The following is a 71,546-nucleotide window of genomic DNA, read 5'->3' on the forward strand; positions in this document are numbered from 1 at the left end:
CTGGTTTATTAAAAATATCTTCTCATCCCCAATTCTTCCCTGAGGTATTTCTGCTGCCTACCAGCTCTGCAATGAATGAATGCAGACACCATATGGGCACTTGTCTTCCAGCCTGTGTGTGGGTCTTCTGGGGCTCTGCTCAGATTCCAGCAGATGGGTCAGACTGACATTTCTTTTCTGAACCTGAAGAGAGGGGGAAAAAAAAAAAAGCAATGGGGCTACACTGCCATTCTAGGCAGTTCTGCATCTTCTCAACCAAAAAGCTGAATGAATCAACCACAGAGAATTTTAAATTGCATCCCTTTGCATGAAAGAAAAAGTCACCTGCGAGCAAATCATCAAATATGGTGATTTTTGCATGCTTGTACATTTCCCAAACATTCTCCTTTGTTCATATGCAGGCTGAATTTGAGATTGGGAGCACATGCAGCTGAGCACCAAAGCTTTTTTGAAGAATTTTTTTCACCTGTGTTGGCCTAAAAACTCCAACAGGAGCTGCTGATACCAGTGGTTGTGTGTTCTGCAGCAGAGAAAAGAATCAATTCTGAGCAAAGAGCTCTCTGTTAGTACAACATAGAGGAAATTCCAGTGTGCTGGGAGTGAACTCAGAGGGAATAAGTATTGCAAGATTTCCAGTACTAAGCAGAGATTGTGAACTGTAAAAGCAAGGGTTTACATGAGATTAAGCCTTGAGATTTTCAAGTCTGAAAAATCTGATAATGTCAAAGTTCTTGTCTTCACTGGGATGAGCCCTGTCACACTGCTCATTTGCTTTCATAGTTTGGGGACATTTTTACACACTAAGGCATAAATTTAACAGAATAAACAGCAGTGTAAAAAACTGCAGATGGTAACTACAGAGCAAGCAAGCATTGGCTCCCATGGTGAATTTAACTTTAGGGTTCCCTGCTTTAGCAGATGGCAGATTTCAGGTCTGACTTTGCATTGATGTAACTTTCTTAAGTGCAATCTTTTGATGGGGGGGTCAAATTCACCAAGATTTTGCTTTAGCTGAAGTTGCCTCAAACATCAAATGTATGCTTGGGTATGTAACTCATCTCATCTCATGTTTGTGTTTGGGTTTTCAGTTTGGGGAAGGCAGCTGGATTTTACAGCAGGATGGAGAGTGTCAGCCAACACCTGGTGACAGAAGTTACAGGACATGAAATGAAGAATTTCTTTAATATGATCATGTAGAATAACATATTGCTCTGCTTCTAACTGGAGATGGAAATAAGAAAATGTGGCTGTAGCACTGTAGGAACCTTCATTAACTCCACCAATGACTCCTGCAGAGCCTGAGGAAGTGTGCTAGAGCCCGACCTTGCTGTCAACATATCCTTCTTTTCCACAACATTATGACAGTGCTCCTATCACTAGCTATAAATGAAAAGTAGATGCATTTTACAGGAATATGTAGATCCCAGAAGGCACATTCACCTCTCTAGGCTGGCACCACTAATCTGTCTCTCTCCATCACTCTGATTTACAGCAGTCCTCAAAATGCAGACTAAGGCCTCTCAGTAGTGTTTATCTCACTGTCACTTTGTCACTTTGTCTTGCTCCTGTGCCTCCGAGCAGGCAGGAGCTGGCAGCCACTGTCTCCAGCATAAAAGTGGATTGAATAGATTGAAAGTGGCCAAAGGGTGTTGTGGAAAGCAGAGGTGTGAAGGAAGGTGGCCAGCTCTCCAAACAGAGTGATTGAAGATGGCAATGCAGCCCTGGCGGGTTAATGCGGCATCCACTGCCCACAAATAACACCATAATTTCACCATCCAGAAATACTCCAGGGAAATAAACATTTCTCATCATTGCCAGGAAAGAGGAATCATTAAGGAACAGAATGATGATGAAATGCAGAAAGTCTTGCTTCTTGAGCACAACACATTAGTTTCTGGGACATGAGGCTCATTTGTAATAGGGATCTAATTCATATAATCAACACCAAGGCTAAACACTGAAGAGAAGATTTTCTGAAATAAAGATTGATTTCTGTGCCAGCCTTTCCATGCTAAACACAGTCTCAAACTGCATTTCTGTGTCCAGGAGCGGGGTGTTTAGAAGCCTAAATATCCACATGTGCATACCAACTGGCAGCTTGCCCGTGCAACCCGAAGAAAAGCAAGAGAGGGATGGGTTTTCCAAATCCCAACTCCCTGGTGGTGCTTCTTGGCTCTGGCTGAGAGCAGAACTGGCCTGGTGTGCTTCTCTGTCCCCAGTGCTCCTGGGCAGGATCCACAAGGCATTGAAGGGCTCCATGGCACCGCTCCGAGCCCTTTGGATCGGGATCAGCCTCTCGCTCCCTCTCATCTGCTGCTACAGCAATGCTTGACATTAATATTTCCCTCTTCAGCACAAGTTCTCAAAGCCCTTCTCAAGCCTTATTAAGGTTCACATCACACTCAGGGATGATGCAGAGGTCCTAATGACAAGGAAAAACGAGGACAAGAGAAGTGGCTTGCTCAATGTCAACGTTTGCAACCCAGAGACCACAAAGGGAGGATTTGAGTCTCAGTAGTTTGCTCTGAGCCCTAATGAATACTAATGACTGGCCATATTGATAATTCATAGTGCTTCCACTGGGTTTAACACACACAAAGTGCTGTTGAAATGCTCATTTTGTCAGCGATCACTGGGGCTCTGCATGGTGTTCATCCCACAGCCCACTCCACTCTGCAGGTGTGGAAATCCACTGAGTCATTCAGATATTGCTCCACCAGTGGGAAGCTGAGCGTGGCAGTGGTTGCAGAATGAGCCATGAAATGGGATGTTCACAGTGTCTGGCTTCTGGCATGTCACCCAATGCCTGATGGAGTGGTGCTGAGAACTTGGTCTCCCTGACTGCCAGAAGAGGAGCAAGCTCCATTAGAAGCCCATTCAAAGCATCTGAATTAGAAGCTGTTTCTCTCTGCTGAGCCCCTGGAGAGATGAACATTAAAGGTCTCAAGCTAGACATGTGAATATTCTCCCTTAAGTGCTTATTATTATTCCCATTTTGAAGGTGGGTGAACTGGAAAGGACAGGACTGTGCTAAATTAAGCGAGCTGGTTAGGCTCCCTCTCTGCTCCCTCATAAAACTCCTGCAAATGTCTATGAGAGAAAAGAATGTAAAGCTGCATAAATCTCCAGGGGAATATGTTTAGGTTGTAAAAATACAGAGACAGCATGGAAATACCTCCAAGTGCTCTGGGAATATATGGTGAGTCATGAGTAGTGTATATTAAATGGTCAACGCTTCTCCAACAGAAGCAATTCCTCATGCGAGACCACAGGAGTCACAGGAGTTGGCTTTGCCCCAAACTGCCTGATTCAGCAAGATAGCAGCACTGTGCAGGAACCCTGCTCTTGTGTTTCAGCTTTTAGGTACTGGGAAAAAGGAGAAACTGAGAGATTTTTGATGGATTTGAGCACGGCAGTGTTTTAACTGTGTGAGTAGGAAGTTACCAGAAAAAATAAAATGCAGTAAGAATAGATAATCACAGAAGCACAGAATGTTTTGAGTTGGAAGGGATCTTAAAGCTCATCTCATCCAACCCCCAACACCTTCCACTAGACCAAATTGCTCAATATAATTATTGCATGAAGTGCATCCCTCCCATGCTATTTCTTCTGTCTCTCAGTTTTCTGCCATGTCTGGCATTCTTCCTGAAGCCAGAACTCAGTCTGCAATCCTGGTAGTCATTAAAAATTATCATCTAAGAAAGTGTTTATCAGCTCTATCATTGCAGGTGCACTGGAAGAATGATTGCAAATTAAAATGGCTTTGTAACAAGGCCTGAGCTAGCAAAAAAGGAAAAAAAAAGAGGCAGAAAAAAGGTATATTAATTTTTCTGAAATTAGAAGGTAGAATAACACTCACAGGAAACATTTATCATTATGTCAGCACAAGGAGGTTACGTGATAGATCTTTTTAATAATGGTTTTCATAACTTTGAAGGTAAAGACAGTTGGTCTATCTTGGTACTTTTCATAGAACATCTAACAAGTTAAATTACTTTATTTGTGTATGTAAAATGAAGGCTAATACAGCAAAAGCAGGCTTGGAAATTAATCTCTTTGCAGTTGTACAGGGGCAGGGCCCATCCTCTGCTCCTGAAGGAAAAACCAAGATGGCACAGGCCATGTCTATACAAGTAGACCCCACAAACTCAGCATTAACAAACCAGCCTTGGTACTTGAAATATTTATAAATTATGGCTAAAAGAAACATTTTTTCCCCTCAGCACTATGAGATGTTTGTCCAGAATGTAAATAATTTTTAGGGAACGATTCATATGTGCACTCACACGACTTGTATGTAAATGTGCTTCATGCCACAAGCTGTTTTATTAATTCTTGAGCCACTCTTGAAGGCTGGGGTTTGCAAGGAACTTCATGAATGAAGAGCAACAGATGGGAAAGGGGAAAGACTGGGGTATGTAGGGAAAAGAGTCTATAAAATGCAGTTAATCTGTTTTTTTCTGGAGGTAGACAGAAGGGTAAAAATCACTTAAGGAAACAAGGCACACATATAATCCAAGCACTCATTAGAACACATCCCTGATCAAATTTTAAACGCTTCATTTTGAATTCAGAGGCTGGAGGAGGAGTAATAAATGACATGAAAGTGAAAACTCAGGGTATTGGAGTGTGAATGTAAAGGCCCAGTGAACTTAAATTCCCTACCAGAGGCTCAGGGACCAAATGTGAGAACACAAAATACACCTGGAGAGCCACAGCTTGTGTATGAGTCATAAAAGGAAAAATGTTCTGTAACAGGAACTAAACAGCTCCAGGAGTGACAGCCTTCCCAATGTGAAACCACGGGCTTGCTCAGCTGGGAAAAGAGGAACCAGGAGCAGAGATCCTCTGGACTCCAGTGTGTGCCTTGAATCAAAGCCAGACATGGTGGGGACACAGAAGCCACCTGATCATTTTAGCAGATCTGAGAAGCCTTAGAGCATCTTTCATCATTTAATCCACTGCTCAGCTATGTCAAGCTCTTCATTAATCAAAGCTCAAAAGCAGTGCGGATTTCTAAAGAGTCTTTTTAAAAAACATGTTACTGAAGAAAACTATTTAAACAGAGCTTGAAGCAACCTAATGTGAAGCTCTGGGCAGCTGCCTCCCTCAGTTTTGCCAGTGCTGTGATGAGCCCTTGGGTGCTGTCACCTCTCTGGGAGCTGCAGGAGGAGCAGTGTGGAGCTGTCACACGTGAGCTGCTCCTGGTGCCAATCTGGATGGTATTTGTGGGGGGAAGGAATGATAAATCTGACTCCATGTTCTCAGAAGGCTAATTTATTCTTTTATGATACTATAGTATATCAAAGAATACTCAACTAAACTATACTAAAGAATACAGAAAGGATACTACTGAATGCTAAAAAACTAATAATGAGAACTGGTGGCTCTCTCCAGAGTCCTGACACAGCTTGGCACTGATTGGCCAATGAGTCAAAACAATTCACATGAAACCAATGAAACAGCCACCTGTGGGTAAAAAATCTCCAAACACATTGCACATGAGCACAACACAGGAGAAGCAAATCAGATAATAGTTGTTTTCCTTTTTCTTTAAGGCTTCTCAGGAGAAAAATCCTGAAGGCCCTTTTCAGAGAATGTGAATGCCAAAACCTGAACCCATCTCCAGCTGTCTTCTGGATCAAAACTTCCCATCCCTTCAGAGGCTCACAGAGCTGTGCATGCAGCAGGTTTCAAAGCTTTGCCTGCCCTGGGAATCACAAGCACGTGCTTCCAGAAGCAGCAGGTATTCACAGGCTCCAAGGCTTCTCGTTGCACGCGGTGCCACAAAAGAATTATAGTAACTCTGAGCACTGAGCCATTTAAATTCTATTTTAATTGATTCCCAGCTACCTCACAACTCCAGCATATTGTTAAATCAGTGGTGGATGAAAGTAGCAGGAGGTAGCATCTTCTGCATTGCTGCAGGGAGAGCATATCTAAAACAAGGCAGTAAATCCTGGGTGCCTCATCGCCAGAGAGATGCAGACAAATTGGAAGAAATTCATAAGAAGAGTAATAAAAATGATTAAAGGTCGGAAGAGACTGAGTTATGAGTGAAGATTAAAGGAACTTAATATGTATCACTTGGCTAAATGATGACTAAGAGGGGAATGATACCCTTCAACAAGTACTAGGAGGGCATAAAGATCACCAATAAAAGGGAGCTCTTGAGGGTGCTGAAGGACACACAGCTCAGGATGAAAGGATGGCATCAGGCAAAAGGCAACTGAAATCTAAAAATCATTAAAATCTAACAGACCATTTGTGGGAAACCAGATTCTGCCACATTTACCTAATCAAGTTTCAGTTTTAATTTTTGCCTGTTCCAGGGACAAAGGCATTGTCTTCAATTAAAGGCTGAGCATGAATTCCCAGAGGCATTCCAAGGATGTGCATGCCAAGAGGAATAATTCCCAGCCCAAGTTGAGAAAACAGCAAGAAAAGGCATTCAGAGTATCTGAAGGTTGATATACCCTTTACTCAGAGCTGAAGGATGTACAAGATATGAAATTAGTGATGTGAATGTGCCTGTTGCCAGGATACCGGGGGCAAAATGAGAGTAATAATGCATTTCTTTAAAATACACACATTCCATTAATTCCAGTGAGAATTACACCAATATTTTAATGGCAGAGCAGACAAGTAAGAATAGCAAATCTCCCTGCAATTTTCCCACAGCACCAACTCCCAGCCTCGGAGTTGGGAGAAGAGCTGAAACAATCTCTGGGGGTGCTGGAGGGCTGGGGCTGCACATCCTAAGCCCAGCCTGCATCCATCGGGATGGAATTGGGCTGGAATTAGGCTGAGCTGCAGCTCTGCTCAGCGCTGAGCCCTCGAGCTGTTAAATACAACATCCATAGCACCTGGTGGTTTTCCAGGCTCACTGCACGGAAACTCCCGGCTGGATTTACAGGGTTTTTTTATTTTTTTTTACCCAGGAAGTTGTTTGCTTCCAGCTCCACCACACCTCTGCTTTTCCTGAGAAAGGGGGGTTCTGAGGTGTCCCTCGGGGAAGGTGGCAGGTCCCTTTGCTCCCAGCACCTCGTGGCACAAAGGGGACTGAGATGTTTTGGGGAAGTTTTAGTGTTTTCCTGTCACTGCCCGTGTCTGTTTCTGGTGGAATTAGGATTTGATGTAAGGGTATCACTTTGTGCTGGCACCCTGCAGCAGCATCCCTGGAGAAGGGCTTTGGGAAGCACTGCCTGGGGATGGAGGTCATGGGAAAAGGGCTCCCCAAAAGCAGCTGGAGTGGGAAGCAGAATCCTCCTCGGTCCTTGCGGGCAATGAACTCCTTCCTCTGCTTTATGAGTTTGGGAGAGGGGAAGCACAAAGCAGAAACATCTGCACGTCTAAGCCCTCTCTCTGAGAATAACCCAGAGATGCTGATGCTGGGAGAGGCACATGGAGGAAAAGCAGCCCTTTTCCTGGGATTAGCATCCCATTACAGCGGTGCTCTGAGGACACAACTGATTTATTTATGCCAGAGTTTAATCTGGCTATAAATGCACAGCTCTGCTACTGGCAAACACAGCCACTGGACCTGTCCACCAGATTTCTGCCCCAATCCACAGCCAGCAGCAAGGAGAAAGGACTCACATGGTTCAAAAAATCACCTTTTAAATTCACAAGGTTGCACCACTAATTGAGGGCCTGCTTTTCAACACTGCTAAAGGACTCGTCCATCTTTTTCACCACAGAAGCCTGCTCAGAGCTAAGAAATATGTACAAACTTGTTTTAAAAGTGGGATGATTCTTCATATGTTGCAGAGTAAGCATGGCAACCAGCAGAAATCAGATTTACAGAGGTGGAGGTCAGGACCTTTCTTTTTATGAAAACCAATCTAGTCAGAGATAGCTCTACTATAATTTCTATATTGAAACTTCTTCATTTCCTCCCTCTTTGAACTCTGAATCATGAGAATTAAAGGTCAGTCTCAGCTTTTAGATTTTCAGGCTGTTTATTCTGATTTTCCTTCCTCTGGCAATCATTACAAGAGCGTGTAGTGACAGGACAAGGGGTAATGGATTCAAACTGACAAAGGGCAGGGTTAGATGGGATATTAGAAATAAAATTCTTCCCTGTGTGGGTGGTGAGGCCCTGGCACAGGGTGCCCAGAGAAGCTGTGGCTGTCTCATCCCTGGAAGTGTTTAAGGATGGGTTGGATGGGTTTGGAAAAACCTGGGACAATGGAAGGTGTCCCTGCCCATGGCTTTAAAGTCCCTCTAACCCAAACCATTCTGTGATTCTGTGATTTCTCCTGGTAGCGCTGTTCCTGGAGAGGGATTTATCATGCCATTAAAGTTTGTGTTTTCCTCCCCATCTCTCCAGATACCACTGAGGAGTCTGTAGGTGTCTGTGAGATGGGCAGACTCAGCCTTTATGGAGTGCCTCTATGGAAGTTTGAGCCACCACGTGTGGAAAACACCACCAAGACTTCTACTCCAGCTGCTGCTTGGTGAGGAATAATGCAAACAGAGACTTCCCCAGGGAATGAAGATCTTGTTTTCATGACAGCTTCTTTGATTTTTTTGTTATTTAAAAATACAGAAAAAGGAAGAGAGTGTAATTACACAGAAATCTGGCTAAGGATAATTGCTATTCAGAACATCCCACGAGGCCAAAAAAAGGCCTTGGAGGGCAGCATATTTAACTCAGAACAGAAATGCTGAATATGTGTGAGTATTTTATAAATCACAGGTGTCACCTCGTCAGGGTCTTTATTCTGAGTAGTTTTTTCCCCTAAAAACCAGGTGAGATTCAGATGTGATCTGAACAGAGATCCTCACGTGGTGCTGTAGGAAATGTGTGCACGTGTGGCTTTTAAAAGCTTTTAAAAGTTTTTATGTGGTCTTACAGGTGCACAATCACCTGCCTGAAATCGTTAATTTGTTTGGCTCCCAATCAGAGCTGTGTAATTTATAAACTTCTGCTTTGCATTTTACTATTAAGGTATATATGGTTTCACAACAGATTCCCACAGAGCTGAGCTTTAGATGCTTCTGAAAGTTAAAACCAAAGATGGTCTTGATTACAAAAGGAAGTACTAAAATAGAGAATTCACTGTTCTTTCATATTCAGCTCGTGCTTCATCACTTCAAGCTCTTAGAAATAATATTGCTGAGCATTAAACACGTGGATTTAAGCTTAACAGTGTAAGGAGGGAAATATGAAGAGTTTTCCTTTTGATAACGTTGGCTTTGCAAGTGTTGCATTAAACCTTTGAGGGAAATGGTGTGTGCTGCATCTCAGAAAGGATGTGTGTGCGTCACAGCTTTCATCACCAGACTATACATTAAACCACAGATTTATCATCATAGGACCACAGAAGAGTCTGGGGTGGGAGGGACCTTGTTGCAACCCTCCTACCATGGGCAGGGACATCTCCCATTATCCCAGGTTGCTCCAAACCAAACCTGGCCTTGGGCACTGCCAGGGATCCAGGGGCAGCCACAGCTGCTCTGGGCACCCTCAGGGCCTCCCCACCCTCACTGGGAACAATTCCTTCTTAAAATTTAATCTCAGCTTGACCTCTGACAGTTTAACAGCTTTTAGGTATATTCACTTTACACATATATGAATAAACTTTTTTTTTTTTTTGGTAGGATCTCTTGTTTGAGAGCAAACTTTCCATTCAGCTGAGTAGAAGATTTTGGCTCCTTAGCCACGCTGGTGCTGTTGCCATTCCAAGCCCGGAGCAGGGCAGAGGATGCTCTCTGCAGCCTGCCAGGTGTGCAGCAGGATAGCTCTGATCCCCAGCCGTGCCCTGAGTCTCCTCGGGCTGACCTTTGCCTGCTCACCGCCATTCGGGGCAGCCCGAATTCCCGTCGGACGGCTCAGGAGGGGCCCATCTCCTCCTGGATTCCCTCGGCCCATGGCCCGGGATGCCGCGGGGGATGCCCGGGGGATGCCCCGCATCCCGCCCCAGAGGGTTCCGCGGAGCATCCCCCGCTCTGCTCGGAGCCCATCCCGGGGGGTTCCGCGGAGCATCCCCCGCTCTGCTCGCATCCCCATCCCGGGGGGTTCCGCGGCGCATCCCCCGCTCTGCTCGGAGCCCATCCCGGGGGGTTCCGCGGCGCATCCCCCGCTCTGCTCGGAGCCCATCCCGGGGGGTTCCGCGGAGCATCCCCCGCTCTGCTCGGAGCCCATCCCGGGGGGTTCCGCGGCGCATCCGCCGCTCTGCTCGGAGCCCCATGCCCGGGGGGTTCCGCAGAGCATCCCCCGCTCTGCTCGGAGCCCATCCCCGCTCCCCCATCCCGGGGGGTTCCGCGGCGCATCCCCCGCTCTGCTCGCAGCCCATCCCCGCTCCCCCGTGCCCGGGGGAACCCCCACGCCCCGGGGAGCCGCGGGGCAGAGCCGAGCGCTGCACTCCGCCTCCCGGGCTGCGCAGCGCGGCCGGGGAGCGGCGGGGCTGCTCCCTCCCCCTTCCTCCTCCTCCTCCTCCTCCTCCTCTCCTCCTCCTCGTCCTCCGCCCCCCTCCCCCAGGGCAGAGCCGGCGGAGGCGGCGGGCGCGGGGCAGAGCAGAGCAGAGCCGAGGCGGCGGAGGTAGGAGCGCGGGGATGGGATGGAATGGGGTGGGATGGGATGGGATGGAATGGAATGGGATGAATGGGATGGCGGGAAGGCGGGGGCCCCCAGGCCGCGGCTCCCCAAGTTTGCAGGCAGCGGGACTTTGCGGGAAGTTGGGCAGCACCGGGCTCGGCACGGCTCGGGGGACGCGGGGCTGTCCCCGCTCCCCGCGGGCTGCGGCACCCGGGGCGCTGCCAGGGCATCCCGGAGCGGCGGCAGGAGCGGGGAAAGGCGGCAGGAGCGGGGAAAGGCGGCAGGAGCGGGGCCGGGCTCCCGGGACCCGCGGGTACAGGGCACAGGGCGGGCGCGATGCTGTCACTGCCCGCAGCCGGCTCGGGGCTCGGGGACAGCGGACACTTGTCCGGGGGCTCTCCTGACAGAGCTTTCCATCCCGGAGCGCATCCCTCCGAGGAGCGAGCCGGGCGTGCAGGCGAGTGTTTTTGGGTGAAGAGGGGGATTTCTGAAATGCAAGCTGCTGGCTGTTAAAAATAGCTTGATAGCTGCTGAGAATGCAGGCAAGGTTCAGTGACGGGTTATTGTGGTCAGAGTCTGTTAAGCAACAATTCACCAGCTGAACTTTGGCGGTCTCATATATGGGCTTCTCCTTTTCTTCCCCTTCTTCTTCTTCTTCTTTTTTTTTTTTTTTTTTTAATTTTCCTCTGCTGCTTCATTGTAATACTACAGCCGTACTCTGCAGGGATCTCAGTGTCTTAGGCACAGACAGATTTGTAGGTTAATAGGATACGTGAGAGTATTGCTTGGATGGTGCATCCAAACACCTACCAAACTCTCAGATTTGGAATTTTAAATTTTTTTCATTTTATTTCTTACATCATTCTATGGCCTAAAGTCCCCTTCACACTGACTTGCGTACGACATCAGAATGGTTTCACTTCTTGAATTGTTAGCCAGACTAAAAACTCATCATCATCATCATCTCCTGTAGAACAAACATGTTCCTTTGTGTTTTGAGACTTAAAAGAAAGAGCAGAGTGGCCAGCTGGGCACATCACAGATTAAATCTCAAAGTTTGCTGGAACTGTTCATGAAAAATAAATATTTTTAAGGTTTAACTGCAAATGGTATGTGCTCGTTTGGATAAACAAACACCTGATTGAACAGCACTGCACTTAATACTGACTGGGGACTGCTTGATCTTTGGCAGAGAGGGAAATTTCCACCCATAAAACATCCCCAAGTGGACGTGAACCATACATATATATTTGTATCTGTGCTATTTATAGACATAGATATGTTTTTTTATATACAGTCACTCACAAATAGTGAATCTCACTTAAAACCAGCAAGCACTTACAGAGTAGCTGCCTTGAAGCCTCTTTTTGTCAGTGATTAAAATGTTGTCACACATCTCATGCCCTGAGAGCTTCTCTGCTGCTGCTGGTGCCATTTCACTCTTGGGCATTGAGTCAAAGGATTCATCTGGCTCTTCACGTGCCAAAAGAAAGAAAATCAATTTGAATGCAGAAAGACTACTTGTATGAAGATTAAGTAGTGAAACTACCTTCTTTCTTTCCTTTTTTTTTTTTAATAGCACTTAGATCCTGTGTCTGTGAGTTGCAGCCACCGTGCAGTTCTGAAATCAATAGGAAAATAGTTTTACGGTTCAGATTTTGTCACAGGAGGACTAATCTCAAATTCAGAGTGTTTTATTTGGTGGTTTGTAACAGGAAGATGATCAAACAGTGGAGATTTACATTGCAAAACACATAATTCCACTAATGCAATGGAAGGCAGTAATGGATTTTTATCTTCATTGCTAAACTAAAAGCAGGTATCTGGAAACCATATAAATGAGAATGGTGAAGCAGACTCTCATATTTGAATTATTTCATGTGGTTGGAGGGGAAGGATGAAGGTGTGTAATCCACCAGCAGTATGAACAGGGATTTTATGTAGGCATAATCACAGAGATGCAAATAAGGTACTGCTTATGTTCTATTTTAACATTATTTCAAGCAACCTGTGGCAGGAGCTCTGTGAGAAGGGGGAGTTTCAGTGCTCAAAGCTTTTGTTGGCTGCCCAGGTGATCTCAGTTTTAAGGATGGGCTGGTACTAAAGCACCTCTCAAAGCACTGGTTTGTGTTGAAGATCAAGTGGGGTGGCAGCAAACTCTGCTAAGGATTTCTTGTGGAATTCCTCTGCTGACTAGGAAGGGGGATCCTTCCTTTTATAAACTACTTTTCCTGCACTGATTTCTTCCTCATATGTGCACAGAGCAAAATCTCACTATTGTAGCTCAGGGCTGTGTCACCACTGGGTGCTGATAGAATTTGCCCCGAGGTGAGCTGACAGCAGAGGGCTGATCTCACCTCAATGACACGTGGATTTAGGAACTTGGAACACCCAGCTGTGCCTCTCTTCCAGCACAGATGCATCACTTAGGTGAAGAAAAGCCATGACACAAACAGATACTGATATGCCCCTCTCCCTCCTAATTACCCCTACAGTTAATGTATATCCCACAGTCAGAAATTCCAATGGGATGTGCTCTTAAATCACTCAGTGCTGCCCTGGGTACTTACCTGAGGTGGAGCACTATTTCAGACATCCCAGAGGGTTTGCAGGAGATGGACCTTGATCTGATCTGGGCTTGTTAATTGCTGGTTTTAGACTCCCATTTAACCCACCTGGTTTCCTCCACACCTCCCACAGAGAGGGGTAATTCTAAATTCCCACTGCACTCCTTATGTTGCTCAGCTAGAAGAATCCAAAGTGCTGTGGAGAGCCATGGTAGATTTCCAGTAAGACAGCATTTATTTTTTTCACTGCTTTCCCACACAAATTAGCATTTCTTATTTATTGATGTTTTTTAGTGAAGTGCCCTGTTTTGCTTGCTGACCAAGTGAGGTGTCAGATCTGGAGTCTGAGCACAGCCATGCAGGGGAAGGGATCTGTAACCTCCTGCAAGTTCTTGTTTAGAAGCAGCCTGGGTTGCACCCATCTCTCTACTTACACTGCAATTTCACTAAAATTCCAGATGATCTATAGCTTGGCTGAGCCATTCTCTTAAAAATTTGTATGGCTGCCTGTGTATCTGACAGAAAACGTGTTGTGTTTGTCCCCACAGCCTGCTGGGTTGTGTTTCCCAGGCTCAAAGACATGATTACAATTCTGTCCTGGTGCCTGGGCTGGGTTTTTACAGGAGAGGGAGCCAGGGAAGCTCCCGAGGAGGTGGAGAGCCTTGCAATGGGAGCTCTGTAATCCTTTGATTACACAGCTGTGCCTGACATGCCACTAAACAGCACTTTAGGGGCAAGCAGTTAATGTAGCTTTTCCATGGAATATTTATTAATTTATGTTACACCTGCTTTCCAGCAGTTGTTGAACGTGGATTGTAAGCTTTAGATTTAAGGAGCATCCTCTGAGGGGACAGAGGCAGGTGATGCCTTGCAGGAGGAAACAGAAGGAAAAATGTTGTCCTGGTGGCAGTGACAAGGCAGCTGAGGGGAGGATGAGAGGCCTGGTGAGGTGGTGGAGGTGGACAGGAGGTGGTGAGGGACCCTTGGCACACTGTCCCACTGCCTCTGTCCCCTCTGGTGGCAGCACACAGAGGTCACAATCTCAGACTGGTTTGTGTGGGAAGGGAAAGTGAAGCTCATCCAGTTCCAGCCCTGACACCTTCCACTCTCCCAGGTTGCCTCAAACCCATCCAGCCTGGCCTTGGGCACTGCAGGGATCCAGGGGCAGCCCCAGCTGCTCTGGGCACCCTGTGCCAGGGCCTGCCCACCCTCCCAGGGAACAATTCCTGCCCAAAATCCCATCCATCCCTGCCTCCTGTCACTTTGAAGCCATTCCTCTTCTCCTGTCACTCCATCCCTTTTCCAAAGTCTCTCTCCAGCTCTCCTGGAGCCCCTTCAGGTTCTCTAAAGTCTCCTGGAACCTTCTCTTCCCCAGGCTGAACACCCCACTGTGACCGTGTTCACAGGGGTCTGAGGATGAGGGAAGAGATGAGGATCTCACTCCATGTTTCAGAAGGCTGATTTATTATTTTATGATATATATTATATTAAAATTATACTAAAAGAATAGAAGAAAAGGTTTCATCAGAAGCCTAGCTAAGAATAGAAAAAGAAAGAATGATAACAAAAGCTTGTGTCTCAGAGAGAGTCTGAGCCAGTTGACTGTGATTGGCCATTAATTAGAAACAACCACATGAGCCCAATCCCAGATGCACCTGTTGCATTCCACAGCAGCAGATAATCATTGGTTACATGTTGTTTCTGAAGCCTCTTGGCTTCTCAGGAGAAAAAGATCCTAAGGAAAGGATTTTTCAGAAAATATCATGGCTACAGCCCAGTCCCAGCCGTTCCTCACAGGACTGATGCTCCATCCCTCTGATCACTCTGACCTCTCCTGCACCAGCCCTCCAGCCCAACCTGCTGCCTCTTCTCATTCCCACATTCCCAAATCACCTTCCCCCAGCTCCCACAACAGCCTGAGCTGCCTGAAACACTCATTTCCCAAACCTCAGCACCTGGCTGCTGCTTTCCTCCTGTCCTTGCCCAAAAATGAGGTGGCCCACCTCAACTCCAGGCACATTTTGGGAGCTCCTGGTGGTGTGAGCCTTCCCCTGTTGTTTGCTGAAAGCAGCCACAGCTCCTGCAGCCTTGGGGATGGTGGGGGGCACGTGGCTGCCTCCTGTGCCATGGGTTTCCTTGGAAATGAGCCCAATCCCGTGGAGAACTGATGGGATGGAGTAAGGGAGCAAGCCAGGCTTTTATTTTGTTTATAGACCAAGCAGCACCAGATACACACTTATTGTTCTAAAACTTACTATGCCATCATTTACTCACCAAATAAGCAGAGTGTTTTTTAAATAAATGGGGTTTTGGGCCAAATCTGTATCTAAGGTGGGTTGTTCCTCACTGTAAAAGGTGCAGATCTGTACCTAAATAGCAAAATACTCAAACTGACATTTTCCATTTGCTTCACGCCTTCCAGTAGGAAAAAAATAAGTTCCACGAGGAGATATTTTTTTCCCGTAGAAAAATCTTGATTTTCAGTGTGGGTGAATGTACCCTGCTATCTAACCATAAAATTAGAAAAACTGATGAGAGTGAAAAAGGCTTTTGTATTGTTATATTTTACTTTGGTTTTTGCATTTCTTGGTGTTTGGCTTAGATACAAGTTGAAGTTAGACTTGTAACTTCTCAGAATTGCATGGAATTGAGAGAAGGTCATTTCTTTCAAATAAGTCATTGAGTTACAGGTGAGCTTGAACTGGAAGAACTCTGAGGTCAGACAAGAGTGAAGATAAAATGCAAAGTTCAAAGCCATACAGAGGAAACAAGATAAGACTGCTTTGAAAAATGAAAAACTCTACAAGATACAAAGGCAAAAAAATATAAAGATTTATGTGCAGCATGTGTACTCAGGAGATGGAAGAAGCCTCACAGTGTTGAAGGAGTGCTCTGAGGATGGGCAGCACGTGGATGTGATATTGGATGGTTTGCCCAGTTTCAGGTCTTGGAACAGTGTGGAGAAAAGCCACTTAATTAAAGTGCTTTAGAACTGGCATCAAATGAGTAATGACATACCAACAAATAGGAGAGACCTCAGGGAAAAAAAAGTAGCAGAAATCAGGATTCTGCAGGGTTTTACCCATAATTTGGAGGAAATATGAGCCCAGTGTCAACCTTGCTGTGCCTAAATTGGGATATAATGGTCTGAGTGCCAGAACTTATTAATCCAAAGAAAAAGGACTCTCTGACTGGGGCAGCCAGGAGGTTTGTCTGTGTAAAGCTGGAAATAGGAGGAAGTGGAGAAGGATGGTTTAATAGTTTATTAGGAGAATGTATCACATAATGAGATGGGTTTGCCTGCAGGCCCAGCTCCTCACAGGGGAGCTTCATCTCCTGAAATTCCTTTAGCAGCTCTTAAAACCAACACTTCCTTGCAAGCCCATCAAACACCTTATCTAATATTCCCTCCCAGCCTCTTTGATTTTGGCTGCTTTTTAGTTGTAATTTGTCTTTTTTGCTCAGCTCTGGAGATGCTAGATAATCTTAAATAGATATTGGTAATGTTAAGTGGATAATGAATCTCAAACTTTTAAGTTCATCATTTTGTAGATGTATCTCACTGTGCTAGGCTGGTGATTGGGCTCCTGCTCTTGCCTTCCACCCCTTCCTGGTGCATTTTTAGGGCTGCTGCTGTGCAGCTCATCCTTGGGATTGCTGAAGCCTGAGGATATTTCCTGGGGCTGTCTCTGGAAAGGATTTTGGCTGCTGCTGCTGCACCCAAAGAGGAGCAGGTTTTGAACGTGTCCATCAGGTGTGGAGCCCGTGCCCAGGTGATTCCAGGGAAGGAATGCTGGTTCACACTGTGAGATTCACACCTTCAGGATCAGGGATCCTCTGCCTGCTTTGTGTCTCCCTAGAGCTCCGAGACATCTGGGTTGTAACTGCATCCATTGCAGGCGATAAAAATTCAGATAAAAACCCTGCTGTGTGTTAAAGACTGCCAATAGAAACTGCAGCCCGAGATGCAGTGATGGGCTGTTAATTTAAGAAGACAAAAACATGTTCTTGAGCACTCCAGCATGGAGTACTACAGCTTCATGCCCTGAGCGACTCGTTGGAGCCGTTCGCAAAGTAAATAATTTAGATGAAAAGTTTCATCAATTATAAAGCTCTGAAAACAGTTTCTCAGCTTCAGGATTAACTTGCCTGAGGATCAGATAAGGATAAATCAGAATGAAACCACTATTGCACTTGACACTTAGTATTAGAATTACTTTGCAAGGCTATTTATACCATCTTTAAAACAAGAAATGAGATGTGAGAGGTGAGCAGGAGGGAAGGGTGGAATCTGAGCTGATCCTCACGCTGAGGTAAAAGGAAATAAAAATTTGTCTGATGTCACACACGCATTTTATGAAAAATCCTTTTCTTAGGATTTTTTTCTCCTGAGAAGCTGAGAGGCCTCAGGAACAAAATGTAACCAATGGTTATCTGCTGCAGTGGAATGCAACAGGTGCATCTGTGATTGGTCTCATGTGGTTGTTTCTAATTAATGGCCAATCACAGTCCAGCTGTCCAGACTGTCTCAGTCAGTCACAAGCCTTTGTTATAATTCCTTCTCGATTCTTAGCCAGCCTTCTGATGAAATCCTTTCTTCTATTCTTTTAGTATAGTTTTAATATAATATATATCATAAAGTAATAAATCAGCCTTCTGAAACGTGGACTCAGATCCTCATGTCTTCCCTCATCCTAAGACCCCTGCAAACACTGTCACAGTCTGACATCAGGTGATTTTGAATAGGGAAGTTTTTAACCCTTCAGAGTAGGTTTTTGAGTGTTTCTGAGGAGATCAGCAAAATGAAAATATACAGCAGAGTAAATGCAATCTAAATGGGTATCCATGGAAATCCCACGTGGATTTTTCTGGCATTAGGCTGGATCAGGAGTAATTCACCTTTTGGGTTTCACTGGTGTGTGTGAAGGGGACCAGGACGTGGGAGTGGGAGCAGTTTCCCATTTGTTTTGGAGGGGCTCAGAGCCCTGTGCTCACCAAGGAGTGTGGCAAGGCTGGGAGATCTGGGTGACCCTCCAGAGCTTGTCAGGGAGCAGCTTCTGCCTGGAGTCAAAAACTCTCTCAGATGGGCCCACTCACCTGCTGCTCACTCCTGCTTCAGCTGTACAGATTGAGCATTCTCCTGGTTTAGCAGCAGAGCTGGAATGTTGCAATTACTCATTCTGCTGTAATACAGGGGAATGCATAAAAAGCCTCTGCTGAGTTTTGATAGTGTTTTCCTGTAATGATACCCATTAAGTGAGTGTAGTAATCTCTCCAGTTTTCCATTTTTTTTTTTGTCTTGCTGTGCTGGTACATTGGATAATAAATGAAAAAAAAAAAAGAGAAAAGCCCTAAAAATGTGCCCTGAAAATGCTGATAAATATGTAAATGCCAACAGTATCTTTTTTGGACTATTACAATTCCTACAAGCTAAAGCTTTCCAAAACTGCAAAATGAACAGGCACTTGATGACAATTAATATTTATGCATTAAAAACATGCCTGTTAGTGAAACAAGAGTATCCCATCCATCATCACTAAACATTTTGCAGTGCACAACTTTAATACCCTCCTTTCTGTATTGTGACAGCAAATAATTCTAGCAAATAGATAGCAAATTCTAGCAAATGATAGCAAATATCATTAAGTTGCATTTAACAGAAAACTTGGATAGTTTCAAATGAGATAACATAAACCCACTGTTCATTCCAAACAGCAATTCTCTGGATGAACCTCTGCCTTCATTAAAGTCACTGAAATGTCTTCCTGCTGACTTCAGCATGCCAGCATTTCAAAAAATAAATTGAAATGGGATCTTTAAAAGTTTTCTTCTTGATGAGTGGCTGGAGCTAAAGCCATTCAGCTGTGCTTTTCTGTGCATATGTTATTTAGTTCAGCCAGGAGGTCTCGAGGTGAAGATAATGTCTGGTGGGGATGAGGGAATGTGAGCAGGAAATAATATTTCCCTTTGAAATAATCCATCAGTAGCTGTGCTGTCCCAGAGGCCCCTTTGTATGGAGATCCTGCAGATGTGGAACCCCCTTTCAGTGCTGAGGGAAGCCAAGCATGCAGGTGGACATTCCTCTTAAGGATATTTAGGCCTTAAAAGTGATGGAAAAGCCCCAAAGTCCAACTCTTTTATTTATTGCACTGCTGCAGGGTAGAGGTGCAGCCTTCAGGCATGGCTTTGGGGACATTTTTAGCTTTGTCCTTTTGGCATCTAGGGGTTTCTGTGCAGCAATTGAATAGGAGGAAGGAATTAATTAGATTTAGCCATGTCAAGCTGAAAATGAAGTTCCTCCTTGCACATCCTTCGAGGAACCCTCCATGGTCTGGATTTAGCTGCCATCCGCTCCATTTTTACTGCTATATTTTTGGACTTCCTCTGCTGATAAATATTTAGAGTCTGTTTATCTTTCATCTAATTTCTGTTACATAGTGCTTACTGATATATTTTTTTGCCCCCATAAATACTTATTACTGCAGAAATTAGTGTTGCAAGCCTTGATATTGCAGTGCCAGCAGTTTTGTAATTTTAATTGAGGCTGGCTGACAGTACTTCTATTAATTATCCAGGAGAGGCTTATGGCTTTCTAAAAGAAGTGTATTTCTGGCTGGAGGAGTTTGAAGGGGAGTTGTAATTGCTTTATGTCTGGAGTGCAGGTTTAGGTGCAGGAGGCTTGGCTGGATTAGATGTGGCCATTGCTGAGGATCAATAAAGCATGAAAAGGGGAAAAGCTGTTTCAGATTTGTAAAAGTTGTAGCTACCAGGATGCTGCTGAACTCAGAATGAAAAATGCAGCTGTTTCTTTGGGGTTTAATTAAAATCCAGTGAAAGACAATTCAGAGAGACCCAAGTTGATATTAATTACTTTGAGCATGTGAATAATTGGAGCAGGTGAAAGATTTCCTTCACAAGATTCTGCACAGCCTTTTCTTACAGCCTGGTTCTATGTGACTCTTACTGATGCTGCCCAGCTAAATCTTAGTGCTGTTTTCCTGAACCTTCCAGATTCTTTTGTGGAGTTGTGTTTTTCCTGATGTGAATATGACAGTCCCACTTTAATTGGATAACAGCAGTTGTCACCCTGCAAGAGGGATTGTGATGCCCAGGGGCCTCAGAAGTATCTGCATGAAAATAAATAAATAAAACATCTGAAAAGCTTTGCTAAGAAGCAGTAAATTTAAAAACTGATTTGGTTAACAGCATTGAAATGCGGTGCCTTATTCTATTACAGCATAAAGCCACCAGATGTCACTTATTTTGTGCACCACTCTTCTGGGGAGAAGCATGTCCTTGGCATGGAAAAGATTAAAACAAAAAAGGACAACTTACTTTAAGTGGCTTTGTTTCTGTTTGTGTTCCTAACTGGCAACTGTCTTCCTTGATAAATATTTTCATCTTAAAATAGAGCATATAAACTCATTTCTCACAGATCAGACAGACTTGCATTTTTTATGAGCCTTAAATGTCAGCAGTGCCATTTTGAGAGCCAATCTTTAAGAAAATAATTAATAGGCTTACTCCATTTTCAGAAGGGGGAATGCACATTTTACAGATAGGATGGTTTTATTTTTATGAACTGTTCTATCATTAAAGACACCTCAGCCAATGGCTCACTCAGATATTCATCTTCAGCCAAGTTAAAAGCAATGGGGGGGGGAGTTTTAAAGTCATACAGAAGGTGGAAGTGATTGTGGAGGGAAGGAAAGGAAGGATTCTGAAATCAGAGACCAACATCTGCCTCTGGAGTGGAGCAGCTCTTTCTCAGGGTTTAAAGGCTTCAAGGGGAAGAGGAGCAAAGTGGGGTGGGGTTGTCTCTAAAGAGGAAAAACGCTTGGTACCCCAGGCAAAGCTGGATTTCCTGGCTTGGCTGGGCATGGCCAGTGTCAGGGGCTGGAAGAGGCGACAGTTCCTCACCAGTCCTGGGTGTGTCCTGTTCCACTGTGGGTTTTCCCTCCCCTCACCAGAGATGCCAAATTAGAGGTGCACACACCCTTTCTGCTCCCTGGAAACAGAACCCTCCTGCTCTTTCATTCTTTGGCCTGTACTCAAAGGCAGCACCATTCAAAAGAGGAAATTTAATTTGCTGGACTTGAAGCAGAAAGGCTGAAAATTGAGCGTTTTCCTGAAGGATAATTATTAGTGATTTTTTTTTCCACCTAGTGGTTGTACTGTAGTTTGTTTTTACATTTGAAATGTGTAATTTTTTTACATTTAAATTTTAAATATGTCTCCTCCCTCAGATTTCAGCTTGGGATGGAGTCCTACTCACTCTGTGGATCTCATGCAGGTTGGAGGCTGTAAATCCACAGCTCTGAGTGAATGATGTGAGAGTTCCTCTCCAAATAATTTTCCATTTCAGTCCTCAGGAGCAGCTGTGCTGAAAGGCTACCTGCCTTCATTTTTCATCTGAGGTGAAAAATGTACTCTAGCATGGCATTCCCTAGCTGGAGGCAGAGTACATGACACATTTTCCCCTCCCTCTTCCCTCTGTGCTTGAGCAAAAATAGAGGTGAGCAAAACACTCCTTAACTAATAGAAACAGTGTTGGCTTCTAAATGCAGCAAATTTGTATTTTAGCACCTCGTATGAAACCAATTACATTAATGAGGGCTCCAGTTCTTAACTGGGGGTTGTTTATGACAGGGAGGGTTTCATTTCCTACTGCAGGTCTTGCACCATTGCTCCTGAAAGTGCCATCTGCCAGCTTTGGACCCAAAAATGCTCCCTGCCACTGCTGTGCAGGGAGATTCTGGCACAGCTCTGGGATGGGGAGCATGACTGCAGCTTGGGAAGCTGGGAAAATTCACTTTCTCTGTATGGTGAGCTTATGAAAGGCTGAAATTCATTCTGTTTAATGTGGTTACTGAGGGAAAGTCAGAGTCTATGCTGTCTGCCTTAGGTGGTTTATTTAGAAATTGAATTGCTGGTGGCTTTCTGTCTTGTGAAACACATATCTGAATTTGATTCAAAATCCCTCAATTCCCAGGTAATGGGATTCTGGATGGTGAGTTAGGAGATCTAGGTTTTTTCTTGTACTTCTATCATGATATTACAGGTGACACATGTCAGAACTCTGTCATTTTGTCCCCCAGAGGTGGAGCAGCACCTTTGAAAAGCGCTCTGAGGTCTGATGCTGAGAGTTTCACACCCTTTCTGGACCATAACCTAACCCCAAGGTACATTTGAGTGCACTCTGTGGTTCCTGTGTATGGCACGAATGGTTACAGCTGCATTTTCTCATTTAATTAATTTTCACCTTGGGCAAAAGCATCTCTGTCAAAACACTGATAAAATAATACATGTTGTATTTCATTGTCCATGTTTGGATAAAACATTTTGTCTGTTCCAGATCAGTTTTGTTGGCCCTATATAAGTAACCTAAAGGAGGAATAGTAAGAATAACATCAAATGCAAGTTTTCATGTGCAAAAAAAAGAAGCCCAAATTATTGTAAGGTTTCATTCTGATTTGCTGTTCTTCTCAAAGTGTAATTTAAACCAATGAGCCATGCAACAAAGAAACTGAGGTGTGTTATCAGCATGTGATTTATTTTTTCACCTAATGAGGAGAACTGTGGAATTTTTTGAGTTTATAGATTATTCTGAACTTCTGCAGTCACTTACTTTGATTATAAATGGTTTGGATGCTGAAGGCATTTTCCAGGATTTAAATATGCAGGAAAACGTCAAATTAAATCAAATGATTAGTGGTGAGACTTATTTCTCTCCTGCACCTAGGATGGTGCTCTAGAATGCCTAATTTTCCACATACTGGTGAAATAACTGCTGTAAAAGTTGCAGGACTTCGTTATTCACATGGAAAAACTGTAAAGTCACAGTGTGGTTTGGGTTGGAAAAGACTTTAAAGCTCGTCTCATTCCAGCCCTTCTACCACCCCAGGCTGCTCCAAGGCTTGTCCAACCTTTCATTTTTGTTCAGGAGGGTCAGAGAGCCCATCCCTGGCTGCCTTCCCTTGAGGACTCTGGTCTGGAGCTCTGCTCTCCTCAGGCATGGTGGGGATGCACCAGGGGATCACCACACTCCAGCTGCCACCTCCCCCTTGACAGCAGGACAGAGATGAGCTCCTGGAGCAATTCTTTGGCCAGAGCCTGGAGGTTTTCATGGCAGGGCCACCACAGCAGTTCCTGAGGCAAAAAAAACCCAACCAAAACAACCAATGTAGCTCCAGGCTCAGGAGGGCCCTCCCAGCTGGGTGGCAGTGCTGGAGTGGAGATCGTGGCTCAGTGGTGAAGGTGATGCCTTGAGAAGGCCCAGCACAAGTTATTAATGAACAGAATTTGCCATACTTGGTGCTGTGTGGCTGCTGCTGATGCCTTGAGAAGGCTGCCCTAGAACAGAGGCTGGACAGAGCTAAAGGATAAAGCAGGGATTTATTAAAAGGCCTCCATGCATCCACCTTGGGCATCACAAGAGCCCAGCCAGGGCTGCACCCAAGATGAACCAAAATGGTCCCAAAATGCACCTGAGATGAACAAAATGGTCACAAAATGCACCCAGGATGAACCAAAATGGCCCCAAAATGCACGGCCGGGCACGGGCTCTGTCCCTGGGATCAGTTCTGCTCCATTTGCACCTTGCAGTTCATTGTCCCATCCCAGCTTTAGCCCCTGCAGTCCCACCCTGCTTGTTTTTCTCTCTCCAGCCCACGGGGTTTGTGCTCTGGGGCTGAGATTTGGATCATTTGTCCTTGGTGCCCAGCTGGAGCAGGAATTGTTTTGTCTCCCTGCTCTGTGCACAGAGCTCAGCATCCCCTGATGTGAACCCGGACCCACACACTAAAGCAGCACAGAATGGGAAAAATAGAAAGGCTAAAACCTGAGGCATCAAAGGTGCCAGCTTGAGGTTGATGGGTGGGCTCAGTGATCTTAAGGGTCTTTTCCAGCCTTAACAATTCTCTGATCAGGCTGCTGAGTTCACCCTGGAGCTGTTGCTGTTGGAGCCAGGGCAGGCCAGAGCTGCTGGGGTGTGGGCAGCCTTGCTCTTTGGACATCTCCTGTAGAGGACAGAAAGCAGGGTGGAAGGGCTGCAGTGCCCAGAACTGCTCCAGCCCAGCTGCTGAGTCACATTCCCAAAGATCTGATGGAATATGTGGCGTTTCTTGGCATTTTGTTGCACGTTGCTGCCTTTAGCTATGGGCGTGGAGTGATCTTTGTAGGAGACAATGATTGATACAGCTTGTTGTGGCACCTGCTGTGCTTTTTAAACACCATTTTTGAGGGTGGAAAGTGTTAAGGAAGCTGAGCACAGGGGCAGCTTCTACAATGCCTTCTTCCCAAAACCACACAGCTCCTTTTGGTGCCCACTAAAAAGTAACTCAGCGGCATTAGTGATAGGACAGCTGAGGATAGAGCTGTTTTTCACATTTCTCTGGATCTGAGGCACCAACAGAAGTGTTTCCTCTTCCAGCTTGATGCATCAGTTGGGCTGAGCTCTTCTGCTGACCAATACAGCCTTTTTCTCTACAGATATCTGCATATAATATGAATATTTTATTTATCATTGCTTCATCGTGGCCAGGTGTCACTTTTGAGACATGAGCGTTGCTTGAGTCCTCACTTACCTGACAAGGCTTGAGTGTTTTCCTTAATGTTATTATTTAGGCTGTACAGCAGTGCTTACAAGGAATAAATGGGCTTAAAAGCCATCTCTTCCAGCCTAAGACACCCCAGGAAGCTTTTATGTAACTGTAGTCCTTGCTACAGAAATAGATTAAGGAATTTCTAATTTATTTCACATTAAAAACATCCCCTCCAAATGTATCTGTATGCTCTTGATGCCATCTTAGTCTCCTGTATATTTGAGAGCTTTGAATGCATTAACAGCCTAAACCGAGTTATTACATTAATCTCATGAAATCAGAGATTCATATCTTTGACTGAAGGTAAACAACATCAGCAACAGAGAAATTGAACAGATGGAAATGTGTTTCAAAACTTGGGAGGCATTTTTGCTGGAGATTTTTTTTGTTAGATATGTTAATTCTGCTTAAGTTGGAGTTTGTAAGTTCCTGCAAAGTATTTTGTGGGGTGTACTCTGGAGATACTTCTAGCTCTTTGCAGTTTTATAATGTTAACAGTTTCAGTCTTTCTGCACTAGAAACAGCTTTTTGGGTTATCATTAACAGTCATGCATCTGTTCTTGAAAATCTGGCTGCCAACTGCAGTTGATGGAATTTGTGTCACTTCAGATTCCTTGTGTGATTTGCCTCAGCAAAGGGTTTATTTCAGGCACTGGTGCCATTTCAGCTGCAATGTCCTGTAGCGACTCCACATCCTCCTCTATTTGTCTGGAACCAAATACATCAACAAGCACTGCAGTTTAGAAATAAAACCTCATTTTACCTCCCACTGGTCACTTTTGTGCTCTGCTGCCTCCAGGGACACGGGAGTTTTCCATGGCAGTGAGAGATTTCTGGCTGGAGCAGGGAATTTGGGAGCAGTTGTGCTCCCTTTCCCTTAGAACTCTGGGCTGTCTCAGGAGATGCTCTGCCCCACAGAGCAGATCTTGGAGCGTCCTGGTCCCAGGCATCCCTGTGAAGCTCCCCAAAGGTGCTCAGGTAGGGATCAGGAAGGATTTGAATAAGGCACTTGTGCTATCTCGGAGCTCCATCAAAGGTGGGTTTTGTTTTCTCAATTTCTCACTTCAAAACCTTAAAAAGTGAATTTTGACCCCTCTGCAGTTGAAGCAGAGGGAGAGTGGAAGGTTAGTTTGGGACAGTTTCCCAATAACAGAATTTAAGTAATTAACATATCCATTGAAAAAAAAAAGTCTCTTGGAGCATTTGCCTTGGGTTTCCTCTGCCCACAAATAAAGACCAGCTAGTTTGCTAAGCTAAATGTTGTATTTATATTGCAGAAAATGTTGCAGAAGAGACATGGTGTGAAGGAGTGCATGCCAAATTTCCCTTGGTGCATTCATCATTATGCAGAGTTGGGGTTTTGGTTTGCTTTTCTAATTTCTTTTTCCCCTCGGTTTCTTTTCATGGAGATTGAGTAAAGCACATTCTCAGATTTTTATCTTGTTTGTTTACAATCTGGAGGCCAGCTAAGTGCAGTGTAAGGCATGAAAAAGGTATTTGTGGTTGTGTTCTTTCCAAGTGGAAAACAAGCACACTGAAGCCAAACACGGGAGAGACCTGCAGGAAGAGAGAGTCCAGTCAAGGGAGTCAATGGGCCAGTGGCTGAAGAACAGATTTTCTTATTATTGTCCTGGATATTACAATGTGTACTCACTGGGTTTCATATTTAGCATGGAATTTTTTCCCTTTTGTTATGACTGTTGTAAACTGGGGGCTTTGTGCAGCTGCAAGATTCCTGGGCTGGATTTTGCCCTGTTGAGAGAACAGCGCCAAGAGCTGTGATATTTCTGAGAGGCTGGTGGCAGAGTGCAGCACATCCTCTCTCCTCCACTTGTGGAAATCAGTGAGTTAAGGTCTTTGAACTTTGAATATTTGATATTTGAACTCCTTTGAAGCTTGTGGTAGAAATGTTGTTCTTTAGATGTGATCGTGTGAAGACAGGAGAGGACAACCACAGGAGAGTTTAAACCATTATCAAATGGCTTTAGCTTCCACATCAAGAGTGTGCTCTGCCTGGGGTGCAGAGCTGCAGAAATGTCTTCAGAATGATGGGATCTTACACACTGTTTAATAAAAATGTATTGCACTTTTGTGTACCTAAAAAGCACAGATTACATAGGGGTGAGTGAGGGAGCCCAAGCCTTTACTGAAACACTTAGGAACAGGAGATTTTGGAAGTAAATGTTGCCTGACTTCTGCAGAATAAACACTTTTCTAGGGAGCTGGGAGCAGTGTAATGAAATGATATCAAAAAGGTTTTGCTTAATTAGGTGTAGCCAGCAGTTACCTGTAAAAATTTTATCTGGTGATATTTTAGAGATAACTAATTAGAAATTTTTTGAGAACACTTAGAGCTTTCTTGGGTTTTCCACTTAGGGCTCTGAGTCTGCTGCACTTTGTAATGAACAAAGTGGTTTCTTGGTTAATGGACTGAGGTTTATCTGATGTGTCATTGCTTAAAGAATTAAAGTTGTTGAACATTTAGAAAAGTTACTACTAAGCTTGGAACAGAGTTGGGTTTTTTTAAAGTGCTGAAACAAAGCCCCAGTTGTGATTTGGCATCAATGAATAGTTTGAGTTGAGTAATTTTTGTTTGAATTTACAAGAAACTTTAATGACAGACTCTAATGCTGAGTTTGTCTTTTCAGGATGCAGCTGTGTATGTTTCCTTTCACCCACTCAGCACTAGATGAAAGATGAAATGCCCTATTCATGCAAAAGCACTTACATGGTACTTATGTACAGATGAGATACGTTTTTCCATCCATTTCAATGCATGTCTCACAGAGAAGGCACCGTATATGAGTCACAACAAAAAGAATTCAGATGACTCTGTTAAGATAGTAAAGTTTATGGAGAAAATTCAGCTTGGGGGTGGAGGAAAATCCCTTCTCAGCCACTAAAAAATCAAATGAGCAGCTGCGAGCATTTACGTTGCTCTAGAATTGCCATAAGTCTATTGTGTTTAAAGCAAAGTTAAGCCTCACATAGAATGGGTCCCCTTTCAGAAAAACTGCTTATATATGAAGTGTGAAGGTGTATCAGATGAATTCCAGTAGATACCACTTGGTTGCATTATTGCATGCAAAACCATTTTACCACAGCATGAGATAAACAGGAACCCGAAGGCATTAAGTGATGCAAATTCTATTTATTCCATACAATGTTATTCATCCCTCAAAAGGAGCCTTAAATTAGCAGCTGATCTCTCACAACCCACAGGATTTAGCAATTTGTGCTGCATACCCCTTGCAAAGTGGCAGAAAGTATTAGAGATCAGATGGTGGATGGAATATGTTCCTCACTTTAAATCAACCTGAGGGAGCAGCTGCTAAAATCAAGGAAAATCAAATGTGTAGAAGGAACAAGATGGTAATCAGAGTAGCTCATAACTGTGGGTTATGCCCACTATTTTGCAGCATGTCAAGGCTGAAAACGCTTGGCAGGACATTGGAAATACTCTCAGAACATTTTTCCCCCACGTGCTGGTTCTGGACCAGTAACCAATGCAAAGAGACAAAGAGCTGGGCTTAAAATATCCCTTCAGCACTGACAGATCCCCTCCTGCAAACCCAACTGTGCTGCACCAGCTCTCCTCCTCTCCCTTGGTGACAGTCAGCTGGCACTCTGACTCTGAAGGTTTCTTTTCTTTTGCACTGAAGTGATTCCATTATCCCAGGTTGCTCCAAGCCCTGTCCAACCTGGCCCTGAGCACTTGCAGGGATGGGGAATCCACAACATTTTTTCTGGTGTTCAGGTAGAGTGATGGAATCACTGTGCTGTGCTCACCTGACTGAGCTCTGCATGGAGGGAAACCCTCGTGCCTCTGTGGAGTAAGCTGCTCCAGAAGAGCTGTTTGAATAAATTGCAGCACAGTCTTTCCAGAGAGTCAATGAAGCAGCCTTGGGAGCCTGAAATTAAACTGGATTCACAGTGGATGGGAAGAGATAGGTAACTACAGAACAGCTGGGTCTGAGACATCAGCTCTGTCAATACCAGACCAATTCTTTGCCTTGGGCGTTTTCTGAAGATAAACACTTATTTATTTCTGATTACAGCCTGACTGCAGGGCGTATGAGAGCTGTATTTAGAGATGATATTTTTTTCCCTCTTGCCAACCCCCAAACCTCTTCAGTTTGTTTGATAAAAATAACTGCAGTGAAAGAGCTTCATAACAGATTCAGCCTTCGTGCTCTGTGCTTCCCTCTTGCACTCACACTCAGAACAGGAATGTGGCTGATTTGTGGGATGAGAGTGGGATGTATTCCTTGAAAGAGCAGGCAGGTAAGAATTTCTATTATTGTAAATTATCGTGATGTCCTGTGTTGGAAATGAAACTTCAGCGGCTGCCTGGTCTTATTAAAAATGCAATACAAACATTTATGGCAAGACCAGCCTTGTCACATTCACTTTTTGCACCTGAAGTTGGATTTCAGGTGATCCCTGTGCTTTCCCAGGGAGCTCTTAGCTTATTTCTTTTCCCATAAAACAAAAGAAAATACATAGGGCAGATTTAGACTGAACAGTTCTCACGGATATGAAATCATTGCATGAATTGTTTGACCTTCTACATCTGTCTTTATCTAATTTTGGTGTTGGTGTCTCCCTGGACATTTAAGTAGGTGCACTTCATCTTAGGAAGTGGTAAAAATTAACTCCCAGTGGCATCAATCCTTTATTCTGGCTCTTGGTGAATCGATCATTTTAATGAGGGACTGGCTGGGCTTTGTTAAATAGATGCAATTTCTGGTTGTGTTCTGAATGTCAGAACTTTCTAATCTGGTTCCAGATTTTTGGGAATGGAATCTGTGAGCCCCACAGGACGGGTGCATTGGTTTATCCTTATTTCCATGGAGGGACCCCCGGGACCATGTGGGGTCTGTTGGGAGGATGCTCACAGTCATTCTGAGGATTGAAAATAAAGATACTAAACTTTGACCATGCAGAATGATTTCTGAAAGTGGATTAAAGTGGCTTTTTTGTGAGAAGAAATGCACTGGAGTAATTTATGTAAAGACACAGTTTTTTTCTACAGTGTGCATCTCTTTCATATTCAATATAAACCTGTCAGTGATTCTGTAGCAAGGCACTATGTGAGATGAATAGGAACTAAGGGAAGGGAAAAGATGAATTGCTGGAGCTGTTGCACATCGTAGGCAGCAAGTTTTGATCAGGAGTTGAGAAGCCAGTGTGCACTGCAGGCAAAATTCTGCTCCAAACATCCTCAGAAATGTATGAAAACAGCACTCTGCTCCCTGTTTGTACAGAGGGAGGATTTAAACACATTGATGGGAGCTGTGCCCTGACACAGCAGCTCCAGGCGTGTGCTGCCACAGGTTAGGTTGTTGCTGGTGCTGCTTTTTTTCCTTCCAGGGGTTTTGGACCTGTACTTCTGGAGAAATTGCTGATTTTTGGTTCTATTTTATTTTCCTGCCTGCAGTTTTTATCCTGTAAGTAGCCCAAAAAGTAAGATTTTTTTGATTTAGACTGATTTAAATCAGATAGAATAGAAAGAAGGAGCACTGAAGTCATTAACTATAATTGGTGGGTTGGTTTTTTTCCCTGCTGAAAAAGGCTTTAATTTAAAAATGGGTAACACTGAGTTTTGTTATTTTCACATTCTCGAGGCAGACCAAACAACAGCACATCAGAACACGTGGCTGTGGCATTTTAGGAGTGCAAGGAGCTGGACCTTGGCAATTTCCAGGAACTTGCACAAGAGTTTAGGTGCAATAATGCATTTCTGGGGGAGGGCAGGACCCTGCTGTCACGGATCCAGGTCAGGGAGCTCCCTTTCCCAATCCCCACTCTTTTTTCCTTGCTTCCAACAATCTGTTTATTCAGGCAGTGTTTATGCTGAGTGGTGATTCGAGCTCAGTAACTATTTCCTGAGCGTTGCAGCCCAAATAATAGAAGTCATCCTTATGTGATTGAAATGACTACTGTTATGCTGATTTTAGGGGAGTTTGCTGATTTTTTTCTTTTTTTTTGCATGAGGAGCAAGGAATTTGTTCCATTCTCACATTTTATTTGGAAGTGTATGGATGAGGAAGGAGCAGATTGTGTTTGGATTAGATTCTGAGAAAGGAACCAGCTGGGTTGTGGAAGAAACCGCTGTTGTTTTTTAGGCGAGATTGCTGATTCAGTGGTGATTCAGGAGGTTTTCTTTGGCTTTAAAAGGCCATGAAATGCTTTCTTTAAATAAAAATTTTAGACTTGAACAAGTGTTCAGCAATTGTTCAACAGGTTGAGTGTGTAACCATGGGCTGTGGCCACCTTTCCTTGCTTTTAGGATGCACCTGTTTTCCAATCGAGTGCCTTGAAATTGGTTCCATGGGTTTATACAGCGTCTTGGGAGTTGTCTTTATTGATGATTCTTTAAAAATTAGGGGATTTAAGTAAATAAAGGAGCTTTACATAACTTCAGTCTGCAGGAGGTTTCTGAGCTTTGTAATGAGTCCTGTGGCTTTTCTAAATCACTGGAATTGCTTTTTGCTTGTTTTTGTTGTTTTGTTTTGGGATTTTTCCCCTTTTTGTTTGCCAGAAGTTTGCAGAGCTCAGTGATTCATGATCCTCTTTTTATTGACATATCATCTTTCTGGCATCTTTCTGATTTCTCTGAGGTAAATAGATGTGAGTTCAGGCAAAGTTTATTTCCAAAAATGAAAACTTGAGGAGCCAAATGTGTCCAAGAAGCAGGAGAGAGAAAATCTACGATTATTTCTCTCTTTTCCTTACATAATGTTCTTTCTTTTTAAATTTAGCTTAGATTTTATTCCTTCTACTGGGCTATTTTTTATTGAAATGGTACAACCTGCCCACTCACAGGATGAACTTCCTCCTGCTGTACAAATACTCCCCTACCCTTGTACAAATACTTCAGATTGTGTGCTGCCTGTAGTCTGCTTCAATTCTAACCATTTCCAGTAAGCTTGATAGCTAAAAAACATCCATCATGTAAGGTTTTGCAGGTTTTTTTTGTGTCCAGAGGTCATAAATTTATCCTGCTTGGGCTGAAGAATTGCTGTTGCACATGGACAGTGTTGCACTGAGTGATGGAGGAATGGAAAAGGAATTACATGGTTGTGCTGCATTGCTACTGAACATTGTTGGACTTCTTCTTTCCATATGAAAATGTTACGAGGATTTCACTCCACCAGCCTCACTTTGCCCTTTGATGTTTCCATTCCTCTTGATGTGAGTCATGGAAAGTTGATGGTGGTAGGACCGTGGGCAGCCTTTCAGAGCTGCATCTCTGTGACTAATGACAGCCTTGTCTTCACAGGAGCTTCTCAGGGGGAGCCATTTCCACAGGGAAGTTCATTTCTGGAGTGTTCTGTGGGGCGTGGGATCAGCTTTGCTCTGCGATTGCGAAAAACATCGGCAGTGCAAACTGAGAACTTGATTTAAACAAACCTTCCTGATCTGGCTGGGAAGGCACTTGGGCAGAAGGAATATTTATCCAGATTAGTGGCAACAATCAGGATAGTATGGATGGAATGACATAGCTGTTACTCTAAGAATGGCATTAGATATATTAAATTAGGAGCAACGTGATGGTCCTGGCCAGATGATTCAGCAGTGTTATCTTTTGCCTAATCTTTTGTTTGGGTTTTTTTTGGATAAAAGTGTTTAATCCTTAATTTTATAGCATCTGTAGCTTTCTAAGTAGGCTTCATCCCATCTAATCTGAGAGCTGGTGGATTATTTTCTCACTTTCCTTAGACATCCATATTTTAGGTTGTGAGCTGCCCATCAGGACTGATTTACCTGAAATCTTCAATTCTATTGTGTGAAGAGAGGAGACAAAGTGCTGGAGCTCCACTGACATAAATTCAGGGGAACATTTATACCCCAGGATGAGAAATGTCCTCCTGGTGTACCTGAAATGTGTTTATAACAGGTGTTTATAACAGGTTAACAGCCACCTTTTCGTGTGGTGGGAGGAGAAACTGACTGTGATTAGAAGTAACGAGGCTACAGGAAAATGTGACCTGAAGAGCACCAGCAAAAGTTTGATTTATGTTGATTTTAAAGAGTTTTTAAAGAAAGGAAAGCATATTAAATATTAAGGAACTGGTGACCTGGAAAACAGGTCATCCACATGGGTATATATATATATGTGTAAAATCTGTTCAATTTGTTTTATCTTATTCACAGAGGAGCAGAATTTTAGCTACGTGACTGAGCATATGAAAGTAATTGCTTTTTATAGTCTGTTGGTCTCTTCTCCCCAGGGACAAGCATTAGGACAAGAGGAAATGGCCTCAAGTTGCAGCAGGGGAGGTTTAGGTTGGATATTAGGGAAAATTTCTTCATCAAAAGCCCAGGGCTGAAGTCACCATCACTGGAGGGATTTAGGAGCTGTGTGGATGTGGCACTTGGGGACATGGTGGCCTTGGCAATGCTCAATTCATGCTTGGCCTTGATGGTCTTGGAGAGCTTTTCCAACCTCAGTAATTCCATGATTCTGAGATTCTGTAGCCATTTTTGTTGCAGTCTTCCCTTACAATCCTTAAAGAGAAAGGGGAGGAATTTCACGAAATGTTCATTTAATAGGAAGAATACAGAATTTCAGATACTTTCTATACAGTTAACAAAACCCATGTGGATAATGAAAAATTTTGCATGTTTTCTTTTGAGGGGAATGTCTCTTTTTACCCTATGGATGAGATGAGTAGGGGCTGGCAGATGCTGTATTTTCAGTGCTTTGTGGTTTGTTTTTGTGGTTCCTGCCAGTGTTACTTGCCACCCTCCTCTCCTGCATCCTGAGCCTCCAACAGCCCCTCCTCTCATGGAATGCAGGAATTGTTCAGGAAAACTGCCATTAAAAGGTCTCACCTGTTTGCCATTAAGTTCTGTTGCATATAAATACCTTTGTTAGCTTGAGCCTGCTCCAGTTTGGAGCAAAGTCCCCCCTGGCTTCAGTGGGAATATATTGAAATCTAGGAGAGCTTTTCCTTTTTCCCCCCCATTCCGCTGTGTGTCATCTTGTATATCCCTGTTTCCTCCTCAGGCTATTCCCAGAGATCCTGATTTTTATGAGAAGGGCTGCTTTTGGCCAAGGAGCCTGCAAAGGTTGCTGTTGATTTCTGCTCTGTGGTTAGGGCTGGCACACATTAATGTACAGCAGACAAATGCAGTATAGACGTGATCATAAATAATTCACCCTTCCCTTCAACAAGGGGAAATTACATGCTACATTATTCAATATACAAAGACACTGCTTGTTGTGTAAAGAGAGTAATTTTCTGCCAGTGAACAGCCAGCAGCTTTGCAGCTAAAATATAAGGAGACACACATGGTTTATTACCAGCTCAAGCCTCATAACCTTCCCTCTGCCTGCAATCCACATCCTTCTGCTCTCAGGAGTGGAATACAAAGAGGTGACGTGTGCTGGTGGCTGTGGCTGCTGGGAATGTTGGATGGGAGGAACAAAAGCAGGGCACTGTGGATGTCTGGATTTCATGGGGTGAATGAGGGAAGTGAGGGCTGGGGGAAGATCCTGCCCTTCTGGTGAGCATCCTTCATGCCATGGTAAAATCTTAGGGAAGGAACTTCCATCAAAAACTGCTTGGCAAAGACAAGGGAGTGGCACTGGGGAATTAGATCCTTTTATGTGTTTATTACAACTCAATCTTTTTCTTTCATGAACGTTGACAGTGCAAAATCATGTAAAATGGTGTGTTGGCAACTAGCAGTTATTAAAAAAAAATGAGATCAATGTGTTTATTCTATTAGTTGAGTGATCTGTCATTGTCCTGTGATAGGTCATCAAACTGATCAGCTAATTAAGCAGCCTGGTGCAGTGCTTGCGCATAAGCTGGCAGAGTTATGGTTGCTGGTGGAACTTTAAATTTCCCCTCATGACTGGTGTGATTAATATCTCAGCTTTACTATAGCCTAAACATATTTCTGTTTTTTACCCCTTTTATCAGCTTCCTGATAAACAATTTTCTTCACCTGCCAAAGACATAGTTAACATGGTTTTTCCTTGGCTTTGTGATATTTGTGGCAGATTTTCATGGCAAGTGTCTGCAGATGGGAAGGGTTCAATAAATTCCAGTCCATTTTTTAACACACAAAAAGACGTAGGACAGAGAAGGTTATGTGGTTTTTCTAAGGTCCTGTGGTCTGCATTCATTAATGTATTTCTGATTGCTCCTTTTTAAAATTTGAGAATTGATGTCAAATACACAAACCTGGAATTGATCCCATAAGGCTATCTCAGATAATTCTGTACAGTCAGTGTCACTGAGCAGGTTGCAGATGCCTGTTAGAAGAGGACTGGAAGATAAATTGGATTTTTTCTTTATTTTAAATAGCCAGTGCATAGGAATTGGTCTGTGAAAATAAACGGCAAGGAGTTGGAGAGCAGAGAGGGTACTGAGGTGGATATCAAAGAAGAGGGGTTCAGGGTAGAAGAATTTCATAAAAACAAATGTGTAAACCATGATAAATGTAATTGAAGAGATGCTGTAGGGTAGGTTTGGGTTACAAGATCTTTTCTAGGTACTGCTTTAACCTGTAGCCTCTTCTTTGTGCTTCTTTTTTCAGAGGGGTTTTTTTCACCTTCCTTTTTTTATCTTTTGTGATGAAGGCCTTCACCTCCATCCCCCTTTTTTACAGTATTTTTTTTTTGAGCTATCTCTGTTTTCATGACTTCCTCTGTTGGATGTGGATGCTGCCTGAATCCGCCCTGACACTGCCTCTGTCTCTGGCCCCCTTTGCTTCCCCTCTGAAAATGTTTGATCAGGGTCTTATTTCTGCCTGAAATATTTTCTTGAGAAGTGGAAACTTCTCTCTTCTTGTCAGGACTTCCCTTTCTTGTCCTTCTCACCACCACTGGTGGTGTTTGGACAACCACCAAGGTCTTTCTTTCCATAGTTCCTCTTTTTCCTTTGAATGCTTAGTGGGGGGATATTTTACACGGAATAAAGCATAAACTTTCTAGGTTTAAAATTACCCATGTGAATCTGATTTAATATCTATCATTGTTCAAACTTCTGTCAAGGTCATCACAGCTTTGCTCCTTTGGAGAGTTTTTAAGACTGGTCTCTTTGAGAAGTCTTGCACTGATTTCTTTCCCTTTGGTTTAAATATAGTCAGTAATGATTATGCTGTGATTTCTGTCTGCCTCATCTGGCTTAGAGAATAAACTCATTAAGGAAATGAACTTTTTTGGGTTGGAAGGAAAGCATTTTGCAAATACTTTTGTTCAATATTTATCTAATTATTCTTGAGTCCTTGAGACACAGCCTACTTGCTCTGATTGCAGAAATCTTCCAATATGTGACCGTGTTCAGTGGGAGAAACATCAGAATACAAATAACTTTTTACAAAAGCACTTTGTCTCATACAGAAATGCAGCCAGAAGGATGATGATAAATGTGGGATCTGAAGTGACTGCCCCATTTGATCAGGACACTTTTGTAGGAATGAAGCAGGAGTTATTATCTAGTATTATAGCAGTGTTGCTTAAGCATTAAAAATAGGTGTTGATAGAGCTAAAGGCAAAACAGTCAAATTGTGGGACTCATAATAGTAATGATTATACTTCTCTGATTTGGTGAGTAATAAGAGAACCCATCATTTGGTCCAGAAACCTGAGATGCTGTCATTAGCCTTTTCCTTGTGTCTGTTTTTTAATCCCTTCACTTTGCTGAATGTTTTACTCATGGCTTTTGATTTTTTTTTTTTTTGTTTGGCTTTTTATCTCCCATATTTGAAAGGAGATTGTTACTTTATCCCTGCCTCAAACAGGGTCCTGTCCCACTTGAGGACTGTTCATTTAAGGTCCTCAGGAGCAGATAAAGTGTAATTATTTAAACCTGTGTCACTGGATACTGTCCAGAAATGCTCCCATATTTCAAAAGCAGATTAAGATCTGTTGGGTGGGTTAGTGAGTCGTGCAGTGTTACCTGTAGTAGCAACCAGTCACTGATGTGAGCAGATGGGTGATGCAAAATCAGAGGCAGCTCGCTGTGAACCTGGTGCCAAATGTTCCCTGGGTTTAATGTCCTGAGTGCTGTAATGAACAGGCTTGGCAAATGGCAGGCATCTTTCAAATAGAAATCTGAAATGACTGGTGGTCGGCTGTGCTTTGCTATGGCTGTGGATGGTGTGGATATGATGCCTGGGTGTGTATAAATATCTGGGTTTGTTTCTCTAGGTTGGACAATGCATCTCTTTGGAGCCACCTCTGGGAAGATGAAGCTTCCAGCAGCAGCAGCAGTACGGTTTGGAACCTGCTTGTTTTAAGGGAACCTGGAAATTACTACCCATATTTGCCTATTCCAGCATAAAGCAGAGGAAAATGAGTTATTTTTATTTTTTGCATATTTTCACACTACGCAAAAATTTTTTTCCCTTCTCATTTTGTTCAATGGGAAAAACTTGAGCCAGTTTTGTAGCTGATCCTTACTTTGCCACATTCCTCTTACTGAGCCAAATTCCTGGGAGCCACATCCAGAGTACATCTATTTTTGTGTGGTTCTGGTGGTTGGGGCTTCTTTTTCTTTCTGTGACACATGTCACTTTTTATTCTGTTTTGAACCTGTCCTTTTGCATTGCTGAGTAGCTGTAGAACCACTCCAGGAATGAAATAATTTCAGACTTGCAGAAAGATGACTCATATGCTTCAGAAACATTTTTATGGCTGCGCTTGGCTCATTAACGTAGGAGTTTAACAGTAGTAATATGAGGCATTGTATTAATTGCTGCATACATTTATTACCAAATGACTTGCACAGACAGTGTTTCAGATGCCGTGGACCTGACCACAATAAGCAGAAGTGTCCTGTGTGCAGAGGAGAAAATAAAATCCCTTTGTACACCGACAGCAAGCAGATGAAGTGGCTGGCGGTTCTGGAAGTGAGGACTGATCACTGTGAGAGCTGGAATGGGTTTTTCTGCCTGAGGAAGGGGAAGCTCTGCAGTTTGATGTTTGGGTTGATCATAATGACTCTGGTGATGGTGTCCTACATACTGACTGGAGCCAAGCACGGCCTGCTGCTGATCCCATCTCCCTTCCATTACGGAGCTTTTGCTAGCAATCCCAGCCTAATGGACAATGAAAGCCTTAGTGACATGAAAGACTATTACCAGCCTTCAAAAATGAATATTTCATATGTAAAGGATTATCCAGGCATTAAATTAATTATTGACACCATTACTTCAAAGATAGAGTTTATAACGAGGCAGCGCCCTGATTTAGAAGAGCTGAGGAAGCAAGAGCCACATGTAAGTATGAAGTGAGGCGTGTCTTAAACTGCTTTTAACGTCCTTATTTCAAGGCTTGTGGATCAGTCTTTTGCCTAGATATAAAAAAGTGCAACTGCTTGGATGTTCATGCAGTGATTTACACCACCTAGAGTCTCCTGATTCACAGCAGCTGAGGAGTTGATATTGTAGATCACATCCCTCTGAGTCACGGGCAGGATGGATGGGTTCTATAAATGGTCTTGACACCTGAAGCAAAAAATCAGGCAGTCTTCTGGTAGCTGTACAACGTCACTGAACTTTTACCTTCTCTCATGCAAAATCATTGTGACTTACATTTACCTGTCACCTGAAATGATAAATAAAAAAGGAGCCTTTCTAATAACTGCTTGCCAGGGCACCTTCCTGAAAATCATTGCAAACCTTGTATTTCAGAGTTAAAAACCAGAAGGTAATTTGATTTGAGTATTGGGTGTTTGACTTTAAAAATCAGTTCCTGGGATTGTAGAGGAGTTGGGGCGATTATTTAGGCCCTTTCTGGTCTTAAAATAAAATGATTTATTTCTAAATACTTGTCTCCCAGCCCAGTGGGTTGCACAGGGTTTGGTTCATGAGAAGCAATGACTGGGGTCAGCTTTGTAGGCAGAAATAGTGTTCTGTCCAGGTAGCATTTCTGTTGTCTCACTGCGCTAAGTAAGAAAACTAAGTGCTAAGTAAGAAAAGTTGATTGCTTGCTGCCTTGACTGAAATTGTTGTTCTTTATGTTGCAGATGTTTTCGGTAATTCCTAACAAATTCCTTCCAAACAGCAAGAACCCTTGTTGGTACGAGGAGTACCGCGGCAACACGACCGCGGATCCCTACGCCACCAACTCCTACGCGCTGTACTCCAAGCGCTTCCGCATCATTTTCGATTACCTCAGGAAGGTCTTTTGGAACCACCTGTACCACTACAAGGACAAGCACTACCGCCTGCGCTGCCTGCCACACTTCTACATCATCGGGCAGCCTAAGTGTGGCACCACGGACCTGTACGACCGCCTCCGGCTGCACCCCGACGTTCGCTTCTCAGCCATCAAGGAGCCCCACTGGTGGACCAGGAAACGCTTTGGTGAGTCAGAATGTACTCTGCTAGCCAGGTTAGTTGTCCCTCTTAAAATCTTGTGAGTATTTGGGATGAGGTTTATAGATTTGCTGCGTGTTGGCTTGCCTAGGAACCGCTGGAGTTGGTGGTTTGGAGAAATGCAGGTGGTGGGTGCTCAACCTGCTGTTGTTCAGTGGGGGTTTGGGTTAAGCCTCTTGAGAAAATGCACATTTCATTTGGTGTTATTTGCAGCAGTTTGGAAAATCTAAGGGAAAACAAAACCGGTGCATAAAACCGACCTTATGAATTTATAAAGGCAAGAAGAGAAACTGTTAGGTTGTCATGGGGGAGTTGAAGAGAAGCAGTGATAGTTTTGTACTGCAAAATTCTGTAAAGCCTTTCTTACATCAATAAATGATGGGTCACTGTTTAAAATTTCAGTCCTTATGATTCAATAAATGCAACTGTGGCAGGAGCTTCATTAGTGCCACAACTCTGGCCAACACTGATCAGTAGAGAAGAAACTGCATGAAGAAACTCTCTCACACTGAGGGTCCTGCATGTATTTTTGATCCTTTTTCTGGATGGTATCATTATTTCCATCTCTGAAGGCAGACTTGACTAGCTGGGGTTGTGACCAGCTGGAGCAAAAGGCATCCATCCCTCCTGATTGCACCTCCAAAGGGTGTCTCAGGGCTCTGGGGTTGAGCACAGAATTTCATCCATCTGAAGTGTTTTTCTCCTTCTTCTCTCTCTCTGGATGCTGAGGAAGGTCAGTCTTGTGGTTAGAGATTAGATGAGCTGCAGAAGACCCGTTTGAGTTTCCTAACTGCTCCCTTCTAGATGTGGATGAGTGTTGTGCCCTCTGTATTCCACCCAGGCACTGGATTTTCCTCTTCTTGAATCTGGCTGTTAAGTGCTGGTGTGCCCTCACTTTGTATGACTTTGGTATCAAAGACTTTTCAGTGATTTTACTGTTTCCAAGAGGAAGATTCTGCTTATTTTGGTGACATCTTAATTTCTGTTTCTCATTTGCTGTTGCTTTATGGCAGACACAGACTTTGGATCAGGAAAAACTGGCACTGGAGTGTAGATGAGAACTTTGATCACTGCTTTCTTTTGGTGCTTTTCTAAGCTTCCTTGGAATGGGAAAATGATGAATTTCTGTGGCTAAAGGCAAGAAAGGACACTTTCTGAGGCATTGGGACACTGGCAGAGATGCTTCAAATTCTTTATTTCTCCTGCATGTGGTTTTGTTATTTCCATCTCGTTTCCCTGTGCCCTGGATCCCAGAAGAACCTTTGAGCTCCTGCAGACAGGATTTTGTTCCTTGCTTCTTGGTGAGGAGCTCTCAGCCACAGAGATGGGATTTTGCTGTTAAATTTTTTGTTTTCTCCCTTTGCAAGGGAAAGTTGAAGAAAGAAAGTTGCCGAACGAAATATTTTGGACATTTTCTAAATGTCTTTTTTTTGTAAACTAAGATGTAAAGCCGTGTGATGAAAATGCAGCTTTGCTTTTGAGATAACTTAGTCCTGTTTGAAAAAACACTGTAGGCCCCAGTGTGAATTGAAGAGTGAAACCAAGTCAAGCAAAGAGAAGCATCATGGTGCTCCATGAAGACCCATGAGAAGGGACTTGTTCATCAGTCAGCAGCTGACTGAAGACAAAACATGGGAATTATGGAATAGTTGGGGTTGGAAGGGACCTTTAAGCCCATCCAGTTCCACCGCCTGCCATGGCAGGGACACCTCCCACTGTCCCAGGTTGCTCCAAGCCCCAGCCAACCTGGCCTTGGACACTCTCAGGGATCCAGGGGCAGCCATAGCTTTTCCTCATGTTCAGATAAAGTGATGGAAACAAGGGACTGTCAACAAAAACTGTGGAGGATTTTGTGTTCCATGGTAGTGCTGGCAGGAAAGGCCGAACCCAACTGATACCTTAAACTAAAATGTTTTACACCTCCACTTACATTAACCTCAGCATAAATGTCTGGAATGAATTTTGGAGGAGGTAATGCATCCAGCCTCACTTCAGCAAGACTGGGCTCACTAAAGCTCTGAACCTGACCTACCAAACAGGCAGAAGAATGTAAAAAATCAGGCTGGAGTGCATCTAACTTGAGAACGAGGGTGAATTCCTATCTCTGTGCTGGCGTCCACAAGCCTTCCACTTGCAGTCTTGTGGTCAGCCACTGGGGACCAAGTGCTGATCCTTGAAGAGAACATTCTTTGCATAATTCAGTTTTTTTGAAGTTGTTTTGTAAAGCTGGAGAATGAAGAAACATTGCAGAGCTCGTGGTCTCATGGGAGAAGGATCTGTAGGGGTGACCTTCTAATCATCTCAGCTGTCTGCCACTGAGAATGAAAGATCAAGTTTATTCCTGGTGGCTCAGTCCTTTAATTCTGCCTTTAAAGTACATTACCTAATGGTTACTATTTAAAAAATAAGAAAAGAAAAACAGAGGATATGACAAACACTCTCACAAGTGAAACTGAGACAGCCAGCAAGTGGCTATGACTCCTATGCTCCTGGCTATTAACTTGGTTTGGTCTCTAACACTTAAGCTGGACAACAAAGTCTCTTTGTTCAATGGCATCCTCTGATTCAGTAGATTTTTATGAGACTGACTAATTTCAGCTGAGGTTAAACAGCCCTCTGGGGAGGCCCCATTTCACAAATCACTCCTTTCCCCTTCTGCTGGGATGGTTGATGCTCCACAGGACTTTGTCTCAGCTCGACTGTGTCTCTCTGCTGGCTCCTTGCCACTGTTTCTGTTCCCAGGAGTGGGGTGGCAACAAACCAAGGCTGTCTGTAGCACCACTCTTGCACTTTTTTTCCCCCCTCAAAACAAGTCAAAATATGCTGTTGAACTTTCTCCTACCCTCATTAAATCCCACTTTCCTAAAGGGGAAAATCAGAGGCAACGGACAAAAGAACTCCCTTGCTGAGTTTTCCTCTCACATAATTGATAATTATTGGCCTTGTGGGAACAAGAAAGGGAGAGCTGAGAAATCCTGTGTGGGGAGCATGTGCAGCAAATGGAGAAGTGAGACTAGATTTGGAAACAGGAGCAGGAGAAGGAGTATAAAAATCACAGGATGCAGCTGAGGATGCTGAGAAACGCAGGGGGAAGGTGATACTGAACTCACCCTGGAGTGTAGGGAAGGAGAGGAGAAAAACAAGATACTACCGTGGAGCTTTATTTGCATACCTGTGAAAGGAAAAAACCCATGAATGATTTCCCAGTGTGTGTTCATTTGCATATTTGGCATCAGAGCCTGTGCTCAATCTCAAAACAGTAAATCTAGTGGGAGTCCAATATTACTGCAATTTACATGGGTGCAAATGGAAGTAGAATCTTATCTTCTATATTCCTTCCAAAAGCTAAATTTAGAAGAAGATAAATCCAAGCTCATTCATGCAGGGACTACAAAACAGAGCACTTAAAATATTTCCTATCACTGCGAATTTATGGTGTAATCATTCAGTATCTCAGATCTCAGCCACTTCATTATTGGCACTTTTATCTGAGGGTTGCACTCGGTCGATCTGATCTCGTGCTGATGTTGGCTGGCTCGGGGCCAACCACCTTGGTTTGCACCAGTGGTTAGCCTTGCCCTGTTGCTGTCATAATTGCTATTTTAATTCTCTCTTTTTGGCTGTTTTTCCTCAGGAATCATCCGGCTGAGGGATGGATTTCATGACCGGTACCCGGTGGAAGATTACCTGGACCTGTTTGACCTGGCAGCACATCAGATCCAGAGTGTGCTGCAGAGTGATGCAGTGAAGGAGCATAGCAAGAGGAACAACATCATCATTGGTAGGGCAAAAACAGCCCCCAAATTCTCTGTAGCTCCATCCACAGTGGCAATGCTCAGAGCTGAGGCACCAGAGCAGGATTTTGTGGCTGGTTCTCAGCACTGAGCCCCTGGTGTTGCTCTTCTCTTCTCTGCCTGGAAGCTCTTGGCTTTCTTTTCCTTCTTTCTTTGTTAAGAAGCTGTGATTATCTTCAGAAAATTCCTGAGCAAATGCTGTATGTCTGATGAGCATCAGCATTTAATTAATGTGTTTTTTGAGTTTTTTCCCAAGAATGAGAATGACCTCGGTGACTCGTTCAAACACAGTTTCCGTTTTGTTTTCACAGAACCATTTAGGTTGGAGAAGCCCTCTAAGGTCATCACTCCCATCCATTCCCCCAGCACTTCCAAAGTCACCACTAACTCATGTCCCCAAGTGCCACATCCACTTTAAGCACAGTTATGAGGGGATTGCCTGTAGTGCTGGGAATTGTGGCTTCACTTCCAAATGCTGGAGCAATGTCTGGGATAAATCAGTAACTCTGGTGGTATGACACACACTGGGTGCTGCAGAAATCCTGGAGCTGCTTGGAGTGTGGTAGCAAAAGCTCCCGGTGGCTCTTAAGCTCCAACAGAAGAAATAGATATCATTAGTTGGTGTTAAATTACCTAATTAGCACTAAGAATGGTCTAGAAGTGCTGTTTTATTGTGCTTTGTGGAAGTCCATGGCGAGCACGGGGCTCTAGGGGGGGATCCCTGGATTGCTTTCCATGACATCCACTGGGCTCATCCACTCTGGCCCATGGTGTACTGGTTTACAGTGCCCATGAGGAACATAAACTTCTAAATTCTGCTTTTGCTGTCTGCTAAAACCAGAAAACTGAGGGGATGGGAATTTTACCAGTCTTATTTCACAGAGAAAGCAGACACGTTCCTTGCAAAAAGTAGTTGTGCAAGTGACAGTTCCCTGTCAAAAAGAGACTTTTCAAGTAGGCTTGAAGTCACAATTCTACAGAAAATAGAGACAAGATTTTACTGCCTGCCCTCAGAATTACTGGGGGTTTGGTCTCATTATAAGCTAAAATTTTAACCTATTGCTGGCTGGATGAGATGGTGACGATGCCTTAGGTTGGTTAAACCAGAGCCCTGTCTGAGTCACATTTCTTCAGTACTTCCCCAGCCTTCCTTTGAATCCATCTTTCACTTTATTAAACATTGCAACACTGAGCAACTTATGCAAGATGGGGTTCTTAAGAAATGCTGCCATCAAGGACATCTGCAGATTTTCCTGCTGCTTACAATAATATCTCCTGTTCTTTGATGGGTGAAGTGCTTATACTAATTAAATTCACTAATCTAATTGGCAACGTGCATCTTTGATTACCCACCTCCTGTTGCAGCTTTTTGTAGGGTTCACTTTGTGTTTCTTTTTCCTGTGGTCTCATTTCTTGTTTCATTAAGGTTCTGCTGGGTTTTCTTATTAAGTTTACAGGAAAAGTCTTGAATGATTATACTCATTAAGGCAGTCTTTTATGACCTTGGTAAAAAACAAAACAAAGCCATGTAGCCTAAAATGAATCTGTATGAAAATCAGGTTTTCTCATAATCTTCCTTTTCTTATATCAGATGACTGTAAAGAAAAATCAAATTAAAACTGTAAATATTTCAGTAGTTTATCATGTTATATTATTTTGAAAAGTTAGGCTTCTTTGGATATTAAACCTAGTGGGTAATAACTGCATTTTCCAAAAAAAAAAATCCCATTATCTTTTTAGAGATGAACCCCAGAGGACAGGGCTGATCCAGCCCAAGGCGTTCTGAACAGGATTTGTTTATGTGGAATCATTAATAAGATAAATTCAGAGGAATGACTTGTGAAAACACAATATGATGTTAATCCATTAATGACTGAATGAGGAGGTTATGCACCATTCTTTAGGCAATTTAATAATTCATATGATCTTTAGGTCCATAAGAAAAAAAACCAATTCAGTTGCACCGGCGTAATTAAACACAAATAATTGTTGGTGATTAATTTATCTCATGTTTAGTATGGCTTGTTCTCTTTGCAGGTATTAAACCTGTATTATATTATAATTATATATAATTATAATTATATAGATGTAATATATATTACATATATTATAAAATATATACTGTTCTATAGCATATATAGAATATAATATATATTCTATATAAATTATATAATAATAGATATTTTTATATATATATATATATATATATATATATATATATATATATATATATATATATATATATATAAAATATATATTATATAATTATATTATATTAAACCAAAACCAAACACTGTCAAATTGTCAGAAAAATTTTTGTTTGCCTGCTTCAGGAAATTAAAATTATAAAAGTCAGCAGGGACCAGAATGATTATTATATTTTTTTAATATATATATTTTTTTTTCCCTCATTAAATTCATTACAGTCATCTTGTGGGAAGATTTAGCCTCTTGAGCCCAGGTTTTGCTGGGTTGGAGCAGCAGTTTGAGCCCTGTTAATGCTTTAGCATGATTTGGTTTTGTGCCTGTGATCTTGGGTTGGACTTGACAACCTTGGAGGTCTTCTCCAACCCTTATGGTTATGGGATTTGTGTCCCTGCCTTGTGTCCTGCCTGCAGATTGGGGGTGGTGGAATTCACAGTGTCTGTGGAAGGCTGGCTCTGATGTTAGGAGAATCTCCCATTTTATGTGTAAATGCACTGGGGTTTTTCTGTAGCTCACAGTGCAGCAGTGTAGGGAGGTGTTTGCAGGTTTGGCCATGCCAATTGGGATAAATCCAGCAGAACACCCAAGGTGATCAGGGAACAGAGCAGAGAGCTGTGAGGGATGATCAGATCTAGTCCAGAGAGGAGTAGGTGGCTCACAGATTTTAATTACCTTGCCATGATTGAGGCAAACATTTCTGAGGGAGCTGTGGGGAGGCTGTGCCTGCCCGGGGATGGAGCAGGGACTTCCCAAGGTCACCCCCATGCCTGGAGTGCCCTCCCCAGCAAATCCCTGCCTGCAGGGGCTCCTTCCCTCTGTGTCCCCACGTCCTGGTGGTCAGCAGAGCTTTCTCTGTCTCAGCTCCTGGCCTCTGGTTAATCCTTTGTGTTTCTGCCTCACCCAGCGTGGGACCTGGGCTAATTGAGTTTTAATTGACAAGTGGAAGCCTGCTGGTGATTAGGCAGTGCTTTGGCTAATTAATTTAGAATGGGAGAGCGGAGCTGTTGTGGACACCCAGCTACAGCCAACGGAGCTGATCTCCTCCTCCTGAAAAGAGGCAAAATGAACGTGACAGAAGATTAATGTGTTTTCTAACAAGTCCCAGACTTTATTAATGAATCACATTATGTTCAGCCCAAGTTTGGAGCCAGTAGCTTTCTCATGTTGTGTTTTGTCCATCTTTTTAAATCTTTTTTGGGCTTTCCCAGCAGAGGAAGGAATTAAAAACCAGGGAAATAATGTACAAGTCCATAAGCCTACAACATTATTATTTTTGTAATCTCCTTCCCTTTGATTTGAAAAACCTCATTAGCAAGAGTTAGCTTTCATTAGATTGTCAGAGTGTAAGTCCCCAAAAAGCTTCTGTACATGTTTTATTGAACAGTACTGTGCCACATAAATGCCAGGATTACTTAAAAAGACAGAGAAGGTTACAAAATTCAAAACAACATATCAGATCATTTATTTAGCAGCTGAACCATCATATATCTCACTCTGGCAGAGATTTTTACTGAATATATTTCTCCCTGTAGCATTGCATTTCAAGTGAGCTTCTTCAGCCACTAAAGATACCAGAATCTGGTATTCTACCAAAGTGTGCTATTTATTCTATAAACCCTTTATCTATTTATAACTAGTTGACTTGTTCTACATGAATAATTATATAAAAAATAACCTTTCAAACCTTAATGATGCATCTCAGCTGCTTTTTAAATATTTCTCATATGCTCACTGATTCTCCTGATTATGTTTTCCACACTGTCGATCACCAGGGGTGGTGGTTTCCACATTTTTCTGTGGGAAATTTTACAGTTTGTTAGCAAGCTGCTTCTCTGGGATTGGGAGCATTAAGGCCAACCTGTGGGTGCTACAAGGAGCATTGCAAGGCTTCAGCAGGGACAAACTCCTGCCTCCTCAGGGTTGGGTTGGATGAAGTTTGGAGCCACCTGGCCTGGTGGAAGGGATGGGAACAAGATGATCTTTGAGGTCCCTTCCAGCCTAGATCATTCTGTGATTCCATGATTCCTCACTGGAAAAGGTGCTAAACCCCTGAGCAGTCCATTCCAGCCCAAATTAAATCTATTTGCATGTGTTAGCCACCAGCAGGAAGCAGTGTGGCTGTGGAAAGCAACATTTCAGGTGGAATTGCATAAAACCTGCCTCAAGCATCCCTGCATTCCCAAAGGCACAGAGCAGTGGGATTGCTGCAGCTCTGGGAGCTTCAGCCAGAGCAGTCTACAACAACTAGGGTGTGCTGGAATTCATTTTGAGTCAATTTTGATCTGCCTTATAGCACTTAAAAATTCAGCCAATTTCCACTCCAGCATGAAGAATGGAATGAGTTACCAGCAGAGATGCTTTTCATTTCCAGGGGAGGCCAGTGCCTCGACAATGTGGGACAACAATGCTTGGATTTTCTTCTATGACAACAGCACTGAAGGAGAACCTCCCTTCCTAATCCAGGATTTTATCCATGCCTTCCAACCAAATGCAAAACTTATCATCATGCTGAGGGACCCTGTTGAAAGGTGAGCAAGAAAATTTTCTTGTTATAATAATATTTTCAGCTCTCACTCTGTTGCATGCAAGTCAATATTCAGTAAATATTCACGTGGTGTTTGAGAGCTACTTGGCTGTGACAAGAGGGGTTTTATTCTGTGTATTTTGGCACAGGTAACAGTGATAATGTTTTAAAGCGAAGCATGTGAGTGTGAATGCCATGAGTGCCTGAGCTACTCTGAAAAAAAGAATTTTTAGGTTTCCAAATGCAGTCAAATGCCATTACCTGAGCTAATATGCCCTGGTTCTCAGCAGGGCTCTTTAGACTAGGAGGGCACTGTGTCTCCAGATCTCAGCAGAAGTAGTCCTGGGAAATGTTTCATTTCATTTAAGTAGTAAAATCTATGTTTTCATGGGGTTTGCAGTTTTAACTTATTAAATTATAATGATTAAGAATGATTAAATAGCTCCAGAGTCAGCAAATGATACAATTTTTTAAAACTCTTTCAAGTGCTTGGTGAGACAGTCACGTAAAGTTTCACTGGGGGTTTGTAGCTTGCACAACCAACAGCTACAGGAGTTCATCCTTGATCTTCCTGAGTTTGCAGGGAAAGGGCTTGGCTTTTCCCAAGGTATGGGCTGTTTTAAATGTCTGTGGAGAGTCAGGAATGTCCAGCTTTCCACTTGCATTTCACTTTTTCTCTCTAGTCTTCCTCCAGATTTCTGGCTCATTCCTTCCCACTGTGTCCTCTGAAGCAGGATAACCATGATGAGGGTGATGGGGAGGCTGGAGGGGATGGAGGCAGAGTCCACAAGGATCAGACTGAGGGGGTATGAACGAATTCCTTCTCACTGTAGGTCCATAGGGATACTCAGAATACTTGTGGCAGGGTCAGTGCTCAGGGGCAAAGCACCAGAAAAACTCAGGGAAGGAAGGAAGGAGATGCAGGTGATGGTGAGGATGAAGATGATGGTGAGGATGCAGGTGAGGATGGAAGAGGCAGGTGATGGTGGGGATGCAGGTGATGGTGGGGATGAAGATGATGGTGAGGGATGCAGGTGATGGTGAGGGATGCAGGTGATGGTGCAGATGCTGGTGATGATGGAGGAGGCAGGTGTTGGTGAGGGATGAAGATGATGGTGCAGATACTGGTGATGGTGGGGATGCAGGTGATGGTGGGGATGCAGATGATGGTGAGGAGCAGGCTCTGGTGGCTCTGGCAGAAATGCAGACCTTTGCTGTGTGTGCAGGCAGCCTGCAGCCAGTGCCCAGCAGCTTCCAGAGCTGGGGTGGTGCTCCCCAAGGAGCTGCCCTGCTGGCAGGACGTGGCTGTGGTGGGAGCAGGGCTGGGAGATGCTTCCCAGCTCCTGTGTCAGGAAATGCAGCTCTCCACATCAACAGCATCTCCTGACCCAGGAGTTAACAGATGGTAATTTTATGCAAGAGAGTGGCTGGAGTGGCTTCCTCATGTAAATTAGTGACAAACTCCCTGATTGCCTTAACCACCCTCTGTAATGGAGGTGTAGCTCTTTGCCAGCTTTAGCAGGGGTCACAGAAAAAGTCAGCTCCATCTCCTTGACTGTGTTTATGACAAATTGGCTCCTCTTTGTTTGCAATTCCCTGCATGCCTGATGGCTCATCTGAGCTGCAGGAGCACAAGCAGAAGGGACAGCCCAGGCATCCATTGGTGGGACAGGTTCCTTGGAGCAGCCAGGAGGGCAGGGGGCTGAGATGGGCTCTGATCTGACCTGCACAAAGTCTGGGTATCCCCAGCTGGGAATATTTGAATAACATCTTTTTTTTTGAGATGGTTGTTGTCAACTGGTGTCATTATTTCATTGGAATGGACAGAGGTGGAAGGGAAGGAATTCAAGTAGCTAGAACAGCTGAAATCCTAATCAGCAAAGGCAGATGTCCTCAGAATTAAAAACAGATGGGGAAATAAAGAAAAAGAAAAATGGAAAGGAAATCTCAACTGCCCTGCAGAGGGAGCACTTGTCCTCAATAATGTAGTTTTTCATAAGATGCCAACGAGTCTGAAGAATGATGCATTTCTTTTGATGGATGGTTAGAAGCACCAAGCAGTGATATTAAACCTTTGTAATGACCCCTCAGCCGGGCTCATGCTGTACCTGCTGCCTGCTGGCTGATTTTTCCCAGGAAGAAGCCTTTCACCACTCAGTCCCACCATCCCTGGGACCAGCTGGGTCCTCATATCCACATTTCCTGCAAGCAGGAGATGCTGTTGAATGTCTAATTTAGGTGAACTCAGCTGGCCTGGTCCTTCAGCTTTTCCCTTTCTTCTTTCTTTTAAAATGAACAGAGAGTCTTCATTTGTTTCACATGGGAGTTAAAATTCTATTCTTGCAAAACACTGACATAAATAATGAGTGCAGAGGGGCTGTTCCTGTGCTTAAGTGCTTTGCTGGATTTAGGCCTAAACTTTCCAAATGAGGTGTTTTTAAGTACCCACGGAAATATAGGGAAGTTAAAGGATAAATAAACTAAGTGCAATACAAAAGGTTACTGCAGTAATAAGTGAGACCTAAATAAATTGGTGTTTTTATTTCTTAAACACCTGTGGTTTTTTGAAAGAGGCTGAAAAATATGTAGGATTTCTGGAATTTCATCAAGAGAAGGGTATTGTGGAGGCATCAGATCTGTGCTGCAAACACACTTGGGGAAGTGACTCCCTGAGTGATACAAAATTGTCTTCAGAATCCTGTGTAATTGTTGTGGTTCTGGTCATTCTAAGCCTAATTATGAAAGGAAGTTAAAATGTCATGTTCAGCAGATCTAATATTTGTGTCATGTCTGAGCATTTCCTTTGCCTCTTTAAAACATGTTTATCTTGCAAAAGCCTAATCAAGGCTTCAGGGCTTAATGCTAAAATTTATATTTTCCTTGCCTGTAGGTTTTGGGTTTTATCACTGCATCACCCCCAAAGGAATTTGAATTTACATTATCTTTTTTAAAGTGATTTTAAGTAATTATGCTAAAAGTGAGCAATGAGGGATATAATGCTTTGTAGCTTAGAGAAACTCCTGCTTCATCTTAAAAAAATATAGAAAATCAACAGGTAGACTGCTGTAAATTGGAAGTTTTTTGATGGAAAGTCAACATAAGATTGGAGGTGAAGCTTCCTGTGAAAGGAATGGGAAATCTGGACTCTTTCTAACTCATGACTGTAGCCAGCTTGGTAGTAATATAAGAACTGCTCTTTCTAACCCACCTAAAGTTTGTAAAATCAGCTTTAATCTTAAGAGACGAAGACTGTTCCTGACCATGGAACACCAGGTGTAGAGAGGGGCAGCAACGTCAGCTGAGACCATTTCTGTTCGCAGAGAACACGAATTTAAAGTCTGAATTTTGCCTTCAGGAGAAAACATTGGCTCACACGATTTCTAGGGTCAGGTCTCCAGGGATGCAGACCTTGAAAGTGGAGATGCTGTTCAAAATCCCCTGGAGAGGGTTTTGCTGTGAATGAAATGAAATGAATGAAGAAACGTCACTGGGTGACCGGCTGTGGGTGGGACGCTGTTCCCCACACGTCCCCTTTCCCTGGATTCCTGCAGCTGATTGGAATTGCCAAATCTGTGGTGTAAATGAACGTTCTTCCGTTCCCTCAGCCCCTCACTGCCGTGCTTTCCCCTCACAGGCTGTACTCTGATTATCTGTACTTCGCCAGCGCCAACAAATCCGCGGAGGATTTCCACGAGAAGGTGGCGGAGTCCCTGCAGCTGTTTGAGGGCTGTGTGCTGGACTTCTCCCTGCGAGCCTGTGTCTACAACAACACCCTCAACAACGCCATGCCCGTACGTATCCCTGCCACCTGGGGCTCCTTGCTCTTCTCACACAGTTCACAGAGTGACCAGGTTGGGAGAGACCTTCAAGATCATTGAGTCCAGCCCATCCCCAACAGCTCAACTCAACCCTGGCACCCAGTGCCACATCCAGGCTTTGTTAAACACACCCAGGGATGGGGACTCCACCACCTCCCTGGGCAGCCATTCCAGAGCTTTATCACCCTTTCTGTGAAAAACTTTTTCCCAATATCCAACCTGTATTTCCCTTGAGGCTGAGTGCTCTGGTTGTGTCAGTGCTGCTGGAGACAGAGCCCAGCCCCATCTGAGCACAGGCACCTTTCAGGAGCTGTGAGAGCGATGAGGGCAGCCTTGAGTCTCCTTTCCTCCAGGCTGAGCACCCCCAGCTCCCTCAGGGCTCCTCACAGGGTTTGTGTTCCCAGCCCCTCTGGATGTGCTCAGTGTCCCAAGGTCCTTCCCAGGCTGAGGGGCCAGGGCTGGGCTCAGCACTCGAGGTGTGACCCCAGCAGTGCCCAGGGCAGGGCACAGTGACCTCCCTGCTCCTCTGGCCACACCATTCCTGACCCAGGCCAGAGCCTTTGGCCTCCTTGGTCCCCAGGGCTCTCTGCTGGCTCCTGTCCAGCTGCTGTCCATCAGTGCCCCCAGTCCCTTTGTGCCTGGGCAGCCTGGTGGAAAGGTTGTTAAAACACCAAAATCCTGTGCAAGGAAGCAGCGAGAAATCAAACCTTTCTCCCTCTTCATTTGTAAAGTGGAGGGTATAAATATATATGTAGACATGCAAAAGATGGTGTGGGGGCCCAGCTGTCTCCTCAGCCTGTTCCCTGCTGAATGCCAACAGGGATAACACAGCTTTCCTATTGTGCAAGTGCACGGAGAGCACATTTAGTGAAGATTACAATTTAATGTGCAAGCTTTTTGCAGATGTCTCCAAAAAAGTAGCTCTGGCAAAGATCTTTGCAGTACCAAATTGCCTCAAAATCAGAATAAATTATGTGTTCTTTTGTAAGAAAAGGCTACCAATAACTAGATAAAATCTTTTTTATTTTTTTTTAATTGTCCATGCCAGAAAATTATACAAGAAAACACAGAAACTGCTGGCAGGGAAATGGATAAGTATTACAGGCTTACAATTCCAAAATTCACAGTTTTAGCATAGAACTGACTTCAGATTTTGCTCGAGGGCAGAGAATAATATGGGATAGATGTACTGGAAGTATCTCATCTGGCCAGTTTGCCATTCAATCCTCTTTTATTTGCTCAGGCTGTAAAGGATTCTGAGGGAATAGTTCCCTCCTTTGCCTCTGGGGTGAAGTTATTGCCTCTTCCACTGGGTAAAATACCAGTACAAGAGTGCATTCCATGGGCTGGGGCCCTGCAGCAGCAGAGCAAACAGAACACTGCTCTCCCTTACCAGCTGGGCTGGAGCTGCTCAGCCCTGACTGCAGCCCCCCAGGACTCCCTCACACACCAGTTGCTGCTGGGCAGCATCACAGAATTTTCCAGCCATCTGCTTGCACAAATGTATTCCTTCCAGTGTGGCAGAGAAAGGCAGAGAGAGAACCAGAAGGAAAGATTTTCCTCTTATGTTCATCCTCAGGGTGCAGAACCCGTCCCCATTTGTTGTCTTCAGCAGCCCTCTTGAAGAAGATGCTTTTGGAAATGAGCAGAGGAGGCCTCTTTCCTTCCATAGAGCCACAAGCAGGTGCTTGTAATAAAACCCACATGCCAACTGTGCTCCTCAGTGGCCTTTTTTAGCTTCTTCTTCAGCCAAGTTGCTAAATCTGTTGTGCTCGTGGTTTGCTGTGCACTGAAGGAGTGAGGATTGCTGTCCCTGGTGAGCTCATTAGGTTGCTGATTCTGTGGCTGTGCCAGGAAAAGAAGGGGTTTGCTACTTGTTCATGTGTTTCTGAAACAAGAGAGGTGTCCTGGGCGTCCTGGCTGCTGGTGGATGCTGAGGGGGAGGAAAGGGATGTTTGGCACTGGAATCAGAGGCGAGAACGTTACCCAGAGAAAGGCACAGTGACCAGGGTGATCCCAGCCTGCCAGCACCTGAAGGAGTGCACAAGGAAGATGGAGAAACTATTTACAAGAGCCTGGAGTGAGAAAAGAAACATTAAACCCCAAGTTTGCCCCAGTGCTGAGTGGAATGAGGCGCTGACTGAGGGCTGGGGTGCTGCCCTGTCATGGAGATGTTTTATGAAAAATCCTTTCCTTAGGATTTTTTCTCCTGAGAAGCTGAGAGGCCTCAGAGGAAAAGAAAAACAAGAATTATCTGCTGCTGTGGAATGCAGCAGGTGCATCTTTGATTGGTTCATGTGGTTGTTTCTAATTAATGGCCAATCACAGTCCAGCTGTCTCGGACTCTCTGGTCAGTCACAAGATTTTGTTATCATTCCATTCCTTTCTATTCCTTTCAAGCCTTCTGATGAAATCCTTTCTTCCATTATTTTAGTATAGTTTTAGTATATCATTTTCTTTTAATATAATATATATCATAAAATAATAAATCAGCCTTCTGAAACATGGAGTCAAGATTCTCATCTCTTCCCTTGTCCTGGGACTCCTGCAAACACCACCACACTGCCCTGCCAGAATTATTTTGAATTATTTTGAATTATCCCATCTTAGCCTGGTGTCTTCATCAAATAAGAGGTTCCAGGTTCCAGCAAGAAATCTGCTAAATGTGGAGACTTATGTTACAAAGAGCCAAAGACACACATCAGAATCGCACAGGATAATAATAATTCAGCAATAATTCAAAATAAGGCTTTTTTAGGGGAATTTGGGTATCACTGTATGTCATGGGGCAGTGTCAGGAGTGAAAGGAGCTGTTGTCTGACTTGATGGGCTCTGTGGTAAGGCAAACTGAAGATGTTAAGTCTCTTTTATGAAAGATGCTTAAGACTGGGGATTCATGTTCCTCTCCTCTGAGCCTGAAGGGATTTAGAAAAATATTTATAAGCACAGTTGGAGGCTGGACTTTTTAAGAACACCAAGGCTACTCTTTTTATATTTCAACTTGTTATGTAAAATCGAGGAGGGAAGAAAAATAGAGATAAGGGCAGGAGAGGCTGAAAATCTGCCTTTTCCCCTCTCTGGTCTGACTCTCTGGGTACTCAGACAAGGCACCATCAATGCTGCTGCAGCTGAGATCTCAAGCTAATTACTGCAATCAGAGGATGCAGCAAAATGCACCCAAATCTAACACCTGGCAGCGAGGCAGAATATTTGTCCTGCTCATGGCAGTGTGACCTGGAATGGAATCATTTAGGTTGGAAAGGACCTGGAAGGTCACTGAGTCCAAGTGTTGATGCAGCACTGCTAAGCCCACCCCTAAATGACTTCCCCAAGGTGAAATCAAGCTGAAATAAGCAGCCTTGGGGACTGGAGAAGGGGCAGGGCTCAGCACCTGCCCTTGAATCACTGCTCATCCTGGGGCTGAGAGCCCTCAGTGTTTCCATGAAGGCTCCAAGCACAGAGAGCTTGGCTGTGAGGTGGCTGAGCATCCTTCTCCAGGTAATTGTGTCTGTGCAGCACTTTTACACACACACCTGTGGCTGGTGCAGCAAGTGCAGCTTGGTAAGATGACATCTCTCACCAGCAGAAAAGCTGTTTGCAAAGATTTCTTTAGGCTGTTCTGAAAATGAGAGGAAGATTTAAAAATATTCACATACTTTCTTTCTGTCATTCCTTAAAAGCACATTTTGGGGGATTTTTTTTTTTTTTTGCCCAGATGACAGAGTTGAGTGTTGTTTTGTGTTGTAAGGTGAACTAATTTGGGTTTTTTTGTACTTCCAGGTGAGGTTACAGGTAGGGCTCTATGTTGTGTATCTCCTGGACTGGCTGACAGTTTTTAACAAAGATCAGATCCTTGTTCTTCGCCTGGAGGACCACGCATCAAATATGAGGTACACCATGCACATGGTGTTCCAGTTCCTGGATCTGGGTAGGTGCTTGCTGGCTAGTTTAAGTGTGCAAAATCATTATTATCCTCTTTCTTTTAGGTTGGTTTTGCTTTATTAAGGGACAAAAAGAGAAGCAGAGGAATTTGGCTTGAAGAATGCATTACTCTCATTGCCTGGAGCCAAGCAAAATTTAATTCTCAAATGCCTGGTGTTAGAAGATCTTAGTAAGAGTATATAAAGGAAAAAAAAAGAAATCCAGACCACTCAGAATGCAGGGATTTATCTTCCCACACAGAAGCCAGCCCTGCTTCTGAAGGCACTCAGGGCTTGTTTGCCACAGGGTTACGGAGATGCAAAGTTATCCCTCACAATTTTAACAAACTGAAGTGCTACCAGCCCAGAACCTAAATCTGAGCATGATGAAAGGTTGTGTTTGTAGCCGAGGAGAAGGGAGAAATTGTGTTTTTGCTGTGCTGATTGAGACATCTGTTGCTAATCCTGGGAAGAAACGCCGGCAGACAAAACGTTGCCCAATGTTGATTTGACAGTAGCAAGAGAATGAAAATGTGGCTGAAAAATCGTCTGTCTGGTCCAAGGCTTGGTCTAGATGATGGGAAAGTTTGGATGGAGCAGGCTGAACAGATGAAAAGCTTGGCATCTGCTTCCTGAGTGTGGTTTGTGCTGGAAAACTCCCTCGGTTTTTATCTTGCTGATGCACATTTATTCCCAAAGTGGGGTGTCACTGCACCTGTGTCCACTTGGATCCCACTGCCAGCCTCCAAAATAAACAAACCAGGCCTTTCCTGAGTGCTGAGGGAAGCTTGTGGGGTTTCTGTGGGGTATTAGTCAGCTCACACCATGAAATGAAACAGCAGCATAAAATACCTGCAGCTCCAGAGTGGAGGGGAAGTTGCCTTCAATCACTTGAGTTTTTTCTGAAAATAGCTATTTTCCTCCAAGAGTGATTTGTGCTGCTTTTTATAGAGAGGATTAATTAATAGGAGAGGAACATGTATTATTTCCATATTTACCAGCAGTGATTTACTTTACTGATCTAAGCCTGTGTTCAATATTCTGAAACGTTGTGGCTGCTAACAAAAATTACATTTTTCTCCCCATGGCGAACCTTCTGATTCAGTCATTAGATTTCTTTAGGGTAGGAATTTTGGGGGAAATATTTTATGATAATATTCTCTTTTTCCACAGGGCCTCTGAGTGAGAAACAAGAAGCTCTGATTACCAAGAGTCCTGCATCCAACACCCGAAGACCTGAAGACAGAAGCCTGGGCCCCATGCTGCCAACCACCAAGGCAATTTTAAGAGATTTCTATAGGCCTTTTAATACAAAACTGGCACAAGTTCTTTTTGATGATGCTTTTTTATGGAAGAGGACATAACGTGTAAATTTCTTGCCACGACTACAGTGCTCAAAGGAGTTTTTATTTTTTTAAATTCTATTTTTGTGCGTGGATATTTTACTTTTTTTTTTTTTTCCCATTCCAAAGAGCAGCCGATGGATGAGCTGAGAGTCTCATCTTCAGCCAGCACACATCTCAACAACTCTACCACATTTTCCTTGGGAGAATGGAAAGCATCTTGCTTTAATCAGTTTATTGCAGCTTCTCTCACCCCAGCAAAGGAGTGGACAAGCATCAGGACAATGATGTCTTACACTCTTCCACAGGGGTGTTGAAGTGGGACCTTCTCTGAGATGCTGCAACACAGAGTCAGCATCAGTTTCCTACAATTACACTTATAATCTCTCATTTTCAATATATGTTATTCACTCATTTTTTTTCAAGCAATCAATGTCATTTAGTCATTAAAATTTTTAATTGAATTCAACCTAAAGTTCTGTTTCTTTTTGTCTGTTTAAAAATGGTCTACACTAACACTGAGTGTGTTTCCTTAACTCTGAAAGAAAGATGAAGTGCATTCACATAAATTTCCAAGTCTCATTTATATCTTCAAGATAAATGGACTTTCCTAGCCACAGTTCTTGTGAAAGAAAATTTTGTAATCCAGGTGAGAATGGATGGCTGAAACCTAAACAGGCCAATTTGGTGCTTAGCATAACAAATTCATTGCCTTCCATATTTTGTTCATGTAAGTATGAATATGTATAATTTATTCATGTCACTCACACATTTTCCCAGGAAAACGCTTTTAAATAAAAGTCTATTCCTGGCCATGAAGAGCTTTTATGGATATTCCTGCTACATTCTGCAGGATTACTCTTCTCCATTGTGAAGGAATACACATTTTAAAAGCCACATGAAATTTTGCTAATAAAATCAAAACCGAGAAGGATTCTCAGTACCTTACAGAAATGATGTGTTACCTGAGGAATTAGGTTATGTGTTCCCCTCTTCAGGAAAAATGTCTATATTTAGTTAAAAGCTGAGATACGCAGACTTGATGAAAAAAACCCAACATTTTCAAAGTTATGGAGAAACTTTGGACCACCTGAAAGTTTTATTTGACAAAAAAGATAAGTTTTTTCCATGGATGAGCAGCAGTTCAATCTTTGATTTCAAACGCAGCCGGTTATGTCACTGTCAGCTGTAATCTGCAGCCTTCCTCAGGTGGAAGTCCCACCTAAGTCAGGGATTTTTTAAGAAACAAATCTAAATGCTGCCTGTTGGTCATTTCCTCTCGTGGGCTAACCTGTTTCCTCCTGAGTGTGTGTTGAGAGGGTCAGAGGAAGCTCCTGTCCTGCTGCAGCCATCAAACCCCCAGGGAATCCTCCCTGATCGGCTTCGCGCGTCCTTTCAACCACAACGCAGTTTTACTGACAGACTCACAAGTACATTTACAAATATTACAGGTAACTTCTCCCTATCCCCCTCCATGGGGACATATTAATTCATTTCATGTGTTTCTAAACTGAGAATTAATGTGAAAACTTGATGGATCCTGCACATTTCACACGGGGATATGATTGCTGACATGTGAGATGTTTTGCAACAGAAGACTGTTCCTAGGTTCTTTGCCAACTGGTAATGTGCTGTTTAAAAAAGGATTCAATCTGGGGTTTGAAAAGCCTAAAATAAGTAATTTAATGAAGTATTCTAGACAACCAGAACAGATTAGTTCTAGTTCAAAAATGCTCAGAGACCAAAAATGGTTGGAGAGCTGAGAATGGACTCCTTTAGTAAGTAAAAATAAAAGGTATCATGGGACTGTGAAACAGAAAATCAGAATAATTTGCCACCATTTGTAGATGTAAAAAATTTAATCAACAACTTATTTACACCAAAGAGTTCACCCAGCTGTGCTTTGATTTGGAACCAACACTGTGTGGTCAGGATAACTCCATCCAGATGTTTCCTAACCTGGCCTGCCACAGTCAAATATTTCCATTTAGCTGTCAACTACAGCCATGCTCTAATGATATTATTTTACCAGCCCCAGAAGCTAATTAATACATCTGTCCTTTTCATTAACTTGAGCTCACACACTGATTTGTGCCTGTGGTCCTCCTGAAAGTCTTCATTGAGGCTGATTTTATGTCTCCATCTCCTTCATGAGCTCCAAAATAGGATCTCCTGATTTTAACACATTGTAGCGTGTTGGGTTGTGGCATGACTGAGAATCAAACAGCAGCAAGTATTGTTCAAGAAGTTGTTTTGGAGGTAAGGATATGACTCTGTAGCTCAGGCTGTAAAAATAAAATTGATCTGGTGATTCAGAATTGAAATAAACCAGCATTTCCTCAAGTGCTGTGGCAGTGCTGGGTGTCAGAGCCCTTCTTCTTCAGCCACAGCCAGCCAGTGGCTTCACAGCAAATCTCTCACAGGACAAGGCTCCCCCAGGTTCTTCCAGTTCCTTTTACCTTTCTGCTGACAATTCCAGCAGTGAAAAAAAAATCAATTTTATTGTTATTAGTCACTGTAGCACTGAGGTGACCCACCTCCCCAAAAGAGCAATTTGCCAAGAAGTTGGAATTGATATCAAGACAACATGTTTTCATTTTTGGTGTCTTGTGCCAAAGCACAGCAGTGGCTCCTTGCAAAGACCTCAGAAACTCCGTGTCTCATGCTGTGCTTTTGCTCTTATCTCTGCTGAACAAAACTAATCAGACAAAGATGCAGCTTTCCTGAGTGCAGAGGCACTGAGGAAAGGGTTGTTTCCAAATGTTCTCGCTGCTACTGCAGAGGAATGTGAAATGTGTTTTCTGTGAGACCTTGAGCGTTTGGGCCAAGCACCTTGGCTGTCTGGAAGAGGGACAATAAAAACAAAGGAAAACAGGCACTGCTGGACGTGGAAAAGGATGTGTTGTTATCTGCTGAGTCCAAGCCACAGACCTTGAGCTTCAGCTTGGAAAACCGAAGATAAATGGTGAAGTTGTTGCAGTTCTGAATGTCTCTCTCTGCCAAGAAATTAATCCCTTTTCCAACTAGGCCAAACGTTCTTTTGTTAAAGACAAGGCACAAGAGTGTCATAAAGAATCATTCCTGCTTGGTGCCCCTCACACAGGTGAGGGGACATTCAATAGGATCAGAGGACACGGCCTAAATCTGCACCAGGGGAGGTTTAGGGTGGGTTTTAGGAGAAATTTCTTCACTGAACGGGCTGCCAAGCATGGAAGAGGCTGTGCAGGGCAGGGAAATCACCACCTGTAGAGGGATTTAGGGGACCTGTGGATGTGGGGACATGGGTTAGTGGCCTTGGCAGTGCTGGGGGATGGTTTGAGATCTCAGAGGTCTTTTCCAACCTTAATTCCACGTGCAGTGTGTTTCCAGCAGGAATTCTTGTCTTGCAGTACCATCTCGTGGCCAACCCCAGCACTGCTTTGTGCCACGAACAAGGGTTTTTCCTGCTCTGGAAAAAGAAGAGCCAGGTGCAAAAGGAAAAAAAAAAGGAGCTCAGGAGCTGGTGAGCGTGTGGAGAAGTGCTGGCTTGGCACAGCCTCAGCACTGTGGAATCACAGAATTATTTAGGATGGGAAAGACCTCTGAGATCATTGAGACAGAGACCCCAGCCCTGCCAAGGCCACCACTGCCCCGTGTCCCCAAGTGCCACATCCACACAGCTTTAAAATCCCTCCAGGAATGGGGACTCCACCAGTGCTGGACAGCCTTTTCCATGTAGAATTTCCCCCTAAAATCCAACTTAACCTCCCCTGCTGGAAGCTGAGGCCTTTCCTTGTCCTGTCCCTTGCTGGGAAAAGAGACTGACCCCACCTCATCCAGGGGCAGATGTGACCAGGAGCTGCTCCCCTCTGCTGAATTCATCCCTGTCCTGCTGGGGACAGATGCTCTTGAGCCACAGCTCCTGTGGAAAAAGCCCTGCAGTGCCTCAGTCAATGGAGAGACCCTGACAATGACTGCCAGCATGGCAGGGGCCTAATGGGCCACCAGGCTGGAAGCTGCCATTAAAATTAGAGGCCTGCTGTGTCGGTATTAAGGCACAATTAGCAGAAAACAAGGTCTGAAAGAGACATAAATAGTAATCACTGCATCCCAGCTCAGAGGAAAGTCACTTTCCCTCACCCTCATCATCTCTGAACTTGCTGGGTGAAAAACTTCCAGCAGGAGCTGATGTGATGGTGCCTCAGCTGGGCTGGCAGGGGTGGAAGATCCACTGAAAAAAATGCTAAAAATACAACTCAAGTGGTTGAAAATTGCAGTTTAGTCTCTGAAGGAGCAGTTGCTGTGTGACCCAGGGCAGCTGCACAGGACACCTTCCTTGAGGGAAATGGAGAAGATTTCCAGGTCTTTCCTCAGGCTGGGAATGTCCCACACACTTAGAAAATTATTTCTTCCTCTATTAATGAGGAGGAATGAGGAAAGGGAAAGGCTCTGCTGCTACTCAGAACACTGCAGTAGATGGACAGCTTCAGAGCAGCTCCCAAAACTTCATTTAATTTTAAGCTACAGAGGCCTAAGCCATAGATGACTTGCAAATAACTTGGAGTTTAGCTTTTAAAGAAGCTAAAACCAGCACATCCTGATTGTTGGACACATTGGGTGTCTCAAAGACCAGAGATTTGGGGCTGCTGCTGCACTGTCTGGGTGGTTAATTGGGTCAACACACATTATTTCCTCCTCCAGATTGTTGAAATTAGAGATAGAAAGCAATGAAAACTTCTGTCCATCAATATGAGCTGGGCACTTCTACAGGGCAAGGAGGCAAAGGCTGTGGTAGAACAGCTACAGAAAGGAATGGAGAAACGGGAAAAAATAACAAAGAAATCCTGCAGCTGTGTCTAGTGAGATCCCAGAATGCTGAGAACAAATTCATGACACAAAATTGCATGAAAAAAAGTAAAGCCAAGCAAGGCAGCCAAAAAAACACCCAGAAGAAACAAGACAGAGAAATAAATAGAAAGGGATGTGTGGATGTAAAATGAAAAGGTGGAATTATTTTTACCAGCTGAAAAGGCTTAGGAAAGGGAAATAATCATATCACCTGGGAAAGTGTGTTGGCCTGACTGGAAGGCATCAGCTGAGCCCACTGCAGACTTTGCTTTTGTTGTTTATTGCACTGAGAGGTTTAGATTCAGCATCAGGGATGGGAGCCATAGAAATGGGGGTTCCTCACTTCCTCTGCCTGCCTTGTACAAGACTCAAATGCCCCATTTAAGCTTGGGAAGGAACAAACATTGAAAGGGAATAGAACAATTATGGAGGGGAAGGTCTGAAAAGAACAAGAGGTGCTTGGCTGGATTAAGAGTCTGAAGGAGAGGCTAAAAGCTGCGTTTCTGGCTAAAAGAGAGGAAAGGATTGGCATTAGAGATGTCTCAGGCATCATCTGTCTCTGAGTGCAGGCTTTAGATGAGAGGACCCATAAAAGAGCAGGATGGATAACAGGTGGCAAAAATACAACATTCCTTTTATTTTGGTCTCTGTCTGGGGGAAAACTCACTGGTTTCAGGTGCTGGGGTGTGCTGCTGCTGACAGAGACAGGTGAGGTGCAGCACTTTGCCATCCCAGCCCTCCAGCTGCAGCCCTGAGGGGTCACCAGACAATTTTTTATTTTCCAGTGATGTAAAAGCAGCAAGAAATAAGCGTGACTGGGCCAGCAGCACACCACGAGAGGGCAGGGCATAGCTGGAAATTCAGCTGCAGCTGGAAATCCAGTGCCACAACCAGAGCCAGCTCCTTGTCCTGCATCATGGCACACCTGGAAGGTGGGAAAAGGGGGGAAAGGAGGGACTGCTAGTGAGTGTCTGGTGGGCAAAAACCTCAGAGATTTCACCAGAATTGCAGCAAGTGGTGGAGAGAAATTGGTTCTCATGCTATGGAACATGATCACACATATAACACAAGATTACTTGTATATAACTTATGCAAAACATAGCTGGGAGAGTTACACAGAAGGGCTGAAACACACTCAGCAGTGTAATTTACTCACAGTATAGAATCATGGAATTGTTTGTGTTGGAAAAAACCTTTAAGGTCATCAAATCCCCGCTGATGGCATTGATGCTCTGTGGTGGTGCTCACAGGGGTCCCAGGATGAGAGAAGAGACGAGGATCTGACTCCACGTTTCAGAAGGCTGATTTATTATTTTATGATATATATTATATTAAAACTATACTAAAAGAATAGAAGAAAGGATTTCATCAGAAGGAGAGCTAAGAATAGAAAAGGAATGATAGCAAAGGCTTGTGACTGACCGAGACAGTCTGAGCCAGCTGGGCTGTGATTGGCCATTAATTAAAAACAACCACATGAGCCCAATCCCAGATGCACCTGTTGCATTCCACAGCAGCAGATAACCATTGGTTACATTTTGTTCCTGAGGCCTCTCAGCTTCTCAGGAGAGAAAAATCCTAAGGAAAGGATTTTTCATAAAAGGTGTCTGTGACAATGCTCCTCACACAGAGCCAGTGGCATCATAATCCCACTTCTCTCTCCTGCATGAGCCAACCAGAACTGGGGGAACTTAGACTCACTCTGATCCACACTGCCTAACCCTAACCCTTCCTCAAACCTCAATGCCATTTTGAAGGTGCCAAATAAAAATCCCAATTCCTTGCTGTGAGTGGCAAACATAAGCCCAGCTCCTGTGAGTTTATAATTTCAGTGGGATATTCAGTTATCCTCTATCAGGATATGTCAGGAAAAGGAGCCATGAACAATTGATTCCCACTGGCACACTCAGCAGCCAGCTCAGCATTAATGGAATCATTAACAGCATTTCCTTTATGCTCTGGTGCCTCACAGTGAAATTACCAAACCAAGCACTGCTGGAGTATTTTTCCTTCAGTAGTACTATTAATCCATGAAAGAAAGTTTCTTCAACTGAAGGAAAATATTAAATAGCACCTACCAAACTGGCAAATGTGAGTCAGTCCTTGGCAGTGCTGTGTCATACAACCCTGGGTGAATCCTGGAACATTTGCTCCCAGTCCAAAGCCAAATGAGCAGGAAGTCTGGCCTATCTCAATGGTTAATATGTGCCTTCCTAAAACTGGATTAAAAAAGATTTCACTTCAGCAGGTGGTGCTGCAGAGCAGTCTTGTCCTTCTAACCATGCCTGAGCTTTTGTGCTGCTGCATTTGAGAAGAGCTGAATTTATACATTTTCATTGGGCTGCTCTCAATAGTTTCCCTTTCCTCTGTACAGAAGTGAATATTTCCTAATGAACACCCCAGTAGGTACCTCTTGCCCTGGAATTACAGGCTGGGGGGCAAAGGCAGCACAGCAGGAGCTTTGAAACAGAACAATTCAGCAAGAAATCAAAGCCCTGAGCTTCTGAAGGCAGGAGGCTCAAAGCACTTGGAGGAGCAGCAGTGAATGGTTGTGAGCACACTGAAACCTCAGGAGGCAGGAGCTGTAGGTGGCCAGCACTGCAGGAGGCAGGGATGGCTCCAGTGAACAGCTGCCAGAGGCAGCAAATTGGGAATTTGAACACTTGTGTTGAGGAACTGATGTGGGCAGCTGAAGAACTCAGGGCACAGAGGGGTGAAAGGCTCCAGGTGCAGCCCTGGTGAGGGTGAGCTGATTCATTTCAGGGAAACTGAGGCACGTGCCAGGTTTGGTCCTTCAGCTGCAGAGAGAACCAGCACCAAGAGATGTTTGCTCACTGCTGGCTTGGCAGGTATCTCAGACATTTTAGACTGCAAATCTTTAAAATCTGAAGGGCCTTCACCTGCAGGTGTTCAAAAATCTGCTACTGCTCCAAGGGCTACTTTTTTTAAGATCCAAGTTTTCTTCATTTTTCATGTCTCCTGTATTTTCTTTACTTTCAGGAATGCTCCATCAAGGATTTTCCCACAGGCAACAATAAATCCAGCTCATGGTTGTAGTGACAAAACCTGAAGGAAATTATGATCTTCAGTTATCCCCTGCTTCCTTGGGATTCAGAAGACCTTAAGGACCTTGTCATCCCCATATCCTCCCAAAACCTCAAGGAAACCTCTAACAACAGCCCTGGGCTCACCTTGCCTTCCCCTCAAACCTCAGGAGGCAAACCAGCCATGCTGGCTTGGCTTTACACCTAAACTGGGACTAAAATAGCACCAAAAGTTCCCGGTCTTATGAGATAAACTGGGAAACAAATAAAGAAGGTAACCGAGGTAATCCAAGCTACTCACACATGGCTCCAGGTGAGACTGAAGGACAGTGGAGAGAGTTTGGTCAGGTTTGCATCCAGGCATGGGGAGAAATTCCCCTGCTGCATGGAACCAGCCCAGTGTTTGCTTTCTGGTTGATTTAAAAGGACAAGGCAAGAGGGGATGTGTGGAATGCAACTGATTAGAATGAGGAGCTTGAACAATATCCTGAGACTGTTTTGGTACATGGAGCTGTTCACAAAGCTCTGTGAGGGTAGCCAAAAACTGGTTGTCATTAAGTCCAAGAACCACTAAAATATTGAATTTTATTTTTTATAAAAATATTTTATATACTTTGAAACATGCACATTGTTAAAAATGCACATTGTTATTTAGCTCCATCCAGGCCTGGCTTTCCTAACATATTTATCCTGATTTTCCCTGGAGCAACCAATCTCCACACACATGCTGCAGATTTTCTGCTTTGCCATTGAACCCATTTCCCAGAATAAGCTGGGCTGGTTCCTGGCTGTCCTTGAAGCATTTCCACACCAGCCCAGGTTCAATGAGCAGAGGCAACACAAAGGGCTCAGGCCTGCAGGTCAGGGGGATGCAAACACTTGCAGAATGCCAAAGTTTTTTCATGGAATCACAAAAAGTGGAAGGGACCTCAAAAACCACCAAGTTCCAATCCCCCACCACCATCAGGAACACTGCCCATGTAACACATGCATTTTAAAACCCATCAGGAAGAATATTAAAGTATAAATATTTTTTTTTCTCTGAACTAGAATCTCTCAAAGTTACTCCACGTTAAGGATAAGGAAAATGCACACATTGACATGCAAAGCCCTGAGAATATTATTCCAGAAAAGCATCTCTAGGTGAGTCACAATAGGAAATACAGATGCCCAAAATGTGCATGCAGTGCTGTTCATTGCAGTTTAGAAATCATTTTACGTGTTTAAAGTCAATTTGAATGTGACTGTAAGGGGCAGCAGCAGCAATTCCCAGCATCTACAATTTTGTTTTTGTATTTTATCGAATGTATTTGGGAAAAGAATTGCCTTCCCTTGCTCCAGTGTGAAAATGAAATGAAATGAAATGAGACTCACCCTTGCACAGCAGAGCAGAAGCCTGGCTGTTGGACAGGAGGTGGTGCCACCACATTCTCATCAGCAGGGACATCCACCCCTCCTGCAGACACCCAGGTGGGCACTGCAGGGAACGGGGGACAGCTGCAGAGGGAGGGACAGTGCCAAAGTCACCCGTGGAGAGCACAACACAAGTTCTCCAAAGCCCTGGGCCTCCTCTGGGTGCTTCTTTTGGTGTAAAGACACTTCCTTTCTTCTCCACTAATCCCGCTTTGCGGGAGCAGCCAGTCCCAGCTGTTTTCTCCAGAGTTTGTTCCACCCAGGGCAGGTCAGAGCTCAGCAGGTCCTGGGCAAACAGGAGTGCATCCAACACACCTGCTGGGACCCTGCTGGAGGAGCATTCCTCACACCAGGACTTTGTTCTGACCAGCAAATCCAAGCTCCAGGCGTGGGCTGCTGTCCTGGCTGTGGGAGTCAGGAGGCTGGAGTGGCCTAGTTCTGGTAAAAGAGGCACTTTCGGGGTGAAATGTTCAATCTTCTCATCCCTGGAAGAAAATGTCTCATCAAAATTTTATACAGCCTTGGGATCTTGGTGTTTCATCAACAAGGCCTTTCCAGATGCATAAATAAGTAAAGACTGGAATATCACAAATTGCTGGTCCAGAGGAAAAATGAAAAGTAGATTAAAAAAGAAAAAATAATAAAAAAAAAATCAAGCATTTACTCAAAATTTATGAACATTTATATACACATTTGGGAGTTTTTCCAACAGCAATACTGTTGCTCTTGCAGGAAATAAAAGTAACTGGGAATTTCCTACATCACCCCTCCTTTCTCCCTGGGGTATTTCACCTTTGAGCTGAGCTCCTGAATGTCTTTCTGGGATAAGGGGTGCAGGGTGTGGGGATAGGTCACCTCAGATGGGGTTTTAGGGACCTCCTAAACTGATATAGCAACCCTGCATTCCATGGGATGGGAATTGATGACCCAAGTGGTCTTTTCTAACTTCTTATTTAATAAAATTAGTGAAAGAAATGTTTGCTGCTCTGGGGCTCTTTTTAACTGCCAGGATGAAGCTCTTACATAATAAAGAGAAGATTTTAATTGGCCATAATAATGTAAAAGAAGGTTTGATCTCTTTGTACTCATCAACCACCTCCCTAGTGAAAAAAACCAATTTTTTTCTTTACAAGAGCAATAGACAAAAATTTCTGGTGGTAGTGAGGTTTTTTTTCAGTCTATCCACACAGAAAGTCCAGTTATACACTGCCCCATCCCTGGAACTGTCCCAGGCCAGGTTGGATGGGGTCCTGAGCACCTGATCTAGTGGTGGTTTGCCTGCCCATGGCAGGGGGTTGGAACAACATGAGCCTTGCTGTCCCTCACAACCCAAACCATTCTGTGGTTCCATTAAAAAAATGTAATTTTTCAAAATTTTTAAGAAAATTACAAGCTTTTAAGAAAAGAGAGATTTGGGCTGCTAAAGTACTCTAGAGTGCCTCAAACACTGCATTTATTCCTATGCGTTATTTTCCATCCTTCCCAAATATCCTTGAAATTATTCAGAATCCTCTGTTTCTCATGGCCCTACAGTGCTGCTTGTTGGGCTAACACAGACTGGTAGAGAGGAATTATCAACTGCAGGGTGGTTACCCCACCCCAGAAGACAAAAATAACCCAGGCTGCTCTTAATGGAGTCCTTGGGGTGGATTAGAGTGAAATGACACTGAACAATCAGTGTTTGTAAATATACACATGGAGAGTTTATTGTAGAAAAATTGGGTTGCACAGGAAAACAGGCATGGAGCTGTTGGGGTTGCTGTTATCCATGGGAATATGGCAATATAAAAGCATAAAGCATCACTTGAGAAAATGTAGAAGAAGGAAGGGATGAGAACAGACAGATCTCACCACTTGTGATGCTTACTTGTGATGTAAGCCTTGTGATGAGACTTGTGGCAGTTTTGATGAGTGTTGGTCACAGCCATAGCTGCAGTCTGGATCCAGGGGGTGGTGGGAGAAATCCCAAAGAAGCAGGAGGCAGAAAGCCCCAGGAGCATCTGTTGGCTTCATATCACCCAGTTTTAATGGGAACACCCAGGTACCTCCCCTGGGGCAGGGAGATTCACCTGGATGATGGAATGCTGTGGGTCAGACACTTCAGGGGCCTTTGGCACCTTCCAAGGGGATTCAGCTGGTGCCACATCAGTGCAGCTGGGTCAGCTGTGGCCCATCAGAGAGGGCAACACCTTCAGGCCATGTGTGAATTTACCACAGCTGAGGACAAGACTCAGTTCCTGTCTGCCAGGGCTCTCCTCTTTCCTTTTCTCCTTCATCACCAGCTTTGGTCTGACATGGGCTGAGCTCTGCATCATTCTACAGAGGATGGGATTCAGCCAAAGCATCTCTAGGACATTCATTCTGTACAGAACTGAAAAATGTCAGTTTGACTGAGCACTTCTGCACAAGGTTCTTGGACCATGGTGTGTCTACAAAGCAAAAGATCTCTAAAAAACATTTGGTCACATAAGAAATTCTATATTTTCAGATAATTACAGATTAATTAAATGAAAAAAATATTGTATAAAACATGTGAACTGCTGCTAATGCCATGTACTGAAAAATGCAAAGTCCAAACCCACGAAATATGAGATTAATTAAAATAAAACATTAGTGCTTTTTCTGAAACTTGCATTTCCCTGTTTCCTACTTCATTTTCATGCTTGCCTTCCCAGCCACATAGGCTAGAAATGAACCTCTTTTTAAAAGAAAGTTGAGACTTTTACACCTTAAATAAGTTCAGCTGAAGGAGCCCTAAAGAAAACATTGATTCCCAGGTGAGCTGTAATGAAACCTGCCATGGCTGGCACAGGCTGCTCTCCAGGCTGGCTCCTGGGAGTGCTGGGGGTCTCCTGGTGCCTGGCTCATCTCCAGCCCTCTGCCAGGTCAAGGCAAACACTGGAAGCCAAGGCAGTGAACAAACCCCGTGGTTTTGTTTATTCATTACTCTTTTTTTATCTGTTTATTCATTACTGCCTCATTATTTATTTGTTTATTCATTGCTGCCTCATTATTTACCCCATTACTGCTGCAGGTGATTGGGTTCCTCAGGTAGAGTTCCCCAAAGCCAAGCATTTGCATTTATCTGTTTTCACAAGGTTCTGCTCAGGCTTTGACCCTAAACCAACACATTTCTGTGCTTTTACCATGACAAACACCATTTAAATAAAAAATGCCCTTTCTGTTCTAACACCTGAGACTCTCAGGAAATACCAAATCTGTGCTGAGCTAAAGGAGGAGGAAGTGCCAGCACAGGAAAATAGAGCAGGCCTTGAATCAATTAGCACCACATGGTTTTATTTAATGCATTTATTATGGTTTCTACTCAAAAGCCAGCCCTTGCCCAGTTACATAAAGCTATCATTTGCTGGATGGCAGGACTGGAACTGTCTCTATAAAATCTGATATTATTTTAGTTCATTATTCCAAGAAATGTTACTCTTTACTTTTGCTAAGCTCAAGGAAGCAGAAAGAGGCTGACACAGTTTGGAAGAAAACAGGCATGAATTTTGTAAAGCAGTGATTGTATGGGTGAAGTGAAATGTCCAGAGAGACACTGTCACAATTCCAGGTGCCATCGTGTTGAGTTGGACACCATTCATGGAGAAAATGGGACAAACACACAAATCAAGTTAATTTATTAATCTATTAATCACACAGTCCATTAAAACCCAAACTTTAATTTTTATCCCTGCTCCTTCCCAGTCCCTCAAGGCAGCCTCCTGGAGGGTGGTGGAGCTGGTGCTGAGAGCCTGGGAGGGAAATCCTGAGTTTTCAACCTATCTACCAATTACAGTCTTTCTAAACTCAGAGGAAAATTTTGTTCCATAGTAATTTTCTACAGATTTTTTTTAAAAAAGTGATATATGAAGCCAGTGAACATCAGCCTTTGACAATTGTATCCAAATTCTGTAATTTTTAAATATGCTTTTGATCCACTCTGAAAGTGGAATCATGTGAATCCTGAGTTATCTACCTTGGCATTGAGGAGTTGATACCAATGTACAGCCACAGATTTGTGTCAGCTGGAGATCCAGCCCTGGGGATGTTCCCATATCCTAAGAATATTCTAGTGCTCATTGTGTCCCTGCCCTTCCCTTCTTATTTCCTCCAACTCTTCCTAATTTTTCCTGACCTTTTGTTGCCACTTCTCCTCCCCTTAACACCAATTCCCATAATCAGTTATATCATACTTATTTTGGGGTTTGTACTGTAGATTTAATTTCAGAATGTACATTTCCTTATATTTTCTACACAAAATGCCATATACTTCTGTAAACTTTGGCTTACGTGGAGAATAAAAGGAATAAAGTCAGATTATTAGAAATTTTGAAGTTAGGTTTAAAAATTAAAGGAAGAGTATACATATTAAAAAAAAAAGGAAGAAATCAGCATTTGAACACATCCTCCTGAAATCTCCTGTCTCCTTGTTCTTCTTCATGGTTGAACTGTCAAAACCCTCTACAAAATGATCTGTGGATCTACTTTCTTTGCAGAGCTGACATTTTTCAGCTGGAAACAAGCACAGAAGCAGCAGTTTGTGTTACTGTTGAATATAGGACCAGTCTCACTGATTTCCAAGGTGTTACCTGAGCAATATGTGACTTTTTGATATAATTATTTTAAGAAAGCAAAAGAAAATTCAAATTAAAATCTGAACTGAAATCTCTATTTTAATGAAAATCGCTTTCAAGGCCTGACCCCACTCTGCCTCATTCCTGACAGTGCTACAGACTGAGACCTCATAACTGAGAAATGGTTTATTTAAATCACCACAAAATCACAAATAACTGCAAATAAAGTACTTGAAGTTTCCAATTGTTCAGGACCTGACTTTTAAGTCCATGGTTTCACTCCAAGTTAGTTAAATAGAACATGAGTTGGTTAAACAGAACAGTGGGGTTTTGAGGATATTTTCTTTGGGAATTCCTGCAGTAGTTACTGTGGAATAGCACATAACATAATCACAACCTTCCAAGTGTTAATTGCTCTAAAAAGCAGGATAAAGATTATATTCCTGACATGCAGCCAACTTGGAAATTATCCTCTTATTAAAGCTCTAACCTGAGAAAAGAAAACCTGTGACTCAGGACTCATGAGAACATTAAAAAATACAGTAGGATCTTTTCTACTTTTTGTTCCCTCTTTCCTTCAGGGATAACAATAACAGCAATAACAACAACACAGGTTCTACCATTTTTAAAACTGAATATGTTTCCTTAGTTGCATCATAATGACTTTGCTTGGATTGCCTGGACTCAATATGGCACCTTATAATGAGATTTTTTATTAGTGTCTAAGGTTAATTATCTTTTTTTTTTTTTTTCCAATCAGAAAATTGGACTAATTTTACTTTTTTTTGGATGAAAATCCAGATGAAACTACTGGCACATATGTCACTGACTGCAGCACTGTAACAGCCCAGGATGCTGTGTCACAGCATGGGCTTGTTCTCCACAGAGAGCAGCATCTTCTGCTGGGCACCTCAGAGACTGCAGGGGCCAAACTGGGGAAGGCTTTGCTTCCTTTTTTTAGGGGAATCAACCAGGACCAGGATTGAAACCTGTACAGATTGAGGAATGCCACTGAAACCTCTCTGCTG

General features: G+C 43.6%; 1 protein-coding gene across 3 annotated transcripts; it reads left to right on the forward strand.

Moving 5' to 3' along the window:
* Window positions 1-10,395: 10,395 nt before the first annotated feature.
* Window positions 10,396-57,129, forward strand: CHST15 (carbohydrate sulfotransferase 15). 3 transcript variants are annotated; one of them, XM_077182796.1, is made up of 9 exons: window positions 10,403-10,546; window positions 22,209-22,292; window positions 36,886-37,955; window positions 38,705-39,044; window positions 42,691-42,837; window positions 47,427-47,583; window positions 51,214-51,370; window positions 55,178-55,325; window positions 56,491-57,129. In XM_077182796.1, the coding sequence occupies exons 3-9, from the start codon at window positions 37,413-37,415 to the stop codon at window positions 56,679-56,681; spliced, it is 1,683 nt and encodes a 560-aa protein (XP_077038911.1). In that variant the 5' UTR covers window positions 10,403-10,546; window positions 22,209-22,292; window positions 36,886-37,412; the 3' UTR covers window positions 56,682-57,129. The 3 variants fall into 3 exon arrangements, with proteins under 3 accessions (XP_077038910.1, XP_077038911.1, XP_077038909.1); XM_077182795.1 differs by lacking the exon at window positions 22,209-22,292 and having other exon boundaries at window positions 10,396-10,546; XM_077182794.1 differs by lacking the exons at window positions 10,403-10,546; window positions 22,209-22,292 and adding an exon at window positions 28,399-28,997.
* The last annotated feature ends 14,417 nt before the right edge of the window (window positions 57,130-71,546 follow it).

This window comes from Agelaius phoeniceus, chromosome 9 (genome assembly GCF_051311805.1).
Source record: "Agelaius phoeniceus isolate bAgePho1 chromosome 9, bAgePho1.hap1, whole genome shotgun sequence".
Taxonomy (NCBI): domain Eukaryota; kingdom Metazoa; phylum Chordata; class Aves; order Passeriformes; family Icteridae; genus Agelaius; species Agelaius phoeniceus.

Coding starts and splice junctions, on each gene's coding strand:
- CHST15 (XM_077182795.1), top strand. CDS start 37,413: ATGAGGCATTGTATTAATTGCTGCATACATTTATTACCAAATGACTTG. Junction 51,371..55,177: donor CCCTCAACAACGCCATGCCC/GTACGTATCCCT, acceptor TTGTACTTCCAG/GTGAGGTTACAGGTAGGGCT. Junction 55,326..56,490: donor GTTCCAGTTCCTGGATCTGG/GTAGGTGCTTGC, acceptor CTTTTTCCACAG/GGCCTCTGAGTGAGAAACAA.